Source organism: Magnolia sinica, chromosome 12, assembly GCF_029962835.1.
Source record: "Magnolia sinica isolate HGM2019 chromosome 12, MsV1, whole genome shotgun sequence".
Classification (NCBI taxonomy): Eukaryota; Viridiplantae; Streptophyta; class Magnoliopsida; order Magnoliales; family Magnoliaceae; genus Magnolia; species Magnolia sinica.
In genome coordinates, this window is record NC_080584.1 from 41,170,550 (window position 1) to 41,242,638 (window position 72,089).

Sequence of the window (72,089 nt, forward strand, 5' to 3'; positions counted from 1 at the left end):
CTAGTTATGAGTTTGGGTGAACGACTTTGGTCATGGGTTTGCTCCCCACAGACATGAGTTCGGGAGAATGGCTTTGGTCGTGGGTTTGCTCCCCACAGACACAAGTTCGATTCCCTTTCCCGTGGATTACCCGTCATGAGTTTGGGCGAACGGCTTTAGTTGTGGGTTTGCTCCCCACAGACAGGAGTTCGTTTCCCCTCGTGGATTACATGATGCACGTGGTGTAATAGGGGATTATTTTATTTTATTTTATTTTAAATCCTCACATCTGGAGACTCCTGAAACCCTCAATTCTGTGTTCACTATTAAGCCTACGCCCGTCCATTCCTTTCAAACTTCATCCCTCCCTTATAGGGGTAAGCTAGTGATTCTTAACAACTGAATGAGAGCTTCGTCTGTTGATGAATAACGGATTGACTCCGTTGTTGGCATTGCTTTGTTTTTCTCTCATTTCCTATTTGTGAGTTTAGATGCACGCTGTCACTAATAGGGGGACATCATATCTGCTGAAAAATGGAGCCCCAATTTAGTAAGGTGCACTATAGTGCACTTTGGGTTGCCTTGGCTTTTAGCTCTCTTGATTAGGTAGTCGTTTTTTGCGGTGACAACTCTCTAAGCATGGGAGCTACTCCTAGACCAGCATAATTACATGAAAGGTGTGGCGTTTCCAGTCAAAGCCTTCGGCCCGAACTTCAATATATTTGTATCTTTTTTCTTCAAAGTGGATCTATCAGGGGCCAAGCTAGCCCGAACCCGCGAAGGGGCTTGTCATCGGGTGTTGGTTGATTGACTCTGATTGCCTATAAGTTGTTCGCTCGACTAAAAAGTCCATCTACATCCCCTATTCAAATTAGAAAGCCTACCTTGCCTCTTATCACTTCACTTCGTCCCCGTGATCATTTTCAGGTTTTGGTTTGTCCTAATCGTTGGGGTAAATCATCTAAAATAGACACACACTATGCATCATCTTCAAAACGATTTAGCGCCAGAATCAAACACTAGGAAAATTTTAATGATTAAGAAATAAATTGATAAGAAGAATACCAAAGGACGATCTACGCTAAAATAAAATCAATACATCAAAGCCTTTGATCCTTAAATTCCAATCTATACTTTCTATTGTCAAAGCGGCTAGGGGAAAAAATTTAGAATTCGAGTAGGAGGATTGTGGTATCTATCCTCCTTCCTTGTGATCATTTTCAAGTTTTGGTTTGTCCTAATCGTTGGGGTATGGTCCCTGAGTTTGGTTCTGTTCCCTTTTCCGTGGATTACCCGATGCACGTGGTTGGCAGGTGATTGTGTGCATTTGCAGGGAATAGTCTCACCTTAGAGGGGCGGGGACACCATGTAGTCATAAAACAAAACAAAATTCAAAATTTACAAGTGTGGTGTTTGTGATCGTTGCTATAGCAAAATTAGAATGACAAAAAAGAGAAGAAAATACTTGAAGGAGTTTAGAAAATAAAGAGAGCGTAACGAGAAGTTTTTCGATGCTGAACTTTACATAGAGCTTAACTTTGAAGAGAGCTTAGAAAATATATTACTTTTGAAACAAAGGAATCCAATGGTTTGTTGGTTATTTCACATTATAATGATTTTTTTTAAATTTTTTTTTTTTTCGGCCAATTAACTTGAAGGATGTCTAGTTCTAATAGTTAGGGTGCTTTTTTGAACTCCTTTGAAAGTTATTCTCTTTGAGAAGTCATTAGGGCTACTCATTGCTAGTGACTTGAAGTGTGTCGGATTTTCTGATGGATGTGGTTGGCGGGTGGTTGCGTGCATCTCTAGGGAATGGTCTCACCTTGAAAGGACGGAAAAAAAAAAAACTTCCCAAAACCCTTCACGAGTTTGGGCAAATGGCTTTGGTCTTTTTTTTTTTTTTTTTTTTTAAAATCCTCACATTTAGAGACTCCTGAAACCCTCAATTCTGCGTTCACTATTAATCAAACTTCATCCCGCCCTTATAGGGGCAAGCTAGTGATGCTTAAAAACCGAATGGGAGCTTCGTCTATCGATGAATAACGGATTGTCTCCGTTGTTGGCATTGCTTTGTTTTTCTCTCATTTCCTATTAGTGAGTTCAGATGCACGCTGTCACTAATAAGGGGACGTCATATCTGCTGAAAAACGGAGCCCCAATCTAGTAAGGCGCACTATAGCGCACTCCGGGCGGCCTTGGCTTCTAGCTCTTTTGATTAGGTCGTCATATTTTGCGGTGACAACTACCAAAGCATGGGAGCTACTCTTAGACCAGCCGAATTACATAAACGGCATGGCGTTTCTAGTCAAAGCCTTCGGCCCGAAATTCAATATATAGATCTCTTTTTTCTTCGAAGTGTATCTATTAGGGGCCAGGCTAGCTCGAACCCCCGAAGGGGCTTATCATCGGGTGTTGGTTGACCGACTCTGATTGCCTAAGTTGTTCGCTCGACCGAAAAGTCCATATACATCCACTATTCAAATTAGAAACTCTACCTTGCCTCTTATCACTTCACTCCTTCCCCGTGATCATTTTTAGGTTTTGGTTTGTCCTAATCGTTGGGGTAAGGTCCCTTGAATGTGCACATGACTAACTATTTATTGGACTATCTTTAATAGGCAAAATCTCACACCACTTTACACAAGGGTTGATTAGCCGTGGAATCAAAGTAATAACTGTCGATCTTTAATTAGGATCAAGACAAATACGAGAACCGTCAGACTCTTACCCGAAGATGAAGTTAGGCTTGGATAAGGACACTACTTGGATTAGGAAGTCACTCATAACAAAATGTTTTTTTAGCTGAAAATATTAGGGCATCATTTGAAGTAGACACATTTTATGCATCATTTTCAAAAGGATTTTGCGCCAGAATCAAACACTAGGAAAATTTTAATGATTAAGAAATAAATTGATGAGAAGAATACCAAAGGACGATCTACGCTAAAATAAAATCAATACATCAAAGCCTTTGATCCTTACATTCCAATCTATACTTTCTATTGTCAAAGCGGCTAGGGGAAGAAATTTAGAATTCGAGTAAGAAGATTGTGGTATCCATCAATAGTGGATCAAATGTTAAACTCTAGAATTCTATGAGCAAATTTAGATCAAATTAGTTAAAACCTTGCTATTATCGAAGTCCTCATATGGGTAGAAGGTATTACCTTGTATAAAAATTGCTTACTCCAAGTTTGATTCCCCTCGCTGTGGATTACCCATCACGAGTTTGGGAGTATGGCTTTGGTTGTGGGTTTGCTCCCCTAAAACACGAGTTCAGTTCGGTTCCCCTTCCCGTGGATTACCCGATGCACGTAGTTGGCAGGTGATTGTGCGCATTCGTAGGGAACAGTGGGTTTGCTCCCCTAAAACACAAGTTTGGTTCTGCTCCCCTTCCCGTGGATTACCCGATGCACGTGGTTGGCAGGTGATTGTGTGCATTCGCAGGGAATAGTCTCGCCTTAAAGGGGCGGGGACACCATGTAGTTATAAAACAAAACAAAATTCAAATTTTACAAGTGTGGTGTTTGTGATCGTTGCTATAGCAAAATTAGAATGGCAAGAAAGAGTACAAAAATGAGAAGAAAATACTTGAAGGAGCTTAGAAAATGAAGAGAGCGTAACAGGAAGTTTTTAGATGCTGAACTTTACATAGAGCTTAACTTTGAAGAGAGCTTATAAAATATATTACTTTTGAAACTAAGGAATCCAATGGTTTGTTAGTTATTTCACATCATAATGATGTTTTTTCTTTTTCTTTTTGGCCAATTAACTTGAAGGATGTCTAGTTTTAATAGTAAGGGTGCTTTTTTGAACTCCTTTGAAAGTTATTCTCTTTGAGAAGTCCTTAGGGCTCATTGGTAGTGACCTTAAGTGTGTCGTAGAAAGTTGTTTATCCTGTCAGCTGAAGACTCTCGAAATCTTGACGTTTCGTCACTGCTTCTCACTAATGGTGCGCTAAAATCATCCTACAACTTGTATCACTTAGTAATTGCTTCTATATAGTTAGGGTACTTTTCTGAACTCCTCACTAATGGTGTGTTAAAATCTCATCAAGAAATATTTTCGATTTCAAGGTCAAATCACGATGGTGACCAATCTAACTTTGATGGTGTCACCTTGCTTCATAAACCATGTGCACATGGTGGCAGTCCTGCTCTTGTTAAGCAATTGTTCGTTTTTTGAATTAAGGTCGTTTTCTCTTCCGTTTAAAAAATATATATTTTTTTTCATGCGCGCTCATGCTTTTGATGTTTGTGAATTCGTGCGCGCTCATGCTTTTGATGTTTGTGAAAACAACTAACATCCTACAACTTGTATCATTGAGAAATTGTTTCTATTTCATTTATGCATGTGTATCGTTTTGTTTGTTTGACCCAAATATCGAGAAGAACCAGTGTCGTTGGAGCCTTTGATTCTTATGTGGTGTTTTCAAATACTGGACTTTACATAGAGCTTAACTTTCAAGAGAGCTTAGAAAATATTTTACTTTTGAAACTATGGAATCCAAAAGTTCATGTGTATTGTTTTGTCTGTTTGACCCAAATATTGAGAAGAACCAGTGTCGTTGGAGCCTTTGATTCTTATGTGGTGTTTTCAAATACTGGACTTTACATAGAGCTTAACTTTCAAGAGAGCTTAGAAAATATTTTACTTTTGAAACTATGGAATCCAATAGTTTGTTGCTTTTTTCACATCATAATGATGTTTTTTTTTGTTTTGTCTGGCCAATTAACATGAAGGATGTCTAGTTTTAATAGTAAGGGTACTTCTCTGAACTCCTTTGAAATTTATTCCCTTTGTAAAGTTGAGGATTTAAAAGTAAGACCATGACCAATCTAACTTTGATACTGTCACCTTGCTACATAAACTTTTTATACAAATGGTGGCACTCTTCTTAAGCAATAGCTTGTTTTTTGAATTAGGGTAATTTTCTTTTTTCAGTTAAATTATTTTTTTCCGGGCCCTTTTGTGCTCATAATGCCCGTGAAACTATCATCACAACTACGATCACCCATCCATGATCATATGGCATCTTCAACAATTGCTCCTACTATAACTCATCCCTAAGCAATTTGATCTTTGTATTGTCTTTGCTTGTCTGAGATAAATTGAGAGAAGAAATAACACTGTTGGAGCCTTTAACATTTCTGGAGTGTTTTCAAATGCTATAGTTTACATAGAGCATTACTCTCAAGATAGCTTAAAGAGTATCTTACTTTTGAAACTATGGAACTCGAATGGAGTTTTGGTTATTTCACATCGTAATGTTGTTATTTTTATTATTCAATTAACCATAAGGATGTCTAGTTCCAAAAGGTTACTTTTTCTATACTCTGGAAGTTTCTCTATTAGAAGTCCGTAAGCAAAAGGCATTCCATTCATTTTGTTCGTGAATCTTTATCCTAAGTGTTGAGAGAGTATCTTTACTTTTGAAACTATGGAACTCGAATGGAGTTTTGGTTATTTCACATCGTAAATGTTGTTATTTTTATTATTCAATTAACCATAAGGATGTCTAGTTCCAAAAGGTTGCTTTTTTTGTACTCCTTTGGAAGTTTCTCTATTAGAAGTCCTTAAGCAAAACGCATTCCATTCATTTTTGTTCGTGTATCTTTATCCTATCAAGTGTTGAGAGTAATCTACGAAAGAATTGTTGTATTTGAAATTCCACTAACAAACACCCCGTTTGTGGGATATGGTCAAGTAGGCATGAAAATATTAAAATGCATACCTGACCACTTGTGTTGGACTTGCATACACATTTCAGGCTCTGTGGTATGACGGTGCTTCCTTTATCGTAGCGATTGACCTAGTTAGAATATCTTTAAACATCAGAAGAAGGTTTTATCATATATGGTCAATCTTCCATTTCCCAACCCTCTTAAAAAAACTTGTTTTGGGCGATCCTTTAATAGAAAAAGTTTGATCATTGATATAGATTGTTTGGGCGATCCTTTAATAGAAAATTTCTACCTAGGGACGTCGCTCCTCCTATTGCTATTAAGTAATTGCTCCCATTTCTTTCTTTCTAGACATTTAGGCTTCCTATTGTTTGAAAATAATTGCTTGTCTATGCTCCCTTCTATCTCTTGCTTGTCTTATTAGGAGCATGACTATGATCCCAGTACAAGATTTGGAGAATGCCTTCATTTATTGGGCTTGTTTTGCTAGTTAAAAAGTATTTTGACACTCATTTGATGGCGTCAAAGTGTTTCAGCTTAAATACCATATGTTGCGTTCTAAGCCTTTGTTAAATGTCTTGGGAGACTACCTGGTTGATTCTTTTGTGTGGTAAGAATTATGTGAATTTGCATATTACACGACGTGTATCATTTGTTTTAATGGCATACGATAACTATCCATAGTGATAGAAAGAAATTGAGTAAGAAATACTAGTTATACATGCAAGGTTTGTGATTTAATGGATGAATAATGTATAAAACATTGTGCTATTGTGGATATGGGTGCCTCCCTTACAATGCTTGGTTTTATGTATTTACCATTATATGCCATCTCTTCGTATGCATTCTTTTGTTTTTGCACTAGTATTTGCGATTGCTGGAAAGGCCTCTTGATCTAACTTGCAAACATGGTGTCATCGACCAAGGGACTTCAACTGTAAGTGAATGCACTCATGGATTTTTATTTATTTATTTATTTAATTTTTTTCATTTTTAATGCTTGGGTTTGAACTTCAAAGCCAATGCTCTTTGCTAGTAGCCTCATTATGTCAATTGTGTTTTACTATGTTTACTTTTGAGGTTTGTAGCAATTTCTCACCATCACTTGTGAAGACTTGTCATTCATATCCATGTGTTGTTCGATAGTTTCTATTTATTTGTTATTATGAATAATTAGACTTCATTAAAGAAGAGGAATCAATTTAGAGAGTATGAAGAAACCCGCAACCAATAGAGGGCAATATGCCCCTTCTTGGCAAGCAAAAAGTCTATGCCATCTAGATGTTATTTACCAAGCATGTTGTCTCTTTAGTTCATAAAGATAACCCCAAATAAAATGTTTCTAGTTCTCTCCACAAAAGCCAAGTGAAGTATGTAAAAAAGTAGCTACATGTTTTTCAAAACATCCATGAGGCAAGATAAGTTTTTTGGAATGAGCATAAGGCAAGAGCAAAGAGCAATGGCTTCTACTTATGCAAATGAAACACATCAGCTAGACTGGAGAAAGTGGTTATGGTTACATGATTTGATCATTTCCCTCAAATTGGGACCCGAGGTTTGTAAAGCCCATGTGTGTCTTACTGTTAGGATATTCTAACAGATACCATAAGAGATACCTAAACTTGATTGGATTTGGTTCTAGGTATTCAAAACTAGACTTGAACCCGGAAAGAACCCATCTGGGTTAGCTACGCCTAGGTATGGGGGTACTAGGAAACACGAACTCAACCTGATAACAACCCTTTCAACAAAGTTCTTTAAGAGTTATGTGAAGCCCACTCATGTATAAGGCACGATGTCTATAAGGCATTGGATGTATAGACTAGTCGAATACGTAAGTTGTCCATCAAATAGGTAAGTTGATGGGACCATTAAGTACTAGTGGAATAAAGTTGTCGATCAAATAGGTAAGTTGATGGGCTCATTAAGTAGGTCATGGTTGCATGCTGAGCAATAATTTTATAAAGATGCTCACCAAGTAGTCCAAAAGGCATTGAAACCTCTCCAAAAGAACCATGTTGCCAAGATCTTGCACTCATTGATGAGTTGGAACAATTTTGCAGCCATGAGAGACAACGACCCTGAGATAATAATAGACCCATTAAGAAAACTAAAAAAATGCAAAATGTATATAACGAAAAACAACATAACAAAATAGTAGTAACCGAAACATAGTAGCCACCTATATATATATACCCGCCTGTAGATGTTGCCCTTCTTAAAGAGTGGTGAAACTGGAAGCAATTTCTAAAACTATGAAAGAAGTAGAGTGAAAGTCATAGCGAGCAAAAGGTGGTATATGCAGAACATTTGGCCCAACCAATTAATAATCTATGTGGGCAGGTAGGGTTTTAACAATCAAAACATCAATTTGCTTTATTGTTTTTGATATTTTGAAATAGGTTTAAACATTCTTGAGCCCTCCAGATTAGTAAATTGAGACAACAATAGTCATCTAGTAAAATAGGGAGTGCAAATGGTTGGGTTAGGTTGGGTTGAGGGGTGCCCTGTACCCGACCCATTTAAGAATACAGCTATTGTTTTAGACCTAGACACAAAAAAAATAAAAATAAAAATAAAATAAAATAAAATCGGGTTTAGTCTAAGTCATGTTAAAATTGAAAGCAGCCGACCCATTAATACAATGAATTAATACTGGCCCCCTGACCCAAATTTGACCTGTTTATCAAACGGGTCACACTAGGGCTCGTAGGGTTGTCAATGGGTATCCAAAGCTAGGGGTACTCGATGGATCTGACCCACGAATATGACCTGATGTTAACAAGATTAAGGCCAATAAATTGGACCCATTTAAAATTCAGGTTATGTTACCATAAAACAAGACAGGTATGTTACCATAAAATAAGACAGGTATGAGAAGAACATCCAAAACAAGTTGCTTGAGATATGTGACAATGCCATATGGCTTAGGAGATGTTTTTTTTTTTCCCCCTAAATATTAAATGTGTTTGGTTCCTACAGTTCCATACATGGTCAATTGTGTAGGATCTCATGAGTTCCTGAGTCCTTTTGGGTCCGGGTCTAGCTCTTGAAGACTCAGACCCGTAATTGATTATAAATATGGAATTTGATAGTTGATTTTGCCCCTTTCTATTTCTCTCAATCTTGTTACAGGTCCAAGTAGTTGCATAGGATCGACTTATGTGTCACTGATTGGGTTCTGGTTGGTATTCGCTCTATTCTCGATTTCCCCACCAAAATCATCTTTTTTTTTCCCAATCAACTTCCAAGTCCTCTTAGGAATCTAATCCCCAAAAAATTTGGGAAAAATGAATTTTTAGCATTTTTTCTGTTATTTTTTCATAAAGGGCATTGTTCTCTCAATATTGTTGATATACACACACACACACACACATATATATATATGTAGTGTGTATATATATATGTATGTATGTATGTATATATATGTATGTATGTATAGGAAAAGGTACTATGCGCTCGACCTCATGATAAGCCTCACGGCTTCAGCTGTGGGCCCCACCGTGATGCGTGTCGACCATCAACACCATGCATTTGATGGGTCCCCTCTAAATTATGGGATATCCCAAAAATTAGCCGTATACGGAACTCAGGTGGGCCATACCATCTAAAATCATGTGAAGACATGCCAAAAATATATAAAAGCACTTGGTGGGGCCCACCTGAGTTTTGAATGCTGCTAAAACTTGGTTTGAACCCTCATCCAAGTGGGACACACATAATGGATGGGCAGGATTTGCAAACTACATCTCGGTGGACCTAAAAAATTATTATGAATGTTTTAATGGTGCACGGCCCCTCCCCACTTCCGTATGTGGTGTGGCCCACACAAGTCACGGATTGACTTGATTTTTGAGACCTATGCCCACGATGGAATGGTGCATCTGACTGATGGGGTAGATGTTCAAAACACATCACACACGGCTCAAAAACCTCATGGGACGGTCATCGGCTGATATATTTTATATATATATATATATATATATATATATATATATATATATATATATATCTACAGAGAGAGAGAGAGAGAGAGAGAGAGAGAGAGAGAGAGAGAGAGAGAGTCACACTTCTTGAAGAGTATGCATTCTTTTCGGCTAAGGCTTGTGCATGGGAGCATCATTCTGGATTGGGAACTAGGATGTGAGAATCCCATTCTAGAGAAACATGTTAAACAACTCTAAAGATAAATTTCATGTTCACAAATTTAGGTAGATCTTGAAGTCTATCAGTGCACAAATTCAACTTTCGAGCACTAAATGTCAAGTGTACACATTTGTTAACATCGTATCTATTTGCTTCATTTTTATTTTCACCTGATAATCTTTTGGCTTCATCTACAATTTCTATCTTTTTTTAGGTTCTTGTCTACATTTAGGTTTAATAATGTTGAAGAACAACCCAACATACCTTGTCCAAAGAAGCATATTCCAATTACTAAAATAGAGCAACGCAAAGAGGGGCAATGATTTGGAAGCTTATGTGGTATTTTACTATCTCACTCATATTTTTGTCATCCTAGTTGTAAATGTACTTGGGGCAAGTAGCATCATATCATGTTGTGGCTTTCTTTTCACTGGAACTTGTAATTTAGTACTTATAACTTCAGAAATTTTAGGGGAGAACTTCAAGAGTAGAGATTTTTCTTTTGGGTTCCTTAACTGTTATTCTCCTGATTTCTAGAGTTCCCATACTACGGTCTATGTAAATGACCTGGATCCTAGATTGAACTGTTAACAATTCAGGTTCTTGATGCATTTATGGATCCTAGATTTCTCTATGTAAAAATTCCATATTGTAAAACAACATTCCTAGCTAATTATCTAATTTTGGTTTCTGGAGCATTCATCTATGTGAAAGTGTCTACAACTTCACATAGCATATCAAATCTTGTCATTTCTCAATTTAGTTCTAAAAATTCAGTTTCTCTCATTTAAGTATGCTCAGTTTGAAAATAACTCTATTCGTTGAAAGATGTAACTTGTCTTTTGCATTCGTTTTGGCACAGGTCCTCGATGCCTGCCATGTGCTCTTACATTACTCATCTGCACAAAGATTGGACTGCTCTTACCACCCATTTATGGCAAGTTTCGCCTGTTGAATGTGGATGGATGTTTGTATTTTGAGTTAACTATACCTTTTCAGGCCACTGACCGGATGGCCACCCATTCAGATTGCCTTGCAATTTGGGTATAGGCAGTCCACCTGGTGGCCACAAAGCAATTTTCTTGATCATTGTACACATGTACCACACGTACAAGAAAGGCTTTTCACTTGGCACCCGATGAAACTCAATGGTGTCTATCTTTGTTGCATTCTACCTTTGTCTAATTTTATTTTTGTTGATGTTTTTATTGTGGGTTTTGCCTCTTGTTGGGCTGGTAATGATGAGATGGGCTTATGGTTTTACGTTGTGGAAACCATTGTTGCTAAGTTACAGTCTGAAAATCAGATTAGTTGAGCAGTCCTAGCCCCTGTTTCGTTGATGCTTGTTTGTAAAACCATTGGAATTCCTGGTTCTTTAAGTTTCCCACATTGTCTAAATATTACTTTAGCATTAAAATGTTATTTTTCTATTTGTAGGAATTTATCCTACCTTTAGCATTATGTTGTTTATCCTACCTTTTCACAGTCAGAATTGTCTAATCAACACTCTTCATTTTCGTGAAAATTTTCTCAACAGGTCCTACTGACTCTACCAGTAATCTTATGTAAAAACTTATGAATTAGATCATATCAGTAGTTATCGTGTCAATCCTTTGAGATTCCATTAGCATGAATGATTTTGCATTGTGCAGCTTGCTTCTTTCTGCATACTGAGCAAAAATTCATTGTGTGAAGAGATAGGGCCTTCTAATTCTAACTGGTTGTGATGCTTGTGTATAGGTCTGCACCGTGAGAGTAGAGAAGCGCCTGAATGAGATAGTAAATAGGTTGAACAAGACAAAAGTCGAAAGGAAGCCTGACTTGAAAGGTTTGATGGTCTATCCTAGATTTCATGTCCGAAGATCATATAAAGATTGTCTCTTGATTCTTGACCTTCCAGTTGATGATGCTTGCATTTCTGAGTCCATCCTGAAAATTTTAGTCTGTTATGTTTTGAAGGGTGTAAACCTTTTTGTTGGCTTTCTTTCATAGTCATGTCAGGAAGGCTGTAAATTGCTAAACAGACTTGTTTACTTCTGAAATATTTCATGTGGTATTTCCTTCGACCATTCCATTTCTGAAGTTCACTGGGACTGAATAGACCTCTTCTAAGTTCTCAACTTATGGCTTCTGCAAGCTTCCTGGAATATGTCCTGTACTCTATATGGTGTTATAAGCCACTCATGTTATGTGCTGGTTATGCAGCTGAGCGGGAAGCAGTGAATGTAAATCCCTCTCCATCTCTGCTTATTTGCTGTTTTCCTTTTGCATCTTTGAGTTTTCTATTGAAATTCTAGATTTCCTGCAGTACAAGGATATCGAAGAGGAATTCCTACAAAGGGTTACGGAGAATACCCGTCGATATCTGGGTATTTTCTTTCTACATGCAGTTCTTGTCAATTTTGGTTTCAAAGAAAGTTTCATGCCCTTGGAAAGTTGTTCATTGTAAATAACACCTTCAGAAATGTGATTTCAGTGAAGATCTTATCGAAAAGTTCTAAATCTGAGGAACCTTGTATTGCTACAGCTGAGGTTTTGGCAAGATCAACGGCATGGCTTGAAAGAGGCCTTTCTTGTGTTTGTGCTCAAAGAGGAGAGAATGATGCCCATTCATAGTTTGAACTAACCCCTTTGCAGGTAATTTCCAATTTTTACGCAACTATTTATTGGAAATAATATCAGCAATGAATAATTAATTGCTGATTTTAACATTGTAAATAACAGTCGATGAATTTATTGATCATATAGTTTTATTGCTGGAGAAATTCTTGTGTTTGTTTCCATGCACCTTAGAGTACTGAGCTTGTTTACCAGGAGCTTGATCTTATCATGTGATGCGGCTTTCTGCTTCATATTACCCTGGAACAGATGGCCTACTTTCTCAATATCTTTTGTTTCCTTCAATCATGGAAGTGATTAGATTTGAATTCAGTAGGAGTTGAAAATAAATTCTATCCCTTTACGTTATAACCTCGAAATTTTTTATGTTTCTAATTCTTCTGTTTTGTCTTCCAATTTTGCTTGTAGAGGCCACAGCTGGTGAAGGGGAATATGCAGCTTTTTTCTGTGGATCAGCAGCTTAGTCAAGCTCTTGAAGTACATGCTGCATCATTTGCTTCACTAAAGGTGTGGGCCTTTCCTTCATTTTGTTTATCATCTTGCATACCAACATATCCTACCCATATATTGTTCAGTTTGCTGTTGTTTGACTTGGTTTGATACTTTTTTTGATGATCTTCATGGCTTAAACAGGTTGCTGGAAATGAAAACCCTTCCATTCTTATTGCCTTGCCTCAAAGACCACCAATTCAGGACAGATTACATCAAAGTTACATGTGATTGAACTTGGTGCTCAGCCAGGTTTGCTCCTTGTATTGATCGCATCTATATATTTTATGCCATTGCCTGTCTTTCTCTTTTAAAACTACAAATGGCACAGATGGTTTTCTATTCTATGTTATTGATATTGGCTATCTTTTGCCTTTTAATGCTCCTGTGTCTTTTAAAACTACAAATGGCACAGATGGTTTTCTATTCTATGTTATTGATATTGGTTATCTTTTTCCTTTTAATGCTCCTGTGTCAAGGGCAGCCATCAATTTTATTAATGGAGGCAAATAAATGCAATTGTGTTGGCATCTAGATAATTGCTGTTAACTATGCAGCTTGGAGTTTACATTTCAAATCTTATGCGTTCTTTGAGTTGTTTGGACACAGCCTTCTAGTCATTGATGTTGTGTACTAATCCTTTTGAATTCTTTACCAGGTAAACCTGGTTTCACAAAGAAACAAGCAGATCTTTTCTTCCCTCCAGATTTTGCTGATGACTTCCTAGTGGCAATGCAGGTACTCATGTGTACCCATAACATTTGGACCATGTTCAGTAGCATCAATACTAAACCATACTTTGCATTAGGCAACAAACAGGCCAGATTGGCCTGTGGGTTCAAGACCTAACCTGAATGGGTTGGACTTCAGCCTAATATAGACCCACTCACAGGCGTAGCCCTAATTTAACATGGGTGGCCTTAAGCGTAGGTTGGGTCAGTCTATAGTTTAGCTAACTCAACCTGCTTTTGAGGTGGGTTTCGACTAAACTAATTGGATAATGGGTCAGGTTCAAGCTAGAGATATGTCCGTTTAAGTAAATGGGTCAGGTTCAAGCTAGAGATATGTCCGTTTAAGTAAATGGGTCAGGCTTGTGTTGAACCTTACCTGCTTGCACAGGTTAGGTGATTAATGGGTTGAGCTATGACTCGAGTTTAGTCAACCCAAAAAAAAAATATCTAGACTTGAATTCATTAAAATTGGGTCAGGTACATGGGTCGAGTACATATGGTACCTATGGCTTCGGGTACCCATTGACATTCCTAGTGACCTTAATGCGACCTGAAACTCATTAAAATTCGGTTGGGTACATGGGTCGAGTTCATATGGTACCTATGGCTTCGGGTACCCATTGACATTCCTAGTGACCTTAATGCGATCCGTGTGATAAATGGGTTAGATTTGGATAAGGGGGCCAATATCGACCCATTAAATTAATGGGTTGGTTGATTTTGATTTCAGCATGACCTAAAGTGGTCCCGAATTTTAATGGGTTGGGTCTTAAGTCCAAAACTCTAACTAGATTCTTACTAAATTCTTAAATGGATCAGGTACGAGGCGCCCCTAGAACCAACTTGACCCAACCCAACCTATCTCAATACTGTGCATTTCATGGGTCCACTTTAGGTTATGGGATATATAAAAAAATCAGCCGTATAAAGGAACTTAGGTGGGCCATACCATCTAAAACCATGTGAAGACATGCTTAAAACATATAAAAGCACTTTGTGGGGCCCACCTGAGTTTTCAATGCGGCTGACGCTTGGTCTAACCCCTCATCCAAGTGGGACACATACAATAGATGGGCTAGATTTGTGAACCACATCTAGCCCATGAAATGCAAATCAAGGGAGAAAACTGTTTTCATTTTTCATGGCCCACCAATGTTTTAGATCAAAGTAAATATTGGGCCCCTGGGGTTTCATGTAGTGTTGCTTCAAGTGGACCGTTCAGATTGTGGAGTCACATCACGTATGATGAGTTCTCAAAAATGTTCACAAGAGTTCCGTGAGAACTAGTGCGCAGCGGAGCATTCGGCATATAGAGTCATGCTCACCTGCACACGTACACACCTTTGCACACGTATCATGGGTGTCTAATCCGAACTGTCCAAGTGATGCAGAATCCCATTAATCCCCAAGGGTAGAATTGTCACCGTGATCTAAAATTCTGGTGGGCCATAGCAAAGAGAAATGCAAATCAAGGGAGAAAACTGTTTTCATTTTGCATTGCTTACCAGAGTCTTGGATCAAAGTAAAATTTGGGCCCAGGGGGTTTCATGAGGTGTTGCTTCACATGGACCGTTCCGATTTTGGAGTCACATCACGTACGTTGATGAGTTCTTAAAAAAGTTCGCACAAGTTCCGTGCGAAATGGTGCACAGCTGAGCATTCGGCATATAGAGTCATGTTCGCCTGCGCACCGACGCACTTGTGCACCTTTGTACACATGTCATGGGCATCTAATCCAAATGGTCCATGTGACGTGGAATCCCATGACCCCTAAGGAAAAAATTTCACCCTGATCTAAAATTCTAGTGGGCCATAACAAAGAGAATGGAAATTAGGGGAGGAAACTGTTTTCATTTTTCATGGCCCACCAAAGTTTTGGATCAAAGTAAAAATTGGGCCCAAGGGGTTTTATGAGTCATTGCTTCACGAGGACTGTTCAGATTCTGGAGTCACACCACGTATGATGTTTTCTCAAAAAAGTTCGTACGAGTTCTGTCAGAATTGGTGCGGAGCTGAGCATTTGGGCATATTTAGTCATGCTCACCTACGCACGAGCGCACCTTTAAACACGTGTCATGGGCGTCTAATCCAAACAGACCATGTGATGCGGAATCCCACGAATCCCAAGTGAAAATTTTTCACCTTGATCTAAAATTCTGGTGGGCCATAGCAAAGAGAAATGCAAATTAGGGGAGGAAACTATTTTCATTTTTCATGGCCCACCAAAGTTTTGAATCAAAGTAAAAATTGGGCCCAGGGGGGTTTTATGAGTCGCTACTTCACGAGGACCGTTTAGATTCTAAAGTCACATCACGTATGATGTTTTCTAAAAAAAGATTACAAGAGTTCCGTGCCAACTAGTGCGCAGTTGAGTATTCGGTATATTGAGTCATGCTCACCTACGTACGAGCGCACCTTTACACACATGTCATGGTGATGGGGACATCTCGCGCATACGTGCACGCACGCTGCCTCACCTATGCACATATGCACGGAGTAGGAGGGCCCCACCATCGATCTGTCTCGATAACGACGTCCAGGGAAGGCCACTTACCTAGAAGATGAAGATTATGCCCGATAATCAAGAAAAGCCCATCATGGGATCTCATGATCGTGCCCCACTCGTCAGATTGACTTCATATTTTAGGTTTTGCTTATTATTATTATTTAGAACATTGCGAATGCTTTAGAAGTAATAGGTTGCACACATGGTGTGAGTTTTGGGGTGGTATATGATTTTTCCTATAAATATGTAGTTCTTTTAATTAATTGAAGTTAATAAAAAATTCTTGCTTTATTTTTCTGCTCTTTTATTGCAAAAAGGCACATCAATCCCGATTCACCCTCATCCTCCATCATCTTTTTTTCCATCTTTCCCCACCATCCATACTCGTCCCAGATTTCTTCATATAAGAGTTTCTAGATTTCGCCCACACTGAGTACCATACATCGGCATTGGAAGTTTTGGAGACCATCCTGGCCGACCATGGCCAAGGTGGCCTTTTTTTTGAATAGTGGCACACACGTGCGGTCGAGATCACATGCACGTCCGTCTGACCATATCATCTTTTGGCTCAGGTTTTTATTCTCTTTTATCCTCTCATGGCCGTTTTTCATGAATCCTAATCATGCTCACCTACGTACGAGCGCACCTTTACACACATGTCATGGGCGTCTAATCTGAACGGTCCATGTGATGCGGAATCCCATGAATCCCCAAGGGAAAATTTTTCACCTTGATCTAAAATTCTGGTGGGCCATAGCAAAAAGAAATGCAAATCAAGAGAGGAAACTATTTTCATTTTTCATGGCCTGCGAAAGTTTTGGATCAAAGTAAAAATTGGGCCTAACTAGTTTCATGAGGTGATGCTTCACATGGGCTGTTCAGATTCTGGTGTCACATCACGTATGATGTTTTCTCAAAAAAGTTCGCTCGAGTTCCGTGCGAACTAGTGCACATTTGAGCATTCGGCATATAGAGTTATGTCACCTGTGCTCCTATGCACATACACACCTTTACACGCGTCATGTGCATTTAATCCGAACGATCCATGTAATGCGGAATCCTATGAAAAGCCCATGGGAAAAATTTTCACCCTGATATAAAATTCTGGTGGGCCATAACAAAGTGAAATATAGATCAAGAGAGGAAACAATTTTCATTTTTCATGGCCCACCAATTTTCTAAGTAAAAATTGGACCCTGGGGGTTTCATGAGGTGTTGCTTCACGTGGACCGTTTAGATTGTGGAGTCATATCACGTATAATGACTTCTCAAAATTGTTCGCATGAGTTCGTCCAAACTGGTGCGTAGCTGAGCATTCGACATATAGAGTCATGCTCACCTATGCACATTTGCACACGTGTTGTGGGCATCTAATCCTTATGGTCCATGTGATGCAGAAGCCTACGAAACCCCAAGGGAAAGATTTTCACCCTGATCTAAAATTCTAGTGGGCCATAGCAAACAGAAATGCAAAACAAGGGAGGAAACTGTTTTCATTTTTCATAGCTCACCAAAGTTTTGAATCAAAATAAAAAATTGGGACCAGGGGGTTTCATGAGGTGCTGCTTCACGTGGACTGTTCAGATTTTTGAGGTTACATCACGTATGATGAGTTCTTAAAAAAGTTTGCATGAGTTTTGTTTGAACTGTTTAGGCCTAGGGGGTTTCATGAGGTGCTGCACAGCTGAGAATTTGGCATATAGAGTCATGCTCACCTGCGCACCAACGTACTTGCGCATCTTTGGACAAGTGTCATGGGCATATAATCCGAACGGTCCATGTGATGCAGAATCCCACGAAACTGCAAGTGAAAAATTTTCACCCTGATGTAAAATTCTGGTGGGACACAGCAAAGAGAAATGCAAATCAGGGAGGAAACTGTTTTCATTTTTCATGGCCCACCAAAGTTTTCGATCAAAGTAAAAATGGCCCCACGGGGGTTCATGAGTTGCTGCATCACGAGGACCGTTCAGATTCTGGAGTGACATCATGTATGATGTTTTGTCAAAAAAGTTCGCACAAGTTCCGTGCGAACTAATGCGCAGCTGGGCATTCAGCATATTGAGTCATGCTCACCTACGCACGAGCGTATCTTTGCACACGTGTCATGGGCGTCTAATCCAAATAGTCCATGTGATACGGAATCCCATGAATCCCCAAGGAAAAAATTTTCACTCTTATCTAAAATTCTAGTGAGCCATATCAAAGAGAAATGCAAATCAAGAGATGAAACGATTTTCATTTGTCATGGCCCGCCAAAGTTTTGGTTCAAAGTAAAAATTGGGCCCAGGTGTTGCTTCACCTGGACCGTTCAAATTTTGGAGTCACATCACGTATAATGAGTTTTCAAAAAAGTTCGCACGAGTTTCGTCCGAACTGGTGCGTAGCTGAGCATTCAACATGCAGAGCCATGCTCACCTGCGCACCTTTACACATGTGTTATGGGTGTCTAATCCTAACGGTCCATGTGATGCGAAATCCCAAGAAAGCCAAAGGGAAAATTTTTCACCTTGATATAAAATTCTGGTGGGCCATAGCAAAGAGAAATGCAAATCAAGGGAGGAAACTGTTTTCATTTTGCATTGCTTACCAGAGTTTTGAATCAAAGTAAAAATTGGGCATGGGATTTCATGAGGTGCTGCTTCACGTGTACCGTTCAGATTTTGGAGTCACATCACGTATGATGAGGAGTTCTTAAAAAAGTTCGCACGAGTTCCATGTGAACTAGTGCGTAGCTGAGCATTCGACATATAGAGTCATGCTCGCTTGTGCACCTACGCACTTGCGCACCTTTGTACATGTGTCATGGACATCTAATCCGAATGGTCCATGTGATGTGGAAGCCCATGAAACCCCATGGGACAAATTTTCGCTCAGATCTAAAATTCCAGCCGACCATAGCAAAGATAAATGAAAATCAAGGGAGGAAACTGTTTTCTTTTTTCATAGCCCACCAAAGTTTTGGATCAAAGTAAAAATTGGGCCCAAGGGGTTTTATGAGTTGTAGCTTCACGAGGACCATTTAGATTCTGGAGTCACACCACGTATGATGTTTTCTCAAAAAAGTTCGCACGAGTTCCATCGGAACTGCTGCGCAGCTGAGCATTCGGCATATTGAGTCATGCTCACCTATGCACGAGCGCACTTTTGCACACATGTCATGGGCGTTTAATCCGAACGGACCATGTGATGCGGAATCCCATGAATCCCCAAGGGAAAAATTTTCTCCTTGATTTAAAATTCTGGTGGGCCATAGCAAAGAGAAATGCAAATTTGGGGAGGAAACTGTTTTCATTTTTCATGGCCCACCAAAGTTTTGAATCAAAGTAAAAATTGGGCCCAAGGGGTTTTATGAGTCACTACTTTACGAGGACTGTTCAGATTCTAATGCACACACACACACACATATGAGTCATGCGCAGCTGCGCACCTACGCACATGTGCACCTTTGCACACGTGTCATGGGCATCTAATCCGAACGGTCCATGTGATGCGGAATCCCATGAAACCCTACGGGAAAAATTTTCACCCTGATCTAAAATTCTGGTGGGCCATAGCAGAGAGAAATGCAAATCAAGAGAGAACCGTTTTCATTTTTCATGGCCCGTGAAAGTTTTGGATCAAAGTAAAAATTTGGCCCAGCTGGTTTCATGAGGTGATGCTTCACATGGATTGTTCAGATTCTAGAGTCACATCACGTATGATGTTTTCTCAAAAAAGTTCGCCCGAGTTTCGTGCGACTGGTGCACATATGAGCATTCGGCATATAGAGTCATGTCACTTGCACACTTACGCACGTGCGCACCTTTAGACACTCGTCATGGGCATCTAATCTGAACAGTCCATGTAATGCGGAATCCTATGAAAAATCCATGGGAAAAATTTTCGTCCTAATATAAAATTCTGGTGGGCTATAGTAAAGTGAAATACAAATCAAGAGAGGAAACTGTTTTCATTTTTCATGGCCCGCGAAAGTTTTGGATCAAAGTAAAAATTAGGCCTAACTGGTTTCATGAGGTGATGCTTCACATGGACAGTTCAGATTCTGTAGTCACATCACATACGATGTTTTCTCAAAAAAGTTCGCCCGAGATCCATGCGAACTGGTGCACATCTGAGCATTCGGCATATAGAGTCATGTCACCTATGCACCTACGCACGTGTGCACTTTACACACGTGTCATGGTCGTCTAATCCGAACGGTCCATGTTATGTGGAATCCTATGAAAAACCCATGGAAAAAATTTTCACCCTGATATAAAATTCTAGTGGGCCATAGCAAAGTGAAATACAAATCAAGAGAGGAAACCGTTTTCATTTTTCATGGCCCACCAATGTTTTGGATATAAGTAAAAATTGGGCCATGGGGGTTACATGAGGTGTTGCTTCACGTGGATCGTTCAGATTGTCGAGTCATATCACGTATAATGAGTTCTCAAAATTGTTTGCACGAGTTCCGCGCGAACTGGTGCGCAGCGGAGCATTCGGCATATATAGTCATGCTCACTTGCGCACCTACGCATGTGTGCACCTTTGCACACGTGTCATGGACGTCTAAACCGAACCGTCCATGTGATGCAGAATCCCATGAAACCCCAAAGTAAAAATTTCCACCCTGATCTAAAATTCGTTTGAACCATAGCAAAGAGAAATGCAAATCAAGGGAGGAAACATTTTTCATTTTTCTTGGCCCACCATAGTTTTGAATCAAAGAAAAAATTGGACGCAGCGTATGATGAGTTCTTAAGAAAGTTTGCTTGAGTTTCATTCGAAATGGTGCGAAGCTGAGCATCCGGAGCATGTAGTCATCCTGTATGCACCTTTGCACATGTGTCATGTGCATCTAATCCAAACGATCCATGTGATGAGGAATCCCATGAAACAACAAGGGAAAAATTTTCACCTTGATCTAAATTTCTAGTGGGCCATAGCAAAGAGAAATGCAAATCAAGGGATGAAACTGTTTACATTTTTCATGGCCAACTAGAGTTTTGGACCAAAGTAAAAATTGTGCCTAGGGGGTTTCATGAGGTGCTGCTTCACATGGACCGTTCAGATTTTGGAGTCACATCACGTATGATGAGTTCTAAAAAAAGTTCATATGTGCGAACCGGTGTGCAACTGAGCATTTGGCATATAGAGTCATGCTCACTTTCACCTACGCACTTGCGCACCTTTGCACACGTGTCATGGGGGTCTAATTTGAACATTCCATGTGATGCGGAATCCCATTAAACCTCAAGGTAAAAATTTACACCCTAATTTAAAAGTCTGGTGGGCAATAGCAAAGAGAAATGCTAATCATGTAGGAAAGTGTTTTCATTTTTCATGACCCACCAAAGTTTTGGATCAAAGTAAAAATTGGCCCAAGGAGTTTCATGAGATGCTGCTTCATAAGGACCGTTCTGAATCTGGAGTCACATTACGTATGATCAGTTCTCAAAAAAGTTCCCACGAGTTCCATGCGAACTGGTGCGCAGCTGAGCATTCAGCATATAGAGTCATGCTCACCTACGAACCTTTGCACACATGTCATAGGCATCTAATCCTTACGGTCCATGTGATGCAGAAGCCTATGAAACCCCAAGGGAAAGATTTTCACCCTGATCTAAAATTCTGGTGGGCCATAGCAAAGAGAAATGCAAAACCAGGGAGGAAACCGTTTTCATTTTTCATAGCCCACCAAAGTTTTGAATCAAAGTAAAAAAATTGGGACCATGGGGTTTCATGAGGTGCTACTTCACGTGGACCGTTCAGATTTTGAGGTTACATCACGTATAATGAGTTCTCAAAAAAGTTCGCACGAGTTTTGTTCGAATTGTTTAGGCCTAGGGGGTTTCATGAGGTGACACACAACTGAGAATTCGGCATATAGAGTCATGCTCACCTGTGCACCTATGCACATGCGAACCTTTGCACATGCGTCATGGGCATTTGATCCGAATGGTTTATGTGATGTGGAATCCCATGAAAACCCATTGGAAAACTTTTCACCCTAATATAAAATTTTGGTGGGATATAGCAAAGAGAAATGCAAATCGAGGGAGGAAACTATTTTCATTTTCATGGCCCACCAATGTTTTGGATATAAGTAAAATTGGGCCATTGGGGTTACATCACATATGATAAGTTCTCAAAAATGTTCACACGAGTTCCATAGGTGTGTAGGTGAGCATGACTCTATATGCCGAATGCTCAGCTGCGCAGCAGTTTGCACATCCGAACTTTTTTGAGAACATACGTAATGTGTCTCTAAAATCCAAACGGTCCATATGAAGCAGCACCGCATGAAACCCACTGGGCCTAATTTTTATTTTGATCCAAAACTTTGGTGGGCCATGAAAAATGAAAACACTTTCGTTCCTTTGTTATAGCCCACTAGAATTTTAGATCAGGGTGAAAATTTTTGCCTTAGGGTTTCATGGGTTTCTGCATCACATGGACGTTTCAGATCAGAAGTCAATCACACGTGTACAAAGGTGAGCACGTGCATATGTGAGCATGACTCGTGCAAACTTTTTTTAGAACTCCTACGTGATGGGACTCTAAAATCTAAACAGTTCACGTAAAGCAGCACCTCATGAAACACCTTGAAATCGATTTTTACTTTGATCGAAAACTTTGGTAGGCTGTAAAAAATGAATGCAGTTTCCTCCATTGATTTGCATTTCTATTTGCTATGGCCCACCAACATTTTAGATCAGGGTGAAAAATTTTCTCTAAGGGTTTCATGGGTTTCCGCATCACATGGACGGTTCAAATTATATGCCCATGACATGTGTGCAAAGGTGCGCACGTGCGTTATGCACGAACTTTTTTGAGAACTCATCATACGTGATGTGGCTCCAAAATCTGAATTGTCCATCTGAAGCAACACATGAAACCCCATGGGCCCAATTTTTACTTTGATCCAAACTTTGGTGGGAAATGAAAAATGAAAACAATTTCCTCCCTTTATTTGCAGTTCTCTTTGTTATGGCCCACCAAAATTTTGGATTAGTGTGAAAAATTCTCTCAAGATTTCATGGGGTTCCTCATCACATGGATGGTGCAGATTAGACACCCATGAGACGTGTGCAAAGATGCGTACGTAAGCATGGTTGTATATGCCGAATACTTAGTTGGGCACCAGTTTGCACGTGCGAACTTTTTTAAGAACTCATCATACGTGATGTGACTCCAAAATCTGAACGGTCCACGTAAAGTAGCACCTCATGAAACTCTTGTGCCCAATTTCTACTTTGATCCAAAACTTTGGTGGGCCATGAAAAATGAAAACAGTTTCATCCCTGGATTTGCATTTCTGTTTGCTATGGCCCACCAGAATTTTAGATCAAGGTGAAAAATTCTCTAAAGGTTTTATGGGATTCCGAATCACATGGTTGGTTTAGATTCTATGCCCATGACACGTATGCAAAGGTGTGCACGTGCATATGTGAGTATGACTCTATATGCCAAATGATAAGTAGCACACCAGTTCACATGGAACTTGCGCGAACTTTTTTAAGAACTCATCATACGTGATGTGACTCCAAAATCTAAACAGTCCATGTGAAGCAGCACCACATGAAACCCCATGGGCCCAATTTTTACTTTGATCCAAAACTTTGGTGGGCAATGAAAAATGAAAACAGTTTCCTCCCTTTATTTTCATTTCTCTTTGCTATGGCCCACCAAAATTTTTAGATCAAGGTGAAAAATTTTCCCTTCAGGTTTCATAGGATTCCACATAATATGGATGGTTCGGATTAGACGCTCATGACATGTGTGCAAAGGCTGTACATTAGTTCACATGGAACTCCTGCAAACTTTTTTGACAAGTCATCATACATGATATGACTCGAAAATATGAAAAGTCCACGTAAGCAGCACTGCATGAAACACCTTAGGCCCAATTTTTATATTGATCCAAAACTTTGGTGGGCCATGAAAAATGAAAACATTTCTCTTCCTTAATTTGCATTTCTTTTTGCTAGCCCACCAAAATTTTATATCAGGGTGAAAATTTTTCCCTTGGGGTTTTATGGGTTTCCGCATCACATGAATCGTTCGAATTTAACACCCATGACATGTCTGCAAAAGTGCGCACATGTGTAGGTGAGCATGACTCTATATGCCCAATGCTCAGCTGTGAACCAATTCGCACGAAACTCACTCGTGCGAACCTTTTTGAGATCTCATCATACGTGATGTGACACCAAAATCTGAATGGTGCACATGAAGCAGCACCTCATGAAACCCCCTGGGCCTAATTTTTTACTTTGATCTAAAACTTTGGTGGGCCATGAAAAATGAAAACAATTTCCTCCCTTGATTTGCATTTCTCTTTGTTATGGCCCACCAGAATTTTTAATTCTGGGCGAAAATCTTTCCCTTGGGGTTTCATGGGTTTCCACATCACATGGACCGTTCAAATTACACGCCCATGACACATGTGTAAAGCTTCGCACATGCATACGTGTGCTGGTGAGCATGACTCTATATGCCGAATGCTCAGCTGCGCACCAGTTTGCACAGAACTCGTGTGAACTTTTTTAATAACTCATCATACATGATGTGACTCGAAAATCTAAATGGTCCACGTTAAGCAGCGTCGCATGAAACCCCTAGGCCCAATTTTTACTTCAATGCAAAACTTTGGTGGGTCATGAAAAATGAAAACAGTTTCCTCCCATGATTTGCATTTCTCTTTGCTATGGCCCACCAGAAATTTATATCAAGGTGAAAATTTTTCCCTTTGGATTTCATGGGATTTTGCATCACATGGATTGTTCGGATTAGATGCTCATGACACGTGTGCAAAGGTGTGCATGTGCGTAGGTGAGTGTAACTCTATATGCCGAATGCCTAGCGGTGCACCAGCTCGCACGGAACTCATGCGAACTTTTTTGAGAACTTATGATACGTAATGTGACTCGAAAATTTGAACGGTCCACGGGAAGCAGCAACCCATGAAACCCCTGGGCCTAATTTATACTTTAATCCAAAACTTTGGTGGGCAATGATAAATGGAAATAGTTTCCTACCTTGATTTGCATTTCTCTTTGCTATGGCCTGCTAAAATTTTAAAACGAGGTGTAAATTTTACCCTTGGTGTCTAATGGGATTCTGCATCACATCTATGGTTCGGATGAGATGCCCATGACACATGTGAAAAGGTGCGCGCAAGTACGTAGCACGCGCACGTACATAGGTGCGTAGGTGAGCATGACTCTAAATGTCGAATGCTCAGCTCTGCACCAGTTCTCACGTGCGAACATTTTTGAGAACTCATCATACTTGATGTGACTCGAAAATCTAAACGGTCCATGTGAAGCACCACAACCTAGGCCCAATTTTTACTTTGATCCAAAACTATGGTGGGACATGAAAAATGAAAACAGTTTCTTCCCTTGATTTGCATTTCACTTTGTTATGGCCCACAAGAATTTAAGATATGTGCAAAGGTGCGCACGTGCGTAGGTGAGCATGACTCTATATGGCGAATGCTCAGCTACGAACCAGTTCGCACGGAATTCATGCGAACTTTTTTGAGAACTCATCATACGTGGTGTGTCTCCAAAATCCGAACGGTCCACGTGAAGCAGCACCTCATGAAACCCCATGGGCCCAAATTTTACTTTGATCTAAAACTTCGGTGGACAATGAAAAATGAAAACAATTTCCTCCCTCTATTTGCATTTCTCTTTGCTATGGCCCACTAGAATATTAGATTAGGGTGAAAATTTTTCCCTTGGTGTTTTATGGGTTTCCGCATCTCATGGATGGTTCAGATTAGACACCCATGACACGTGTGCAAAGGTGCGCACATGCGTTGGTGCACACGTGAGCATGACTTTATATGCTGAATGCTCAGCTGCGTACCAGTTAGTAGGTAACGAACTTTTTTAAGAAATCATACGTGACGTGACTCGAAAATCTGTACGGTCAACGTGAAGAAGCATCGCATGAAACCCCCTTGGCCCAATTTATACTTTGATCCAAAACTTTGGTGGGCAATGATAATTGAAAATAGTTTCCTCCCTTGATTTGTATTTCTCTTTGCTATAGCCCATCAGAATTTTAGAACGAGGTGGAAATTTTTCCCTAGGGGTTTCATGGGATTCCGCATCACATGGACGGTTCGGATGAGACACCCATGACACGTGTGAAAAGGTACGAACGTGTGTAGGTGAGCGTGACTCTATATGCCGAATGCGCATTCGTATGTGCGAACTTTTTTGAGAACTCATCATACGTCATGTGACTCCAAAATTGAAACGGTCCGCGTGAAGCAGCACCTCATGCAACTCCCTAGGCCCAAAAAGTTCGCACATGCAACCGGTGCCCAACTAAGTATTCGCATATACAACTACGCTTTACGTACGCATCTTCGCACACGCCTCATGGGTGTCTAATCGCACCATCCATGTGATGCGGAACCCCATGAAATTCGGGAGAGAATTTTTCACACTAATCCAAAATTCTGGTGTTAGCTATAACAAAGAGAACTCATAAATAAAGGGAGGAAATTGTTTTCATTTTTCTCATTTCCACCAAAGTTTAGATCAAAGTAAAAATTGGGCCCATGGGGTTTCAAGTGAGTTGCTTCGTATGGACAATTCGGGATTTTTGGAGCCACATCATGTAATGATGAGTTCTCAAAAAGTTCACGCTTACGCACGTGCGCACTCAGACACGTGTTAGGCATAGCACTCAACCGTCCATGTGATGCGGAAACCCATGAAACCCTTATGGAAAAATTTTCACCCTGATCTAAAATGTTGGTGGGCCATAGCAAATAGAAATGCAAGTCGAGGAAACTGCTTTCATTTTTTACGGCCTACCAAAGTTTTGGATCAAAGTAAAAATCGATTCCAGGGTGTTTCATGAGGTACTGCTTTACGTGAACTATTTAGATTTTGGAGTCCCATCACATAGGAGTTCTAAAAAAGGTTTGCACGAATCATGCTCACATATGCACGTGCTCACCTTTGTACACGTGTGATTGACGTCTGATCCGAAACGTCCATGTGATGCAGAAACCCATGAAACCCTAAGGCAAAAACTTTCACCCTGATCTAAAATTCTGGTGGGCTATAACGAAGGAACGAAAGTGTTTTCATTTTTTATGGCCCACCAAAGTTTTGGATCAAAATAAAAATTAGGCCCAGGGGGTTTCATGAAGTGCTGCTTCATATGGATCATTTGGATTTTGGAAACACATTACGTATGTTCTCAAAAAAGTTCGCACGTGCAAACTGCTGCGCAGCTGAGCATTCGGCATATAGAGTCATGCTCACCTGCACACCCATGGAACTCGTGCGAACATTTTTAAGAACTTATCATACGTGATGTAACCCCAATGGCCCATTTTTACTTTGATACAAAACTTTGGTGGGCCATGAAAAATGAAAATAGTTTCCTCTCTCGATTTGCATTTCTCTTTGCTATGGCCCACCAAAATTTTATATCAGGGTGAAAAGTTTTCCAATGGCTTTTCATGGGATTCTGTATCACATGAACCATTCAAATCAGACGCCCATGACACATGTGCAAAGGTTCGCATGTGCATAGGTGTGCAGGTAAGCATGACTCTATATGCCGAATTCTCAGTTGTGTGTCACCTCATGAAACCCCCTAGGCCTAAACAATTCGAACAAAACTCTTGCGAACTTTTTTGAGAACTCATTATACGTGATGTAACCTCAAAATCTAAACGGTCCATGTGAAGTAACACCTCAAGAAACCCCATGGTCCTAATTGTTTTACTTTGATTCAAAACTTTGGTGGGCTATGAAAAATGAAAACGGTTTCCTCCTTGGTTTTGCATTTCTCTTTGCTATGGCCCACCAGAATTTTAGATCAGGGTGAAAATCTTTCCCTTGGGGTTTCATAGGTTTCTGCATTACATGGACCATAAGGATTAGATGCCTATGACATGTGTGCAAAGGTGCGTAGGTGAGCATGACTCTATATGCTGAATGCTCAGCTGCACACCAGTTCGCATGGAACGCGTGCGAACTTTTTTAAGAACTCATCACACGTAATGTGACTCCAGATTCAGAACGGTCCTTGTGAAGCAGCATCTCATGAAACTCCTTGAGCCAATTTTTACTTTGATCCAAAACTTTGGTGGGTCATATGAAATGAAAACACTTTCCTACATGATTAGCATTTCTCTTTGCTATTGCCCACCGGACTTTTAGATCAGGGTGTAAATTTTTACCTTGGGGTTTAATGGGATTCCGCATCACATGGAATGTTCAAATTAGACCCCCATGACATGTGTGCAAAGGTGCGTAAGTGCGTAGGTGAAGGTGAACATGACTCTATATGTCAAATGCTCAGTTGCGCACTAGTTCGCACATGCGAACTTTTTTTAGAACTCATCATACGTGATGTGACTCCAAAATCTGAACGGTCCATGTGAAGCAGCACCTCATGAAACCCCCTAGGCACAATTTTTACTTTGGTCCAAAACTCTAGTTGGCCATGAAAAATGTAAACAGTTTCATCCCTTGATTTGCATTTCTCTTTGCTATGGCCCACTAGAAATTTAGATCAAGGTGAAAATTTTTCCCTTGTTGTTTCATGGGATTCCTCATCACATGGATCGTTTGGATTAGATGCACATGACACATGTGCAAAGGTGCATACGTGCACAAGTGAGGATGACTACATATGCCGGATGCTCAGCTTTGCACCATTTCGAACGAAACTTAAGCAAACTTTCTTAAGAACTCATCATACGTTGCATCCAATTTTTTCTTTGATTCAAAACTATGGTGGGCCAAGAAAAGTGAAAATTGTTTCCTCCCTTGATTTGCATTTCTCTTTGTTATGGTTCAAACGAATTTTAGATCAGGGTGGAAATTTTTACTTTGGGTTTCATGGGATTCCGCATCATATGGACGGTTCGGTTTAGACGCCCATGACACGTGTGCAAAGGTGCACACATGCGTAGGTGCGCAAGTGAGCATGACTATATATGCCGAATGCTCCGTTGTGCACCAGTTCGCGTGGAACTCGTGCAAACAATTTTGAGAACTCATTATACGTGATATGACTCGACAATCTGAATGATCCACATGAAGCAACACCTCATGATCCCCATGGCCCAATTTTTACTTATATCCAAAACATTGGTGGGCCATGAAAAATGAAAACGGTTTCCTCTCTTGATTTGTATTTCACTTTGCTATGGCCCACCAGAATTTTATATCAAGGTGAAAATTTTTTCCATGGGTTTTTCATAGGATTCCACATTACATGGACCGTTCGGATTAGACGCCCATGACGTGTGTGTAAAGGTGCACGCGTGCGTAGGTGCGCAGGTGACATGACTCTATATGCCGAATGCTCAAATGTGCACTAGTTCGCATGGAACTCGGATGAACTTTTTTAAGAAAACATCATACGTGATGTGACTACAGAATCTGAACAGTCCATGTGAAGCATCACCTCATGAAACCAGCTAGGCCTAATTTTTACTTTGATCCGAAACTTTCGCGGGCCATGAAAAATGAAAACAGTTTCCTCTCTTGATTTGTATTTCACTTTACTATAGCCCACCAGAATTTTATATCAAGATGAAAATTTTTCCCATGGATTTTTCATAGGATTTCGTGTTACATGGACTGTTCAGATTAGACGCCCATGATGAGTGTCTAAAGGTGCGCACGTGCGTAGGTGTGCAAGTGACATGACTCTATATGCCAAATGCTCATATGTGCACCAGTCGCATGAAACTCGGGCCAACTTTTTTGAGAAAACATCATACGTGATGTGACTCTAGGATCTGAACAGTCCATGTGAAGTATCACTTCATGAAACCAGCTGGGCCAAATTTTGACTTTGATCCAAAACTTTTGCGGGCCATGAAAAATGAAAACAGTTTTCTCTCTTGATTTGCATTTCTCTCTGCTATGGCCCACCAGAATTTTAGATCAGGGTGAAAATTTTTCCCTTGGGAATTCATGGGATTCCGCATCATATGGACCGTTCGGATTAGATGCCCATGACACTTGTGTAAAGGTACGCTTGTGCGTAGGTGAGTATGACTCAATATGTCTAATGCTCAGCTGCGCACTAGTTGGCATGGAACTCGTGCAATCTTTTTTGAGAAAACATCATACATTATGTGACTTTAGAATCTGAACAGTCCTCGTAAAGTAGTGACTCATAAAACCCCTTGGGCCCAATTTTTACTTTGATTCAAAACTTTGGTGGGCCATGAAAAATGAAAACAGTTTCCTCCCTTAATTTGCATTTCTCTTTGCTATGGCCCACCAGAATTTTAGATCAAGGTGAAAATTTTTCCCTTGGGGATTCATGGGATTCCGCATCACATGGTCCATTCGGATTAAACACCCATGACACGTGTATAAAGGTGCGCTCGTGCATAGGTGAGCATGACTCAATATGCCAAATGCTCCGCTGCGCACCAGTTCAATGGAACTCATGCGAACTTTTTTGAGAAAACATCATATGTGGTGTGGCTCCAGAATCTAAACAGTCCTCATGAAGCTACGACTCATAAAACCCCTTGGGCCCAATTTTTACTTTGATCCAAAACTTTAGTGGGCCATGAAAAATGAAAACAGTTTCCTTCCCTGATTTGCATTCTCTATGTTATGCCCACTAGAATTTTAGATCAGGGTGAAATTTTTTCGCATGGGGTTTCATGGGCTTCCACATCACATGGACCATTCGGATTAGATGTCCATGACACATGTACAAAGGTGCGCAAATGCATAGGTGCATAGGCGAGCATGACTCTATATGTCGAATGCTCAGCTGAACACTAGTTCACATGGAACTCGTGCAAACTTTTTTAAGAACTCGTCATCATACGTGATGTGACTCCAAAATCTGAATGGTACACGTGAAGCAGCACCTCATGAAACCCCATGTGCCCAATTTTTACTTTGATTCAAAACTCTGGTAAGCAATGCAAAATGAAAACAGTTTCCTCCCTTGATTTGCATTTCTCTTTGCTATGGCCCACCAGAATTTTATATCAAGGTGAAAATTTTTCCCTTTGGCTTTCTTGGGATTCCGCATCACATGGATCGTTAGGATTAGACACCCACAACACGTGCAAAGGTGCGCAGGTGAGCATGGCTCTACATGTCGAATGCTCAGCTACGCACCAGTTCAGACGGAACTCGTGCGAACTTTTTTGAAAACTCATTATACGTGATGTAACTCCAAAATTTGAACGGTCCAAGTGAAGTAGCATCTGTGCCCAATTTTTACTTTGAACCAAAACTTTGGCGGGCCATGACAAATGAAAATCGTTTCCTCTCTTGATTTGCATTTCTTTTTGATATGGCTCACTAGAATTTTAGATAAGGGTGAAAATTTTTTCCTTGGGGATTCATGGGATTCCACATCACATGGACCGTTTGGATTAGATGCCCATGACACGTGTGCAAAGGTACGCTCATGTGTAGGTGAGCATGACTCAATATGCGGAATGCCCAGCTGCGCACTAGTTCGCACGGAAATCGTGCGAACTTTTTTGACAAAACATCATACATGATGTCACTCCAAAATCTGAACGGTCCTCGTGATGCAGCAACTCATGAACCCCCTGGGGCCATTTTTACTTTGATCGAAAACTTTGGTGGGCCATGAAAAATGAAAACAGTTTCCTTCCTGATTTGCATTTCTCTTTGCTGTGTCCCACCAGAATTTTACATAAGGGTGAAAATTTTTCACTTGCGGTTTCGTGGGATTCTGCATCACATCGACTGTTCGGATTATACGCCCATGACACTTGTCCAAAGGTGCACAAGTACGTTGGTGCGCAGGTGAGCATGACTCTATATGCCGAATTCTCAGCTGCGCAACACCTCATGAAACCCCTGGGCCTAAACAGTTCAAACAAAACTCATGCGAACTTTTTTGAGAACTCATCATACGTGATGTAACCTCAAAATCTGAACGGTCCACGTGAAGCAGCACCTCATGAAACCCCCTGGTCCCAATTTTTTACTTTGATCTAAAATTTGGTGGGCTATGAAAAATGAAAACAGTTTCCTCCCTTGTTTTGCATTTCTCTTTGATATGGCCCACTAGAATTTTAGATCAAGGTGAAAATCTTTCCCTTGGAGTTTCGTAGGTTTCTGCATCACATGGACCGTAAGGATTAGATGCCCACAACACATGTGCAAATGTGCATAGGTGAGCATGACTCTGCATGTCGAATGCTCAGCTACGCACCAATTCGGACGAACTCGTGCGAACAATTTTGAGAAGTCATTATACGTGATATGACTCCACAATCTAAACGGTCTACGTGAAGCAACACCTCATGAAACCCCCAGGGTCCAATTTTTACTTAGAAACAAAACATTGGTGGGCCATGAAAAATGAAAACAGTTTCCTCTCTTGATCTGTATTTCACTTTATTATGGCCCACCAGAATTTTATATCAGCGTGAAAATTTTTCCCATGGGCTTTTCATAGGATTCCGCATTACATGGACCGTTCGGATTAAACGCCTATGACGCGTGTAAAGGTGCGTATGTGCATAGGAGCGCAGGTGACATGACTCTATATGCCGAATGCTCAAATGTGCACTAGTTCGCACGGAACTCGGTGAACTTTTTTGAGAAAACATCATACGTGATGTGACACCTGAATCTGAACAGCCCATGTGAAGCATCACCTCATGAAACTAGCTGGGCCCAATTTTTACTTTGATCCAAAACTTTCACCGGCCATGAAAAATGAAAACAGTTTCATCTCTTGATTTGCATTTCTTTTTACTATGGCCCACCAGAATCACATGGACCATCAGATTAGACGCCCATGTGATGCAGGACATGAAAATTAAATATGATATGAAAGATTTTAGGCTTAAGATCACGTTAGTTCAGAAACAATTACACAAATTCCATATCCCACATGAAAGTCCAAACATTCAATTAAGGGTAATCTATGCGGGTCCAGGCCTACACATGATAGGGTTGGATCAATAAAAATTATGAACCAAACAATACTCAAAGATAAGAAATAATCATCCACGCATGCATAGTAATCAGTCCCTAATCCAAGGGATTCAGAAATTCCAATTCGGGGAACCCTAGGGTAAGAAAATTGGTAAATAACTTAGAGAAAACATAATGTAGGGCTAAGATTAATGAAAAATGGCCATGAGAGGATAAAAGAGGATAAAAACCTAAGCCAAAAGACGATCCCGCGTGTGGACAGCAACAATGGCCAGACGGACTTGCGTGTGATCCCGACCGCACGTTGTGAGGCCCACTATTCAAAAAAAGGCCACCTTGGCCCTGGTCGTCCAGGGATGGTCTCCAAAACTTCCAAATCTCAGCTCGATCTGATGTATGGTTTGTGCGTGGTGCTCGGCCGAAGTTTCAACTCGCCTATGGGCCGAAATCTAGAAACCTACTGTAATGAAGAAATCTGATGCAATAAAAGGGACGAATTTGAAGTATGGATGGTGGGGAAAGATGGAAAAAAAGATGATGGAGGATGAGGGTGAATCGGGATCGATGTGGCTTCACACCACGGTAGTTAGCCCTTCGAAAAGGGAGGGCTTTGCACCCACTTTTGAATTCTTCCACAACTCATGAAGAGAGCAGAAAAATAAAGCAAAATTTTTTTATTAACTTCAATTGATTAAAAGAACTACAAGGGGTGCCTATTTATAGGGAAAATCATATACCCCAAAACTCATACCATGTGTGCAACCTATTACTTGGAGATGAAGTAAACTAAAATAAAAACCAAACAGAGAAATCTAAAGCATTCGCAATGTTCTAAATAATAATAATAAGCAAAACCTAAAATATGAAGTCAATCTGACGAGTGGGGCACGATCATGAGATCCCATGATGGGCTTTTCTTGATTATCGGGCATAATCTTCGTCTTCTAGGTAAGTGGCCCTCCCTGGACGTCGTCATCGAGACAGATCGATGGTGGGGCCCTCCTACTCCGTGCATATGTACATGGTGAGGCAGCATGCGTGCACGTATGCGCGAGATGTCCCCATCACCATGACATGTGTGTAAAGGTGAGCTCGTACGTAGGTGAGCATGACTCAATATGCCGAATGCTCAACCGCGCACTAGTTGGCAGGGAACTCGTGCAATCTTTTTTGAGAAAACATCATACGTGATGTGACTTTAAAATCTAAATGGTCCTCGTGAAGTAGCGACTCATAAAAACCCCCTTGGGCCCAATTTTTACTTTGATTCAAAACTTTGGTGGCCCATGAAAAATGAAAACAGTTTCCTCCCCTAATTTGCATTTCTCTTTGCTATGGCCCACCAGAATTTTAGATCAAGGTGAAAATTTTTCACTTGGGATTCATGGGATTCCGCATCACATGGTCCGTTTGGATTAGACGCCCATGACACATGTGCAAAGGTGCGCTCGTGCGTAGGTGAGCATCACTTAATATGCCCGAATGCTCAATTGCGCACTAGTTCCGACAAAACTCGTACGAACTTTTTTGAGAAAACATCATATGTGGTGTGACTCCAGAATCTGAACGGTCCTCGTGAAGCAGTGACTCATAAAACCCCTTAGGCCCAATTTTTACTTTGATCCAAAATTTTGGTGGGCCATGAAAAATGAAAACAGTTTCCTCCCCTAATTTGTATTCTCTTTGTTATGGCCCACTAGAATTTTAGATCAGGGTGAAATTTTTTCCCTAGGGGTTTCATGGGATTCCACGTCTCATGGACCATTCGGATTAGATGCCCATGACACGTGTACAAAGGTGCACAAGTGCGTCGGTGCGGAGGTGAACATGACTTTATATGCTGAATGCTCAGCTGTGCACCATTTCGCACGGAACTTGTGCAGACTTTTTTAAGAACTCGTCAACGTACGTGATGTGACTCCAAAATCTGAATGGTCCACATGAAGCAGCACCTTATGAAGCCCCCTGGGCCCAATTTTTACTTTGATCCAAGACTCTGGTAAGCAATGTAAAATGAAAACAGTTTCCTCCCTTGATTTGCATTTCTCTTTGCTATGGCCCACCAAAATTTTAGATCATGGTGACAATTCTACCCTTGGGGATTAACGGGATTCCACATCACATGGATAGTTCGGATTAGACACCCATGATACGTGTGCAACGGTGCGTACATGTGCAGGTGAGCATGACTCTATATGCCGAATGCTCCGCTGCGCACTAGTTCTTATGGAACTCTTGTGAACATTTTTTAGAACTCATCATACGTGATGTGACTCCACAATCTGAATGGTCCACATGAAGCAACACCTCATGAAACCCCAGGGGCCCAATATTTACTTTGATCCAAAACATTGGTGGGCCATGAAAAATGAAAATAGTTTTCTCCCTTGATTTGCATTTCATGGGCTAGATGTGGTTCACAAATCTAGCCCATCTATTGTATGTGTCCCACTTGGATGAGGGGTTAGACCAAGTGTCAGCCGCATTGAAAACTCAGGTGGGCCCCACAAAGTGCTTTTATATGTTTTAAGCATGTCTTCACATGGTTTTAGATGGTATGGCCCACCTAAGTTCCTTTATACGGCTGATTTTTTTATATATCCCATAACCTAAAGTGGACCCATGAAATGCACGGTATTGAGATAGGTTGGGTTGGGTCAGGTTGGTTCTAGGGGCGCCTCGTACCTGATCCATTTAAGAATTTAGTAAGAATCTAGTTAGAGTTTTGGACTTAAGACCCAACCCATTAAAATTCGAGACCACTTTAGGTCATGCTGAAATCAAAATCAACCAACCCATTAATTTAATGGGTCGATATTGGCCCCCTTATCCAAATCTAACCCATTTATCACACGGGTCACATTAAGGTCACTAAGAAAGTCAATGGGTACCCGAAGCCATAGGTACCATATGAACTCGACCCATGTACCCGACCCAATTTTAATGAGTTTCGGGTCACATTAAAGTCACTAGGAATGTCAATGGGTACCCGAAGCCATAGGTTAATGAGTTCAAGTCTAGATATTTTGTTTTGGGTTGAGTAAACTCGAGTCATCTAGCTCAACCCATTAATCACCTAACCTATGCAAGCAGGTAAGGTTCAACACAAGCCTGACCCATTTACTTAAACGGACATATCTCTAGCTTGAACCTGACCCACTATCCAATTAGTTTAGTCGAAACCCACCTCAAAAGCAGGTTGAGTTAGCTAAACTGTAGACTGACCCAACCTATGCTTAAGGCCACCCATTTTAAATTAGGGCTACGCCTGTGAGTGAGTCTATATTAGGCTCAAGTCCAACCCATTCAGGTCAGGTCTCGAACCCACAGGCCAATCTGGCCTGTTTGTTGCCTAATGCAAAGTATGGTTTAGTATTGATGCTACTGAACATGGTCCAAATGTTATGGGTACACATGAGTACCTGCATTGCCACTAGGAAGTCATCAGCAAAATCTGGAGGGAAGAAAAGATCTGCTTGTTTCTTTGTGAAACCAGGTTTACCTGGTAAAGAATTCAAAAGGATTAGTACACAACATCAATGACTAGAAGGCTGTGTCCAAACAACTCAAACAACGCATAAGATTTGAAATGTAAACTCCAAGCTGCATAGTTAACAGCAATTATCTAGATGCCAACACAATTGCATTTATTTGTCTCCATTAATAAAATTGATGGCTACCCTTGACACAGGAGCATTAAAAGGAAAAAGATAACCAATATCAATAACATATAATAGAAAACCATCTGTGCCATTTGTAGTTTTAAAATACACAGGAGCATTAAAAGGCAAAAGATAACCAATATCAATAACATAGAATAGAAAACCATCTATGCCATTTGTAGTTTTAAAAGAGAAAGACAGGCAATGGCATAAAATATATAGATGCGATCAATACAAGGAGCAAACTTGGCTGAGCACCAAGTTCAATCACATGTAACTTTGATGTAATCTGTCCTGCATTGGTGGTCTTTAAGGCAAGGCAATAAGAATGGAAGGGTTTTCATTTCCAGCAACCTGTTTAAGCCATGAAGATCATCAAAAAAAGTATCAAACCAAGTCAAACAACAGCAAACTGAACAATATATGGGTAGGATATGTTGGTATGCAAGATGATAAACAAAATGAAGGAAAGGCCCACACCTTTCGTGAAGCAAATGATGCAGCATGTGCTTCGAGAGCTTGACTACACTGCTGATCCACAGAAAAAAGCTGCATATTCCCCTTCACCAGTTGTGGCCTCTACAAGCAAAATTGGAAGACAAAACAGAAGAATTAGAAACATAAAAAATTTCGAGGTTATAACGTAAAGGGATAGAATTTATTTTCAACTCCTACTGAATTCAAATCTAATCACTTCCATGATTGAAGGAAACAAAAGATGTTGAGAAAGTAGGCCATCTGTTCCAGGGTAATATGAAGCAGAAAGTGACATCACATGATAAGATCAGGCTCCTAGTAAACAAGCTCAGTACTCTAAGGTGCATGGAAACAAACACAAAAGAATTTCTCCAGCAATAAAACTATATGATCAATAAATTCATCAACTGTTATTTACAATGTTAAAATTAGTAATTAATTATTCATTGCTGATATTATTTCTAATAAATAGTTGCATAAAAATATGAAATTACCTGCAAAGGGGTTAGTTCAAACTATGAATGGGCATCATTCTCTCCTCTTTGAGCACAAACACAAGAAAGGCCTCTTCCAAGCCACGCTGCTGATCTTGCCAAAACCTCAGCTGTAGCAATACAAGGTTCCTCAGATTTAGAACTCTTCGATAAGATCTTCATTGAAATCACATTTTCGAAGGTGTTATTTACAATGAACAAGTTTCCAAGGGTATGAAACTTTCTTTGAAACCAAAATTGACAAGAACTGCATGTAGAAAGAAAATACCCAGATATCAACGGGTATTCTCCGTAACCCTTTGTAGGAATTCCTCATCGATATCCTTGTACTACAGGAAATCTAGAATTTCAATAGAAAACTCAAAGATGCAAAAGGAAAACAACAAATAAGCAGAGATGGAGAGGGATTTACATTCACTGCTTCCTGCTCAGCTGCATAACCAGCACATAACATGAGTGGCTTATAACACCATATAGAGTACAGGACATATTCCAGGAAGCTTGCAGAAGCCATAAGTTGAGAACTTAGAAGAGGTCTATTCAGTCCTAGTGAACTTCAGAAATGGAATGGTCGAAGGAAATACCACATGAAATATTTCAGAAGTAAACAAGTCTGTTTAGTAATTTACAGCCTTCCTGACATGACTATAAAAGAAAGCCAACAAAAAGGTTTGCACCCTTCAAAACATAACAGACTAAAATTTTCAAGATGGACTCAAAAATGCAAGCATCATCAACTGAAAGGTCAAGAATCAAGAGACAATCTTTATATGATCTTTGGACATGAAATCTAGGATAGACCATCAAACCTTTCAAGTCAGGCTTCCTTTCGACTTTTGTCTTGTTCAACCTATTCACTATCTCATTCAGGCACTTCTCTACTCTCACGGTGCAGACCTATACACAAGCATCACAACCAGTTAGAATTAGAAGGCCCTATCTCTTCACACAATGAATTTTTGCTTAGTATGCAGAAAGAAGCAAGCTGCACAATGCAAAATCATTCGTGCTAATGGAATCTCAAAGGATTGACACGATAACTACTGATATGATCTAATTCATAAGTTTTTACATAATAGCTTATGTCAGATTACTGGTAGAGTCAGTAGGACCTGTTGAGAAAATTTTCAAGAAAATGAAGAGTGTTGATTGGACAATTCTGACTGTGAAAACAATTCCCTACTGGAAATTTTCAGAACAAATCCAACAGTTAGAGAAATAACATAATGCTAAAGGTAGGATAAATTCCTACAGATAGAAAAATAACATTTTAATGCTAAAGTAATATTTAGACAATGTAGGAAACTTAAAGAACCAGGAATTTCAATGGTTTTAACAAACAAGCATCAACGAAACAGGGGCTAGGACTGCTTAACTAATCTGATTTTCGGACTGTAACTTAGCAACAATGATTTCCACAACATAAAACCATAAGCCCATCTCATCATTACCAGCCCAACAAGAGGCAAAACCCACAATAAAAACATCAACAAAAATAAAATTAGACAGAGGTAGAATGCAACAAAGATAGACACCATTGAGTTTCATCGGGTGCCAAGTGAAAAGCCTTTCTTGTACGTGTGGTACATGTGTACAATGATCAAGAAAATTGCTTTGTGGTCACCTGGTGGACTGCCCATACCCAAATTGCAAGGCAATTTGAATGGGTGGCCATCCGGTCAGTGGCCTGAAAAGGTACAGTTAACTCAAAATACAAACATCCATCCACATTCAACAGGCGAAACTTGCCATAAATGGGTGGTAAGCGCAGTCCAATTTTTGTGCAAATGAGTAATGTAAGAGCACATGGCAGGCATCGAGGACCTGTGCCAAAACGAATGCAAAAGACGAGTTACATCTTTCAACGAATAGAGTTATTTTCAAACTGAGCATACTTAAATGAGAGAAACTGAATTTTTAGAACTAAATTGAGAAATGACAAGATTTGATATGCTATATGAAGTTGCAGACACTTTCACATAGATGAATGCTCCAAAAACCAAAATTAGATAATTAGCTAGGAATGTTGTTTTACAATATGGAATTTTTACATAGAGAAATCTAGGATCCATAAATGCATCAAGAACCTGAATTGTTAACAGTCCAATCTAGGATCCAGGTCATCTACATAGACCGTAGATTATGGGAACTCTAGAAATCAGGAGAATAACAGTTAAGGAACCCAAAAGAAAAATCTCTACTCTTGAAGTTCTCCCCTAAAATTTCTAAAGTTATAAGTACTAAATGACAAGTTCCAGTGAAAAGAAAGCCACAACATGATATGATGCTACTTGCCCCAAGTACATTTACAACTAGGATGACAAAAATATGAGTGAGATAGTAAAATACCACATAAGCTTCCAAATCATTGCCCCTCTTTGTGTTGCTCTATTTTAGTAATTGGAATATGCCTCTTTGGACAAGGTATGTTGGGTTGTTCTTCAACATTATTAAACCTAAATGTAGGCAAGAATATCAAAATAAATTAGTTCAGTATGACAAGAACCTAAAAAAAGAAAGAAATTGTAGATGAAGCCAAAAGATTATCAGGTGAAAATAAAAATGATAGATACGATGTTAACAAATGTGTACACTTGACATATAGTGAGCTCGAAAGTTGAATTTGTGCACTGATAGACTTCAAGATCTACCTAAATTTGTGAGCATGAAATTTATCTTTAGAGTTGTTTAACATGTTGCTCTACAATGGGATTCTCACATCCCAGTTCCCAATCCAGAATGATGCTCCCATGCACAAGCCTTAACCGAAAAGCATGCATACTCTTCAAGAAGTGTGACTCTCTCTCTCTCTCTCTCTCTCTCTCTCTCTCTCTCTCTCTCTCTAGATATATATATATATATATATATATATATATATATATATATATATATATATATATATATATATATATATATATGGGAAAAGGTACTATGCGCTCGAGCTGATGGGACTGTCCCATGAGGTTGAGCTGTGTGGGCCCCACTGTGATGTGTTTTGAACATCTACCCCATCAGTCAGATGCACCATTCCATCGTGGGCATAGGTCTCAAAAATCAAGTCAATCCGTGACTTGTGTGGGCCACACCACATACGGAAGTGGGGAGGGGCCGTGCACCATTAAAACATTCATAATAATTTTTTAGGTCCACCGAGATGTAGTTTGCAAATCCAGCCCATCCATTATGTGTGTCCCACTTGGATGAGGGTTCAAACCAAGTTTTAGCAGCATTCAAAACTCAGGTGGGCCCCACCAAGTGCTTTTATATATTTTTGGCATGTCTTCACATGATTTTAGATGGTATGGCCCACTTGAGTTCCGTATACGGCTGATTTTTGGGATATCCCATAATTTAGAGGGGACCCATCAAATGCATGGTGTTGATGGTCGACACGCATCACGGTGGGGCCCACACAGCTCGACCTCACGGGAGCTTATCATGAGGTCGAGCGCATAGTACCTTTTCCCATATATATATATATATATATATATATATATATATATATATATATATATATATATATATATCAATGTGTGTGTGTGTGTCAACAGTATTGAGAGAACAATGCCCTTTATGAAAAAATAATAGAAAAAATGCTAAAAATTCATTTTTCCCAAATTTTTTTGGGATTAGATTCCTAAGAGGACTTGGAAGTTGATTGGGAAAAAAAAGATGATTTCGATGGGGAAATTGAGAATAGAGTGAATACCAATGAGAACCCAATCAGTGAGACATAAGTCGATCCTATGCAACTACTTGGACCTGTAACAAGATTGAGAGAAATAGAAAGAGGCAAAATCAACTATCAAATTCCATATTTATAATCAATTATGGGTCTGAGTCTTCAAGAACTAGACCCGGACCCAAAAGGACTCAGGAACTAATGAGATCCTACACAATTGACCAGGTATGGAACTGTAGGAACCAAGCACATTTAATTTTTAGGGGAAAAAAACATCTCCTAAGCCATATGGCATTGTCACATATCTCAAGCAACTTGTTTAGGATGTTCTTCTCAAACCTGTCTTATTTTTTGGTAACATACATGTCTTGTTTTATGGTAACATAACCTGAATTTTAAATGGGTCCAATTTATTGGCCTTAATCTTGTTAAAATTAGGTCATATTCGTGGGTCGGATCCATCAAGTACCCCTAGCTTTGGATACCCATTGACAACCCTACGAGCCCTAGTGTGACCCGTTTGATAAACGGGTCAAATTTGGGTCAGGGGGCCAGTATTAATTCATTAAATTAATGGGTCGGCTGCTTTCGATTTTAACATGACTTCGACCAAACCCATTTTTTTTTTGTGTCTAGTTCTAAAACAACAGCTGTATTCTTAAATGGGTCGGGTACAGGGCACCCCTCGACCCAACCTAACCCAACCATTTGCACTCCCTACTTTACTAGATGACTATTGTTGTCTCGATTTACTAATCTGGAGGGCTCAAGAATGTTTAAACCTATTTCAAAATATCAAAAACAATAAAGCAAATTGATGTTTTGACTGTTAAAACCCTACCCGCCCACATAGATTATTAATTGGTTGGGCCAAATGTTCTGCATATACCACCTTTTGCTTGCTATGACTTTCACTTTACTTCTTTCATAGTTTTAGAAATTGCTTCCAGTTTCACCACTCTTTAAGAAGGGCAACATCTACAGGCGGGTATATATATAGGTGGCTACTATGTTTCGGTTACTACTATTTTGTTATGTTGTTTTTTGTTATATACATTTTGCATTTTTTTAGTTTTCTTAATGGGTCTATTGTTATCTCAGGGTCGTTGTCTTTCATGGCTGCAAAATTGTTCCAACTCATCAATGAGTGTAAGATCTTGAAAACATGGTTCTTTTGGAGAGGTCCCAATGCCTTTTGGACTACTTGGTGAGCATCTTTATAAAATTATTGCTCAGCATGCAACCATGACCTACTTAATGAGCCCATCAACTTACCTATTTGATCAACAACTTTATTCCACTAGTACTTAATGGTCCCATCAACTTACCTATTTGATGGACAACTTACGTATTCGACTAGTCTATACATCCAATGCCTTATCGACATCATGCCTTACACATGAGTGGGCTTCACATAACTCTTAGAGAACTTTGTTGAAAGGGTTGTTATCGGGTTGAGTTCATGTTTCCTAGTACCCCCGTACCTAGGCCTAGCTAACCCAGATGGGTTCTTTCCGGGTTTAAGTCTAGTTTTGAATACCCAGAACCAAATCCAATCAAGTTTAGGTATCTCTTATGGTATCTGTTAGAATATCCTAACAGTAAGACACACATGGGCTTTGCAAACCTCGGGTGCCAATTTGAGGGAAATGATCAAATCATGTAACCATAACTACTTTCTCCAGTCTAGCTGATGTGTTTCATTTGCATAAGTAGAAGCCATTGCTCTTTGCTCTTACCTTATGCTCATTCCAAAAAACTTATCTTGCCTCAAGGATGTTTCAAAAAACATGTTGCTACTTTTTTACATACTTCATTTGACTTTTGTGGAGAGAACTAGAAATATTTTATTTGGGGTTATCTTTATAAACTAAAGAGACAACATGCTTGGTAAATAACATCTAGATGGCATAGACTTTTTGCTTGCCAAGAAAGGGCATATTGCCCTCTATTGGTTGCGGGTTTCTTCATACTCTCTAAATTGATTCCTCTTCTTTAATGAAGTCTAATTATTCATAGTAACAAATAAATAGAAACTATCAAACAACACAAGGATATGAATGACAAGTATTCACAAGTGATGGTGAGAAATTGCTACAAACCTCAAAAGTAGACATTGTAAAACACAATTGACATAATGAGGCTACTAGCAAAGAGCATTGGCTTTGAAGTTCAAACCCAAGCATTAAAAATGAAAAAATTAAATAAATAAAAATCCATGAGTGCATTCACTTACAGTTGAAGTCCCTTGGTCGATGACACCATGTTTGCAAGTTAGATCAAGAGGCCTTTCCAGCAATCGCAAATAATAGTGCAAAAACAAAAGAATGCATATGAAGAGATGGCATATAATGGTAAATACATAGAACCAAGCATTGTAAGGGAGGCACCCATATCCACAATAACACAATGTTTTATACATTATTCATCCATTAAATCACAAACCTTGCATGTATAACTAGTATTTCTTACTCAATTTCTTTCTATCACTATGGATAGTTATCGTATGCCATTAAAACAAATGATACACGTCGTGTAATATGCAAATTCACATGATTCTTACCACACAAAAGAATCAACTGTGTAGTCTCCCAAGACATTTAACAAAGGCTTAGAACACAACATATGGTATTTAAGCTGAAACACTTTGACGCCATCTTCACTTGCGCCAACAAATGAATGTGAAAATACTTTTAAATGAAGGCATTTTCCAAATCTTGTACTAGGATCATAGTCATGCTCCTAATAAGACAAGCAAGAGATAGAAGGGAGCATAGACAAGAAATTATTTTCAAACAATAGGAAGCCTAAATGTCTAGAAAGAAAGAAATGGGAGCAATTACTTAATAGCAATATGAGGAGCGTCGTCCCTAGGTAGAAATTTTCTATTAAAGGATCGCCCAAACAATCTATATCAATGATCAAACTTTTTCTATTAAAGGATCGCCCAAAACAAGTTTTTTTTAGAGGGTTGGGAAATGGAAGATTGACCATATATGATAAAACCTTCTTCTGATGTTTAAAGATATTCTAACTAGGTCAATCGCTACGATAAAGGAAGCACCGTCATACCACAGAGCCTGAAATGTGTATGCAAGTCCAACACAAGTGGTCTCTACTCTAAGGTATGCATTTTAATATTTTCATGCCTACTTGACCATATCCCACAAACGGGGTGTTTGTTAGTGGAGTTTCAGATACAACAATTCTTTCGTAGATTACTCTCAACGCTTGATAGGATAAAGATACACGAACAAAAATGAATGGAATGCATTTTGCTTAAGGACTTCTAATAGAGAAACTTCCAAAGGAGTACATAAAAAGAAACCTTTTGGAACTAGACATCCTTATGGTTAATTGAATAATAAAAATAACAACATTTACGATGTGAAATAACCAAAACTCCATTCAAGTTCCATAGTTTCAAAAGTAAAGATACTCTCTCAACACTTAGGATAAAGATTCACGAACAAAATGAATGGAATGCCTTTTGCTTACGGACTTCTAATAGAGAAACTTCCAGAGTATAGAAAAAGTAACCTTTTGGAACTAGACATCCTTATGGTTAATTGAATAATAAAAATAACAACATTACGATGTGAAATAACCAAAACTCCATTCGAGTTCCATAGTTTCAAAAGTAAGATACTCTATAAGCTATCTTGACAGTAATGCTCTATGTAAACTATAGCATTTGAAAACACTCCAGAAATGTTAAAGGCTCCAACAGTGTTATTTCTTCTCTCAATTTGTCTCAGACAAGCAAAGACAATACAGAGATCAATTGCTTAGGGATGAGTTATAGTAGGAGCAATTGTTGAAGATGCCATATGATCATGGATGGGTGATCGTAGTTGTGATGATAGTTTCACAGGCATTACGAGAACAAAAGGGCCCAGAAGAAAATAATTTAACTGAAAAAAGAAAATTACCCTAATTCAAAAAACAAGCTATTGCTTAAGAAGAGTGCCACCATTTGTATAAAAAGTTTATGCAGCAAGGTGACAGTATCAAAGTTGGATTGGTCATGGTCTTACTTTCAAATCCTCAACTTTACAAAGGGAATAAATTTCAAAGGAGTTCAGAGAAGTGCTCTTACTATTAGAAATAGACATCCCTCATGTTAATTGGCCAGACAAAACAAAAAAACATCATTATGATGTGAAAAAACCAACAAACTATTGGATTCCATAGTTTCAAAAGTAAAATATTTTCTAAGCTCTCTTGAAAGTTAAGCTCTATGTAAAGTCCAGTATTTGAAAACACCACATAAGAATCAAAGGCTCCAACGACACTAGTTCTTCTCAATATTTGGGTCAAACAAACAAAACAATACACATGAACTATTGGATTCCATAGTTTCAAAAGTAAAATATTTTCTAAGCTCTCTTAAAAGTTAAGCTCTATGTAAAGTCCAGTATTTGAAAACACCACATAAGAATCAAAGGCTCCAACGACACTAGTTCTTCTCAATATTTGGGTCAAACAAACAAAACGATACACATGCATAAATGAAATAGACATAATTTCTCAATGATTGTAGGATGTTAGTTGTTTTCACAAACATCAAAAGCATGAGCGCGCACAAAAAAAATAATATTTTAAATGGAAGAGAAAACAACCTTAATTCAAAAAATGAACAATTGCTTAACAAGAGCAGGACTGCCACCATGTGCACATATAGTTTATGAAGCAAGGTGACACCATCAAAGTTAGATTGGTCACCGTCATGATTTGACCTTGAAATCAAAAATATTTCTTGATGAGATTTTAACACACCATTAGTGAGGAGTTCAGATAAGTACCCTAACTATATAGAAGCAATTACTAAGTGATACAAGTTGTAGGATGATTTTAGCGCACCATTAGTGAGAAGCAGTGACAAAACGTCAAGATTTCGAGAGTCTTCAGCTGATAGTATAAACAACTTTCTGCGACACACTTAAGGTCACTACCAATGAGCCCTAAGGACTTCTCAAAGAGAATAACTTTCAAAGAAGTTCAAAAAGCACCCTTACTATTAAAACTAGACATCCTTCAAGTTAATTGGCCAAAAAAAAAAACATCATTATGATGTGAAATAACCAGCAAACCATTGGATTCCTTAGTTTCAAAAGTAACATATTTTATAAGCTCTCTTCAAAGTTAAGCCCTATGTAAAGTTTAGCATCTAAAAACTTCCCGTTACACTCTCTTCATTTTCTAAGCTCCTTCAAGTATTTTCTTCTCATTTTTGTACTCTTTCTTGCCGTTCTAATTTTGCTATAGCAACGATCACAAACACCACACTTGTAAAATTTGAATTTTGTTTTGTTTTATAACTAAATGGTGTCCCCGCCCCTTTAAGGCGAGACTATTCCCTGCGAATGCACACAATCACCTGCCAACCACGTGCATCGGGTAATCCATGGGAAGGGGAACAGAACCAAACTCATGTTTTAGGGGAGCAAACCCACTGTTCCCTGTGAATGCGCACAATCACCTACCAACCACATGCATTGGATAATCCACGGGAAGGGTAACTGAACCGAACTCGTGTTTTAAGGGAGCAAACCCACAACTAAAGCCATACTCCCAAACTCGCGATGGGTAATGCACAGGGAGGGGAATCAAACTTAGAGTAAGCAATTTTTATACAAGGTAATACCTTCTACCCATATGAGGACTTCGATAATAGAAAGGTTTTAACTAATTTGATCTAAATTTGCTCACAGAATTCTAGAGTTTAACATTTGATCCACTATTGCTAGATACCACAATCCTACTACTCGAATTTTTTCCCCTAGCCGCTTTGACAATAGAAAGTATAGATTGGAATATAAGGATCAAAGGCTTTGATGTATTGATTTTATTTTAGTGTAGATCGTCCTTTGGTATTCTTCTTATCAATTTATTTCTAAATCATTAAAATTTTCCTAGTGTTTGATCCTGGCGCAAAATCCTTTTGAAAATGATGTATAAAATGTGTCTATTTTAAATGATGCCCCAATATTTTTAGCTAAAAAATATTTTGTTATGAGTGACTTCTTTATCCAAGTAGTGTCCTTATCCAAGCCTAACATCATCTTCGGGCAAGAGTCTGATTGTTCTTATTTGTCTTGATCCTAATTAAAGATTGATAGTCATAACTTTGATTCCACAGCTAATTAACCAATGTGTAAAGTGGTGTGAGATTTTGCCAATTAAAGATAGTCCAATAAAAAGTAAGTCATGTGCACATTCATGGGACCTTACCCCAACAATTAGGACAAACCAAAACCTGAAAATGATCACGGGGATGGAGTGAAGTGATAAGAGGCAAGGTAGGCTTTCTAATTTGAATAAGGGATGTAGATGGACTTTTTAAGTCGAGCGAACAACTTATAGGTAATCAGAGTCGATCAACCAACACCCGATGACAAGCCCCTTCGCGGGTTTGGGCTAACATGATCCTTGATAGATCCACTTTGAAGAAAAAAGATACATATATATATTGAAGTTCAGGCCGACGGCTTTGACTGGAAACGCCACGCCTTTCATGTAATTTTGCTGGTCTAAGAGTAGCTCGCATGCTTCGGGAGTTACCACCACAAAAACCAATGACCTAATCAAGAGAGCTAGAAGCCAAGGCAGCCCGGAGTGCACTATAGTGCACCTTACTAGACTGGGGCTCCGTTTTTCAACAGATATGACGTCCCCCTATTAGCGACAACGTGCATCTGAACTCACAAATAGAAAATGAGAGAAAAACAAAGCAATGCTAACAATGGAGTCAATCCGTTATTCATCGATAGACGAAACTCTCATTCATTTGTTAAGCATCACTAGCTTACCTCTATAAGGGCGGGATGAAGTTTAAAAGGAATGGACGGGCTTAGGCTTAATAGTGAACACAGAATTGCGGGTTTCAGGAGTCTCTAGATGTGAGGATTTAAAATAAAATAAAATAAAATAATCCCCTATTACACCACGTGCATCATGTAATCCACGAGGGGAAATGAACTCCTGTCTGTGGGGAGCAAACCCACGACCAAAGCCGTTCGCCCAAACTCATGACGGGTAATCCACGGGAAAGGGAATCGAACTTGTGTCTGTGGGGAGCAAACCCACGACCAAAGTCATTCTCCTGAACTCGTGTCTGTGGGGAGCAAACCCACAACCAAAGTCATTCACCCAAACTCGTGACTGGTAACCCACGGAGAGGGAAAACGAACTCATGTCTGTGGGGAACAAACCCAAGACCAAAGCCATTTGCCCAAACTCATGACAGGTTTTGGGATTTTTTTTATCCCTTTAAGGTGAGACCATTCCCTACAGATGTACGCAATCACCCGCCAACCACGTGCATCAGAAAATCCGACACACTTAAGGTCACTACCAATGAGCCCTAAGGACTTCTCAAAGAGAATAACTTTTAAATGAGTTCAAAAAAGCACGCTTACTATTCTAGACATCCTTCAAGTTAATTGGCCCAAAAAAAAAAACATCATTATGATGTGAAATAACCAACAAACCATTAGATTCCTTAGTTTCAAAAGTAATATATTTTCTAAGGTCTCTTTAAAGTTAAGCTCTATGTAAAGTTCAACATCTAAAAACTTGCCATTACGCTCTCTTCATTTTCCAAGCTCCTTCAAGTATTTTCTTCTTTCTTTTTTGTAGTCTTTCTTGCCGTTCTAATTTTACTATAGCAACGATGACAAACACCACACTTGTAAATTTTGAATTTTCTTTTGTTTTATAACTACATGGTGTCCCCGCCCCTTTAAGGTGAGACTATTCCCTGCGAATGCACACAATCACCTGTCAACCACGTGCAACGGGTAATCCATGGGAAGGGGAACAAAACCAAACTCGTGTTTTAGGGGAGCAAACCCACTATTCCCTGCGAATGCACACAATCACCTCCTAACCACGTGCATCGGGTAATCCATGGGAAGGGGAACCAAACTGAACTCGTGTTTTAGGGGAGCAAACCCACAACCAAAGCCGTACTCCCAAACTTGTGACGTGCAATACACGGAGGGGAATCAAACTTGGAGTAAGCAATTTTTATACAAGGTAATACCGTCTACCCATATGAGGACTTCGATAATAGCAAGGTTCTATCTAATTTGATTTAAATTTGCTCATAGAATTCAAGAGTATTAACATTTGATCCACTATTGATAGAAGCCACAATCCTCTTACTCAAATTCTAAATTTTTTTCCCTAGCCACTTTGATAATAGAAAGTATAGATTGGAATGTAAGGATCAAAGGCTTTGATGTATTGATTTTATTTTAGCATAGATCGTCCTTTGGTATTCTTCTTATCAATTTAATTCTTAATCATTAAAATTTTCCTAGTGTTTGATTCTGGTGCAAAATCCTTTCGAAAATGATGCATAAAATGTGTCTATTTTAAATGACGCCCCAATATTTTCAGCTAAAAAAACATTTTGTTATGAGTGACTTCCTAATCCAAGTAGTGTCCTTATCCAAGCCTAACTTCATCTTCGGGTAAGCATGTCAAAGGTTTTAATTTGGGTCATTGTAAAAAGAAACCTAATTGTTTGAATCGTGTATAGAACATAATAGGGTTTTAGGGCATGGATCAACATAGCATATCCATTGCCATGGATCATGAAAGGCAGCTTGAACCATACGATGAGTTTGGATCATGAAATGCAACTTCAATCATATGTTGAGTTTGGATCATGAAAAGAAACTTCAATTGTATGTTGAGTTTGGATCATGAAAAGCAACTTCAAACGTATGATGAGTTTGGATCGCCGAATGAGCCTAATCGTTTGAACAATTTGGATCCAATGAATGGCTCAAGCATGTCAATGATTTTTATCCATCAAAATGGCCAATGTCAAAGGTTTGGATCACTAGAAATGAGCTGAATCATATTAATTTGGATCGTTGTAAAAAGAAACTTGATTGATTGAATTGTGTATAGAACAGAAGAGGGTTTAAGGCATGGATCAACTTAGCATATCAATTGCCATGGATCATGAAAAGAAGCTTGAACCATACGATGAGTTTGGATCATGAAAAGCAACTTCAATCGTATATTGAGTTTGGATCATGAAAAGCAGCTTCAATCGTATTATGAGTTTGGATCGCCAAATGAGCCTAATCATATGAACAATTTGGATCCACTGAATGGCTCAAGGATGCTAATGATTTTTATCCACCGAAATGGCCAATGTCAAAGGTTTGGATCACTAAAAATGGGCCGAATCATATTAATTTGGATCGCTGAAAAAAGAAACATGATTGATTTAATTAGGTATAGAACAGAGGAGGGTTTTAGGGCATTGATCAACTTAACATATCCATTGCCATTGATCATGCAAAGTAGCTTCAATCATATGATGAGTTTGGAGCATGAAAAGCAGCTTCAATCGTATGATGAGTTTGGATCGCCGAATGAGCCTAAATCATATGAAAATTTTGGATCCACGGAATGGCTCATGATTTTTATCCATCGAAATGGCAAATATCAAAGGTTTGGATCACTAGAAATGGGCCAAATCTTATTAATTTGGATCATTGTAAAAGGAAACCTGTTCGATTGATTTGTGTATAGAGTAGAAAAGGGTTTAATGCATGGATCAACTTAGCATATCAATTGCCACGGATCATGAAAAGCACCTTCAACCATACGATGAGTTTGGAACATGAAAAGCAGCTTCAATGATAGGTTAAGTTTGGATCATGAAAAGAAGCTTCATCGTATGATGAGTTTGGATCATCGAATGAGCTAATCATATGAACAATTTCGATCCACTGAATGGGACAAGCATGACAATGATTTTTATCCATCGAAATGGCCAATGTCAAAGGTTTGGATCACTAGAAATGGGCCAAATAATATTAATTTGGATCGTTGTAAAAAGACACCAGATTGATTGAACTGTATCTAGAACAAAAGAGGTTCTAGAGCATGGATCAACATAGCCCATGGATCATGAAAATCAACTATAACAATACGATGAGTTTTAATCATGAAAAGCAGCTTCAATCATATGTTGAGTTTGGATCATGAAAAGCAGCTTCAATTGTATAATGAGTTTGGATCCCCAAATGAGCCTAATCATATGAACAATTTGGATCCACTGAATGGCTCGAGCATGTCAATGATTTTTATCCATCGAAATGGCCAATCTCAAAGGTTTAGATCACTAGAAATGAGCCGAATCATATTAATTTGGATCGTTGTAAAAAGAAACTTGATTGATTGAATTATGTACAAAACAGAAGAGGGTTTTAAGGGCATGAAACAAATTAGCATATTAATTGTCATGGATCAAGAAAAGCAGCTTCAACCATAGGATGAGTTTGGATCATGAAAATATGATGAGTTTGGATCATGAAAAGCAGCTTTAATCATATGATGAGTTTGGATCATGAAAAGCAGCTTTAATCATATGATGAGTTTGGAGCATGAAAAGAAGCTCTAATCATATGATGAGTTTGGAACACTGAATGAGCCGAATCATATGAACAATTTGGATTAACTGAATGCCCCAAGCATGTCAATGTTTTTTATCCATCGAAATGGCTCATGTCAAAGGTTTGGATCACTATAAATGGGCCACATTTTATGAATTTGGATCGTAGTAAAAAGAAACTTGATTGTTTGAATTGTGTTTAGAACTGAAGAGGGTCCTAGAAAATTAACGAGGTGGATAACTGAGAACCAGCCTCAAATATTATGAATGGATGGTTTAACTTAACATATCCATTGGGATGACTCATAAAACGATATGATGAGTTTAGATAACTCACAACATATCATGGAAAGAGGCTTCAATTTTATGATGAGTTTAGATCACTCACAACAGCACCAATCATATGATGCATTTGGATTGCTGAATGGGCTGAATCATATAAGAAGTTCAAATCTGCTAAATGGCCAAACACAATAAAGGTTTTGATCCATTGAAATGGCCCTAGCATGTCAAAGGTTTGGATCACTAGAAATGGGCCAAATCATATGAACAATTTGGTTCATTTGTAAAGCTGAAGAGGGTCCTACAAAATTTTGGGCATCGATCAAATTAGCATATCCATTGACAAGGATAATGAAAAGCAGCTTTAATCATACGATGAGTTTGTATCATGAAAGGCAGCTTGAATCATATGAGTTTGGATCATGAAAAGCAGCTTCAATCCTATGATGAGTTTGGATTGCTGAATGAGCTGAATCATATGAACAATTTGGATCCACTGAATGCCCCAAGCATGTCAATGTTTTTTATCCATCGAAATGACCCATGTCAAAGGTTTGGATCACTATTAATGGACCAAATCATATGAATTTGGATCATTGTAAAAAGAAACTTGATTGTTTGAATTGTGTATAGAACTGAAGAGGGTCCTACAAAATTAACTAAGTGGATCACTGAGAACTAGCCTCAAATATTACGAATATATGGTTCAACTTAACATATCCAATGGGATGGTTCAAGGAAAGAGGCTTCAATCGTATGATGAGTTTAGATCACTAATTGCAGCATAAATCATATGATGCATTTGGATCGCCAAATGGGCCGAAGCATATAAGAAGCTCAAATCCGCTAAATTGCCTAAGCACGTTAAAGGTTTTGATCCATTGAAATGGCCCAAGCATGATAAAGGTTTGGATCACTAAAAATGGGCCATCATATGAACATTTTCGATCATTAGTAAAGTTGAAGAGGGTCCTATAAAATTTTGGGCATCGATCAACTTAGCATATCCATTGCCAACGACAATGAAAAGCAGCTTTAATCATATGATGAGTTTGGATCATGAAAAGTAGCTTCAATCATATGATGAGTTTGGATCATGAAAAGCAACTTCAATCTTGGGATGAGTTTAGATAGGCGAATGAACCGAATTATATGAACAATTTGTATCCACTGAATGGCCCAAGCATGTCAATGTTTTTTATCCATCCAAATGGCCCACGTCAAAGGTTTGGATCACTAGAAATGGGCCAAATCGTATGAATTTGGATCGTTGTAAAAAGAAACTTATTCTTTGAATTGTGTATAGAACTGAAGTGGATCACTGAGAACCAGCCTCAAATATTATGAATAGATGGTTCAACTTAACCTAACCATTGGGATGGGTCATGGAAAGAGGCTTCAATTATATAATGAGTTTAGATCACTAACAGCAGCACAAATCATATGATGCATTTGAATCGTTGAATGGGCTGAATCATATAAGAAGTTTAAATCTATTAAATGGCCCAAGCACGTTAAAGATTTTGATCCATTGAAATGGCCCAAGCACGTCAAAGGTTTGGATCACTAGAAATGGGCCAAATTATATGAACAATTAGGATCATTTGTAAAGCTGAAGAGGGTTGTACAAAAGTTTGGGCATGGATCAACTAAGCATATCCATTGCCAAGGATCATGAAAAGCAACTTGATTGTTTGAATTGTGTTTAGAACTGAAGAGGGTCCTACAAAATTAACAAAGTGGATAACTGAGAACCAACCTTAAATATTACGAATAGATGGTTCAACTTAAGATATCCATTGGGATGGGTCATGAAAAGAGGCTTCAATCTTATGATGAGCTTAGATCACTAACAACAACACAAATCATATGATGCATTTGGATCGCTGAATGGGCCGAATCATATAAGAAGTTCAAATCCACTAAATTGCCAAAGCACGTTAAATACATTGAGCATGATGAAAGGAAAATAGAAATCTCAGCCAGATAAATGGTGCTAATTCAAGGTAATTACGAACCATCAACTAAAAGATGATCTTTTAGAAATTGAAATGGGAACTGAAAAAATGACAAAATGATAAAGAAATCGAGAAAAAAATTCACATTTAGATGAAAATGAATGTTGTCCACACATGCAAACATGGGTAGAAGCCCGATTGTCAAACTTAATTCTATAGCATTTAAGCAACCATGAAAGGTAAAGATAAATTAGTACAAGGTGCACAGGATGAGATTTAGCTGACATGAATGATTAGCTTTTGCCCCCCACAATGGAATTCAATTCTCCAAAAAGATTCCATTCAAGGACAGTTTGAGTCTAAATACAACGTGATGAAAGGAAAAACAAATCTCAGCGGGATAAATGGTGCTAATTCAAGGTAATTACGAACCATCAACTAAAATATGATTTTTTAGAAATTGAAACGGGAACTGAAAAAATGACAAAATGATAAAGAAATCGAGAAAAGAATTCACATTTAGATACAAATGGCAAAACAGAATACCTTTGACAAAAACATTATAACATGGATTAATTGATGACATGTTAAACCATAGATAAGTATATGTTATTAAGCTCTGTTATTCCTCAAAAAGAAAGTGAAAGTATAAACGGGCTTCTTCCAAGTTCAACCTTGCAGTAGATGATGAAATCTTAGCCCTGTTAAGATAGGATTAGGCGCACTAACTGACCTTGAAATGTGGAGGGAAACAGTGCATTAGCTTAACTCGCAGAAACAGTCCAATAACTGTTCCCATGCAATAATGCTGGATGGTTGGAGTGAAGGTAAACCTAACAGTTCAAGTAGGGAATTAGTACCGCAGTTTTGAAAAATACAATAATCCTTGCTGGAAACTGTTAATAAATCCATATCAAGCAAATATAAAACATGGAGAAAAAATAATTCAATTACAAATAGAACTGCAAGGCAACCCATATCCAATTTTTTGGTAGCACATAATAGAAAACAATGTTACTGTCAGCAGTGTGACAAATATCATTCAGATATTGAAATATTGCAATAAATACATTTGTGGGTTGAATTTATTTGTGGGCTTGGGAATTCGGATAGCAGAAAGGAGCTGTGGGCATCTGCAGTTTTAGATGCAGAAGCCAAACTGGTCAAGATGACGATTGTTAGTCTCTGGAATATATATATTCTTCACAGAACACAGTGAGGGGTCTCGATCTCTTTCTCATGACCTTACTCTCTTGCTTGTGATGTTATTTCTGCCCAGATCATGATGATGTCCTTCATACTCTTTGACAATCTTAAGCTTATTTAGCATATATTACCTTGAGGAATTTGTTGTTGAATACTTCAATTCAAATCATTCCTTATGGAAGGGAATTGGCTTACATGATCTGCTAAAGGATGAAAGGGTTATAACTTAGATATCATTTTATCTGCGCCTTAGAAACTTGGTAAAAGTCATTCAATTCTTCTTTAATGACAACTGCATGTAAGAACTCTATTTAGTTGGTCTTACTGATCAACGGTCTGGATTGTCATTCAGTTGGACTGGATGATTGAGTAGACTAGTGGACCCCACTTCAGGTGATGCACTGCGAAGTCTATCTATGCAGCTTTGCATACTAGGGCTGGAATGCTATAGTTGTCTTACGCAGATAACAATTTGAGTTGCACTAGGATGCTCAATGTGGAGCGTGGGAGAGAGAGTTGTGATGGGTTTCAAACTCTCTCTCAACAGATTCTATAAAAGAGAGCTGGGTCCTCGATCCTGCACCACGGTAGAATTCGAGTCCCTTCTTGTGAATTACATAAAGGGTGAGAAGGAGAGGAAGATCCTAAGCTCTACAGGTGTTCTGGTATTCTTATACCGCTTCCATGGCGGTGTCTCATCTAGGTATACTATCCGAACCCCTGATTGCCATGTCCCATGCGCAGACAGATCCGTGGGCCTATTCTGCATATAGATTAAGTCCCACAGTTGGTATAAGAGACATCTGTGCATAGGTATGGATGATCACATCCAGCTATATCTAATCATATCAGGGATTTTTGAATTGCTGAAACAGTTGTGATCAGGGATTTTTGAATCCCTGAATCCAGAAATTTTTAAATCAGAGATTTGAATTTCGAAAACCCTAAAGGCAACTATTCGAATTAGGGATTTCAAATTTGAATCCCCAAATCCAAATGTCTATTTGGGGTTTTTCAATTTGGAATCCCCAAAAATTGTGAAATTAGGGCTTTCAGATTTGAATACCCCAAAATCTAGAGTAAATTAGGGCTTTCGATTTCGAATCCCCAAATTAGAAGATTAGGGTCTTCAATTTTCAATCCCTAAAATCAGATTTTTAGAATAGGGATTTGGATTTGAAACCCTAAATATAGATTTTCAGATTAGGGATTTGGATTCAAAACCCTAAATACAGTCTTTCAGATTAGGGATTTCGAATCCCAAATCCAGTATTTGGAAATTTCAGATTATACTCCCCATTAGAGTTTTTTTTTTAGATCTCAGATCAGAAATTAGGGAAATCCCAGATCAGCCCCATTCTAGATAGATATATAGGGATTTTGAAGAAACCCTAAATCCAGCTGATCAGGGACCTCTTATCCCGTCAGGCCTTTTAAATCTAGCCACTTACCTTGATCTGTTGGACCGGCAGCCATTGATAAACCTCGTTCAGTTAGACAAAGGTGATGACTCTCAACCTAAATTCCTCTATCCGGAGTCGTTGCCAACGTCACGAGCTCTCGTCTTCATCAATGACGGTCGCGGCCACAGTCGTAGACGCTGCTTCCGATGATGTCTACCGAGATCCATTTCTTCTCGTGACGTCGGGCGGACAGGGAGAGCGGCCTACGTCTCTCTCTCTCTTTCTTTCTCTCTCTCTCTCTCTCTCCTAGAGATTTCAGAAGATGATAAGAGTCTCAGGGCTTTCTACCCTGTTCAGACACAACAGATGGGATATCTCTCGTTTTAATCGTTTCCGGTATATGGACCCGATTTCAGGCCGCTCGGGTACATTAAACCTATTACAACCCATTTGAATCTTCTTATATATATATATATATATCCTTAATGTGATATATATGGGCGTATACTGGATTTTCAAATCTAGAATGGGCCTGGCATAAGTGAGCCTCATCAGAAGATTTCAGTATGGCTGTTGATTGGGCCCATTTATTTGGGCCAAGTGCTGCACATTAAATTCAGATCTCATCTAAGCCCACTGATATTTGAGGAACCTATTTGGGTTCATTAACCAGATCTGAGTCATTAGGTTGGACTAAAATGAGCATATAATCTAGAAACATTCACTTGATGGATAAATATTAAGACAAAGAACTATCATCAAGTATCAGATCTAACACGTCCATCTAATGGCATAAATGTCAGGATCTGAGCATCAAATTTTGTGGATCGTTCAATACTATTCATTCATCGTGTGGGTACTATAGACTTGTAACGACCTTGGAATTTTTGTGCTAATCTTTCCTTAAGTAGTTGTTTTGGGGTAATTAGCGCTTTACTCGATTGCTTGTGAAATTCGCATCAATCACTTTAAATTGTATCTGCATGGCTCTAACATGTAGATTAGTGAGCGCTACGTTACTCTGAAATCTGGGATCCATCGCTAAATCCAGTTATTCTGGGGAATTTTTGGAAGATCTGGATCGGACCTAGACCGCGCGTCGAAAGTCCGATAACGATGATCTTAGGCTGTTGCGGTCACCGAGTTGGGCTTGACTATCATCTCGAAAATCAAGTCCATCTGATGTTCTGGGTCGATTTGGTTGAGCTTGGAGTGAAGAGTGTGAGAACGGTTGGAATTTATTAAGCTTTTTATGAAATCTGAGTCGTGTCGCTTGCGCGACGATTTTAAGCATTCTGACCGTTGGATTCTGACCCAATTTCACCCTCTGATCAGGATAGTTGGCCCAGGCATATCCTAGTGCTTGTGGACCTGATCGAGTTTTCGTGACCGTTGAATTGAGTGTGGTCCGCCACAGCTGATCTGAAGAGCCAGTCGGTATGAAAACCCTACTTGACCTAGATCTATGGTCAAGGAGCTTAAGTCTGACCTTTCGTGGTTATAGGCCCACCAGAAGTGCTTCGTTGGATCGAGAAAGGCTTACTTTGGTTATAACCTAAGTATACCTTGTCCCTAGGGTTATTTTCATCAAGTAAAGGCCTATTTATAGTCCTTAAACCCTACTCCTCTTTTCCATACGATTTTCTCTAACCCTAGCTTGGAAAGAGAGTGGAAAAGAGAGAGAAAGTGAGAGAGATAAGTTGGTGAATCACCTTGGATTCCTCCTTGTTCTTCTTCATCTTTGAACCTTCACTTTGAATCGTTCTTCTGACGGTTCTGAGTTCTTTTGGGGTAAGTTAATCTAACCCTAACCTGTGTTAGAGCTTAGATTAGTCTTGGTGTTGTTGTATCTCACTTCTATCCTTGTTTTAGGGTATTCTAGTGCCGTTGACGAAGATAACTCGTCTAAATCAGTTCGGTGGTTCTTTCTTCGCTTAAGGTGCGGACTTTAAGTGTATAAGTTATGGTTTTCAAGGCTTTCAATCCCAGTTAGTGATTTATTCTTGTTATGGATGAGATTTCACATACTAAATGTTGTGTTTACGTTGCTTTCCTGATATGCATGTGCTATATTGAGATTTGTGTATTCTATGTGTATTTATAAAGTACCGTATACGTATAAAATATGCACTTGTGTTTGCCATGATTATTTGTCATGTATGTATACTAGATGCATGTATGACAACTCCTTGGTAAAAGGAATTGTCTAAGTGCATGTATTCCAACATACGTCATGTATGTTGATCCATGTATGCTAAGTGTTTGTAGAAATGCATGAATGACCTAAGTGTAACTGATTACACGAATTGTGGGCGTTGAGAAGTGATTCTCAATACTCCTATTGATGCGCATGATTTCCTTTATGCAGTTACATTCCAAGTTATTTAAATTCAAGCATTACCTATGCTTACATTTATGTTAAGTTGATATTCTTCAAATGCTGGTGTACCATGATTTAAGTTGTTGTTCCATTACTGTTTTACATTCCATATGAATATCTGTAGTAGTGTAAAGTGTTTGGGACTATGCCTTAGTCCAGGAAATCGGTAATTGACCCAATATGCGTGGTTGAGATTGCTTTCGCCACGTAGGACGTATTAGACGAACCCGAGCTGTATTAGAGTTGGCGGCAGTAGTTTGGCCACGCGGAGTGTTTGCGCACTCTATGTCGTTCAATTCAACGTGCGCTCGTGTTAGTCGAGTTCGTCAAGTAACCCGATTGTCCGATGTATGTTAACCATGTATGGACGCTACTGCTTGAATCTAGGGTACCGAACTTACCAGTGAAATCCTAATTAACTATGGTACTTGATCCGCTAAGACTCATGAGCCGGACATGGTGGTATGGGACACCGTGGTCGAGCTGTCGGCCTACGCTGGGGTGGCGAGCCTCCCCGTAGTGACCAATGAGCAATTAAACTCGTGAGCCGATTATGGTGGTATGGCACACTATTCGTGCTGTCGGCCTACATTGATTGGTGACGAGCCCTTTGTAGTGACCTCGAGCATACCTGGATACCGCAAGGAGGTGACGAGCTGATTTGTGGTAGTAAGGGCATGAAAGGCGTACATTGATTGGTGATGAGCCCTTTGCTACGACCTCAAACATATGATCGTATGAGATGTCTAGGATTGACGACCCTAGTATGGATCACTGTTTGGATGGTGATATGAGGAAGGTATCTTAGCTTCCCAGTTCTGTTGTGTGAAACGGACTAATAACAACTTGGTAATCATATCCATGCACCGCATTGCATGTGCTTTATAGATGTGGCGCACTTTGAGGCGATGTCATGCGTAACGTAAGATGAAGACGCTGAGGGTGTACGCGTGAGGGCACGCATCATACCGCATTCATACTTGCATTAACAAGAGTACTTAGGATTTATTTAATTGTCCTGCTTTATCATTACTGTTTGATTGAACTGATAACATGTTAACCAGTGCCTTATTGTTCCACTGAGTTGATCACTCACTCTCACGTTTCTGGGGCGGTGTTAAACACCCACCAGACTCTGTCTTAGGCCCTGATGTTGCAGATGTGGATGCGACGTCTGAGGCAGAGCGGGAGCTGGATGACGACGAGGCTGCCTTCTCCTTTATGCTGTTTTCAGACGGGTTCTAGCGAGCCTCGATCTGATGCGCGGGATCTCTGGGATTATTTTTAGAAACTTAAATGATGTAATTTGATACTTATAATTTTGTTAAATAACACTTTCATACGATCTGGCTTGTATATGTAATTCAGGGATTTACACTTGTACACATATTTTGCTATAAGTCTTCCGCTTGCTTTATTCACTTATCCCTGAATCATATCTGTGTTTTGGCTTAATCTATTCCATGTTTTATGGACTAATACAGTCAACATACATCCTTCATTAAATATGTTGCATAAGTGATGTTTTGGAACTTAGGAGCTGAGTTCTGAGTTATGCTCGACCCCCGAATTTCAGGGCGTTACAAGTTGGTATCAGAGCATGATCTGGATTAAACCGGACCTGGGTTATGGTCACACCCCGCACGTTGTCGTCACTTTAGTGTAATTGGGTGCGGGTCTATTATCGCTTTTATGTTTGTGCTTCGTAGCTTCTATTGGCGAAATTCCTTGAAAACCTTCGCCGAGATCAAGTCTGTACTCTTACCTGATCACACACAGCGACCCGAAACCTTTCCTAGACCCTCTATTAAGGAGTGTAGACGGTCTATCCTCCCTTTTTCACCTTTAAACCTTCTAGAAATCGCTATTTGCACCAGATTTCTGTCAGAATGACCCGATAGGCGTCAAACTATGCAAGGGGCCGATCGGGGCATTTTCTGTGGGGCCCAGGGGGGAACCACATCATTCAGACCAAGGGGGACCAGGAGGGACTCGCCAAATCGGCGAGGCATCGCCGGACTGTCCAGAGACCGGCGATGCCATCGCCGGTTCGGCGAGGGATCGCCGGTCGCCGGGCCAGGCGGGCCGGGCCGACGCGGGCCGATCGTCCATAGGCCTTGTGTGGCCCACCCCTCTACGGTTTTACCTTAAAACTCATTCCTTTTACCTATTTCCTTCACAAAACCCACTCCTAAGCTTTCCTTTTCTTCAAAAACTTCTCCAAATCCTCTCAAATCTTTCCCCAATCTTCATCTTCCTCCATTTTTCATGCAAACCCATCACCCCATCTTCAAAGCTTCCTTCCCATTGCTGATTTCTCCTTGTTTCCTTCTCATTTGAGCCCTTGCTATCCCTATTTGGCTAATAGTTGTGTGGAAGCTTCACCATCTACCTATTTCTCCCTTTTTCTCATTTCTCATGGCCCTCTTTGAGATTGTGACGGCCATCTTTTCCCTTTCTTCCCTTCTTTCCTTGATGGGGAAGAAGAGAGCGCCCGTGGATGAAGCCGGGCCGAGCCGCCCAACCCGTGCACAGAGGCCGAGGTGCCGCCGCTAGCACGTCCACCACATGTGAATTCCAGACGAAGCGGGACCTGGATCCTCGAGCTCCCGTTAGTAGGACCTTATTGAAGGAATTGTCGCATGGAGTCTATGAAGGGCATAGAGTCCTTTTTGAGGCTCATGTTGACCCGCGGCTCTTTGGTGAGTTCTTCTTGTTGGAGTGCCTAGAAGGGGCTGGTTGGGGTCCCTTGTTTGAAGGCGAGTATCGCGCGAATGCTAGCACTGTTCGGGCCTTCTATGCCAACATTCTGGAGCCTTCGCTGGATCCTCTGCAGTTCAAGATTCCCTGTGGTAGCAGTCAAGTTGGTATTGTCAATGTTGCTTTGATATCCCGACTCTTGAAGGTGCCACTTGGGGAAGTGCATGCCAGCGAGAAGAATGTGGACAGTGTGCGTGAGAGGGATCGTCGCACCCGATCCTTGTGTGGTCGTCTGGTCGAATGGCAGCTGAATAGGAGTCTTCTGGCTTCCTTCATGACGGACGACTTCCATTTGCTTCACCACATCTTTACGTTCAATGTATATCCAAGGTGGAGCAACCGCAGCGAGTGTACGCGCCTGATGGTGGATTTCCTATATCAGGTGGGGTAGGAAGTGAAGTTGTGTGTGGCGATGTACGTCCTGCGCCAGATTATTCTCATCGCTCGTTCGAGTAGAAGGACCGAGTCGCTTCCCTTTGGCTGCCTCATTTGCAAGATCGCACATGAGTTTGGCTATAGGCTTGGAGCCGAGAAGCTGGTTCCTGTTCGTCATATCAATTTAAGGACTCTCAAGCTGATAGAGGTTAGTTCTGGTCGGCTTGCCTCAGAGGGTGAGGCTGAGTCTGAGAGCGGTGATGATGAGAGTTATGCTGAAGGTGGTGCGGAGTCTGGGGAAGAAACAGAGCAAGACGAGGAAGGAGATGAGGCACAGGATTCGAGTGATAGCTCTCCTCCTGTGGTGCCAGAGCAGGGTGCAGAGCAGATCGCCAGAGATGCCCGTCTTACACGGCTTGAAGAAGGGAAAGCTGCTTTACGCCAGGATATGGTTGATCTTCGAGGCCTTGTTAAACATAAGTTTAAGAAGATGTCTCGGACTCTAAAGTCTATCCTGTGTTGCTTGCAGGATAAGGGTGCTCCGCCTCCATCTCCTGATTCCGACGAGTAGCTGTCGTCATGGCCGTCTTTTGCTTTGTTTGTGTTTTCTTTCTGTGTGTAGCCGTTGTTGGCTTGTAGTTGGAGTGTTGTAGTTGTGTAGTTGTTGTAGTTGTTTGTGGTGGTTGTAGTTGCTGTGGTTGATGAAGTGTTAGATGTTGTTGTTTTCATGCTTTCCTAGTCATGATTCATGTATTGCTGCACTACTTGTATTGCGACGATTTTGATTAATGGAATGCATGTTGTTTGCCTTTGGAGTTGTGCTGTGTTGTTGTGTGGACGGATTATGTGACTTAGAATCTGACAGGTTGCATCCTCTGTTGAATGTAGGGATGCCTCCTAAGGGTTCAAAGACTTCGGCCCGTCTCTCTCTGATTGAGTCGCTTGCTAGGGTTCCTCCCTTGAGCGATAGCCAGTCAGATCCGCAGGCGGGTCCATCTCGGGCCGGTGTTGGGTCAAACCGATGGCTCCTCCAGTCACGCCCTCGGTTCCTGTGCCGAGCCGTGCACCTTCATCTACTCCACCTGTTGATAGGTTTGAGCAGATGATGTTGTTAATGCAGCAGCAGCAGCAGCAGCAGGAGTTCCTCTCCTCCATGGCTGGCATCTTTGCTCAGTCAGTAGGGGCGACTCCACCTGTTTCACCTATGTCTTCATCTGGGAGTGCCAGTGCCAGCGGCACGTTCGAGCGATTCCAGCGCTTGCGACCTCCTACTTTTGCGGGTTCTCATAGACCCGAGGAGGCCGAGTATTGGATTGACCGCATCTCTAAGATGCTGAGACCGTTGCACTGCTCTGAGGTCGAGCAGGTTGAGCTTGCCACCTTCATGTTTGAGAAGGAGGCCAGTTTGTGGTGGGACAGTCTGCTTCGCACTGTCGATGAGGACTTCGTGTGGTCGTGGCAGGCATTTGAGGCACGCTTCCACGAGAAGTATTTTCCGGTGACGTACCGACATGAGAAGGAGAGTGAGTTTCTTCGCCTCCGCCAGGGAGGGTTGTCGGTTACGGAGTATGAGAACCGGTTTACTGAGTTGAGGCGGTATGTTCCTTTGATCTTGGGTGATCAGCCGATGAGGATGCGGCGTTTTTCTGAGGGACTGCGACCTGAGATCCGATCGAAGATTTGTTGTGCTAGCATTTTTTCATATGCGGAGCTGGTGAGCATGTCCTTGCGAGCAGAGCAGGACGGAGATAGAGCGTCCCGCATGCGAGCACCGATGGCTCCTAGGCCGTGACCGGACTTTCAGGGTGCACCTTTCCTCGGCAAGAGGCCGCGTGTTGATTCTCCTCCTAGGCGTTCAGCGCCGCCCGCTCAGCAGATGAGAGCTGATCTTAGGTATTCTTATTATGGGAAGGTGGGGCACTTGGACTGTTTCTGCTTCTCCCGTATGCGAGCAGGTGGTTTTACTCCACCACAGAGGGTTAGCCGTCTGATGCCTCAGGTTATTTCTCCTCCTCCTCTTCGATCAACGCCAGCTCATCCATCCTTCAGACCTGCAGTTCCTGGTTTCAGGCCACCTTAGCGGCCCATGGTTCCTCCGCTGAATCGTCAGCAACAGGCTCGTGTTCATGCGCTTTCAGCTGAAGCGCCTATGTCTGACTTGGTGCCGAGGTCCTTTGAGGTGACAGCGCATATTGAAGGTATTCCCGTTTCTGTGTTAGTGGATACAGGGTCCACTACTTCTCTTATTTCTTATGCGGCAGTTAGGCGTTTGGGTTTGAGATCTGTTCCTATGCAAGGAGTGACGCTTACTACCGCTACGGGGATGTCCTCTGCCTTGGGCAAGCGTTGTATGGATTGTTTGGTCGATCTGGGAAGTGGATCGATCCGTGTTGATTTGCTAGTCGCACCGCTTTATCACTACGATGTTATTATGGGTATGGATTGGCTCACGAGGATGCGAGCTGAGATTGATTGTGAAGCGAGATCAGTGACGATCCATGGACCTGAGGGCGAGACTGTTACTTTCCCAGTTCAGGTCAGTTACCCTCTTCGTATTGATTTTTATTCTTCTCTGTTGGAGAGTTCGGCCGAATCGGCATTGGTTAGTATGCCGGTAGTTCAGGAGTTTGAAGATGTGTTTGAGTCGATTCCTGGATTACCTCCTCAGCGTGAGATTGATTTTGCTATCGATCTTATGCCTGGTGCAGCGCCCATTTCTTTACCCACCTATCGGATGCCTCTGAGTGAAATGAAGGAGTTGAGGAAGCAGATAGATGGTTTGCTGGAATTGGGTATTATTCAGCCCAGTGTGTCTCCTTGGGGAGCACCTGTTTTGTTTGTGAAGAAGAAGGATGGTTCCTTACGATTGTGTATTGATTATCGCAGGCTGAATCTGGTAACTGTGAAGAATAAGTACCCCTTGCCCAGGATTGATGATCTATTTGATCAGTTGAAGGGGGCACAGTACTTTTCGAAGGTTGATCTGCAGTCAGGGTATCATCAGTTGCGCGTCAAGGATGGGGACGTGCAGAAGACCGCTTTTAGGACCAGCTTCGGTCATTATGAGTTCCTTGTGATGTCGTTCGGTCTGACGAACGCACCGGCCGTGTTCATGGATCTGATGAACAGGGTGTTTCGGCCATTTCTGTTTCGATTCGTCATTATCTTCATTGATGACATTTTGATTTATTCGGCGAGCCGGGCAGAGCACGAGGAGCACTTAAGAGCGGTTTTGGATACTCTTAGGGAGCATCAGCTCTTCGCATAGTTCAAGAAGTGTGATTTCTGGAAAGAGGAAGTCAAGTTCCTGGGACATGTGGTGTCCAAGGAAGGAATAGCCGTCGACCTTGCCAAGGTAGCTGCAGTGCGGGACTGGAAGATGAGGTGAGGAGTTTTCTGGATCTTGCAGGCTATTATCGACGCTTTATTCAGGACTTCTCAAAGATTGCCAGACCGTTGTCGCAGCTGACACGGAAGGATTTGAAGTTTGCTTGGAGTGAGCAGGCGGAGTTAGCTTTTCAGGAGCTGAAGGACAAGTTGACGTCCGCCCCTGTGCTAGTATTGCCAGAGCAAGGGGTTAAGTATATTATATATATTGACGCCTCTCGCGTTGGTCTGGGTTGTGTCCTTATGCAGAAGGACAGGGTGATTGCTTATGCTTCGCGTCAGTTGAGGAAACACGAAGAGAATTACCCTACGCACGACCTGGAGTTGGCAGCTGTCATCTTCGCATTAAAGCTTTGGAGACATTACTTCTATGGTGAGGAGTTTGAGCTCTTTTGCGACCACAAGAGCCATAAGTATATTTTCACGCAGCGTGACTTGAATATGAGGCAGCGCAGATGGATGGAAACATTGAAGGACTTCAAGTTCGATGTTTCTTACTATCCTGGTAAGGCGAACCTTGTGGCAGATGCGTTGAGTCGCAAGAAGGCTTTGGAGTTTGCAGCTCCGCTGATGATAGTAGAGTGGGATATGTTGGAGTTCGTGCGCGATTTTGAGCAGAAGCTTACGGTGGTTGAGCCGTATGAGGTAATCGCACACATTCGTGTACAGCCCGTTATCGACGAGAGGATCGTTGCAGCTCAGGCAGATGATGAGCTTTTGGTGAAGATGAGGCAGCGGGTTGGTACAGATGAGAACTCCGACTGGAGTGTTAGTTCTGATGGGGGCCTACATTTTCGTGGCCGGTTATGTGTTCCTGACATCCCTGACTTGAGACGTGAGGTTCTCGAGTTAGCCCATAGTTCTAAGCTTGCGATGCATCCAGGTAGCACGAAGATGTATCAGGATATGAAGAGGTCTTATTGGTGGGACAATATGAAGGTCCAGATTGCTGAATTTGTTTCTCGTTGTCTCACGTGCCAGCAGGTCAAGGCAGAGCATCGCCGACCTCCTGGGTTGTTGTAGCCCATGCCCATAGCTGAATGGAAGTGGGACTTCATCTCTATGGATTTTATTTCTGGGTTGCCGAGGATGAGAAAGGGATTTGACTCTATTTGGGTGATCGTCGATCGATTAACGAAGTCGGCGCATTTCTTACCGATCAGAGTCACTTACTCTGTAGACGAGTTGGCTAGGTTGTATATCAAGGAGATAGTGCGTCTGCATGGAGTTCCCCTAGAGATTGTGTCTGATAGAGACACGCGTTTTACATCTATCTTCTGGACTCGTATCCAGGAAGCAATGGGTGTGAAACTGAAGTTCAGCACCGCGTTTCATCCGCAAACAGATGGGCAGACGGAGCGCGTGAATCAAGTCCTGGAAGATATGTTGCGAGCTTGTGTTTTGGATTTCAAAGACAGTTGGGATGATTGTCTTCAGTATGCAGAGTTCGCATATAATAATAGTTTCCAGGCGAGTATCGGCATGGCTCCCTATGAGGCGTTATATGGTCGCCCGTGCAGAGCACCACATTGTTGGGCTAAAATTGGTGAGCGTAGTTTGCTTGGCCCAGAGTTGGTGCAGGTGACTTCAGAGAAGGTTGACATCATTCGACGTCGACTTCTGACAGTGCAGAGCAGGCAGAAGAGTTATGCGGATACGAGGCGTCGACCGCTTGAGTTTGTAGTGGGAGACCATGTTTTTCTGAAGGTCTCTCCTATGAAGGGAGTTTTGCGGTTCGGTAAGAAGGGGAAGCTGACGCCGAGATTTATTGGTCCATTTCAAGTTCTGGATCGAGTGGGAGCGGTAGCATACCGCCTTGCTTTGCCCACACCTCTTGCGGGCGTGCATAACGTATTTCATGTTTCTATGCTGAAGAAGTACGTTCCTGATCCTTCGCATATTATCAGTTGGGAGCAAGTGCAGTGGAGTGAGGATGCCACTTATGTACTGCGACCGACGCGTATTCTCGACAGGAAGGAGCAGGTATTGCGTAGTAAGGTTATCTCTCTTGTGAAGGTGCTATGGACGCATCATGGTGTGGAAGAGGCTACTTGGGAATCTGAAGCTGAGGTGAGAAGGACCTACCCTCTGATCCTCGAGGATTATATGAAGGTATGAATTTCGAGGACGAAATTTTCTTTAAGGGGGGTAGATTGTAACGACCTTGGAATTTTTGTGCTAATCTTTCCTTAAGTAGTTGTTTTGGGGTAATTAGCGCTTTACTCGATTGCTTGTGAAATTCGCATCAATCACTTTAAATTGTATCTGCATGGCTCTAAACGTGTAGATTAGTGAGCGCTACGTTACTCTGAAATCTGGGATCCATCGCTAAATCCAGTTGTTCTGGGAAATTTTTGGAAGATCTGGATCGGACCTAGACCGCGCGTCGAAAGTCCGATAACGATGATCTTAGGCTATTGCGGTCACCGAGTTGGGCTTGACTATCATCTCGAAAATTAAGTCCATCTGATGTTCTGGGTCGATTTGGTTGAGCTCGGAGTGAAGAGTGTGAGAACGGTTGGAATTTATTAAGCTTTTTATGAAATCTGAGTCGTGTCGCTTGCGCGACGATTTTAAGCATTCTGACCGTTGGATTCTGACCCAATTTCACCCTCTAATCAGGATAGTTGGCCCAGGCATATCCTAGTGCTTGTGGACCTGATCGAGTTTTCGTGACCGTTGAATTGAGTGAGGTCCGCCACGGCTGATCTGAAGAACCGGTCGGTATGAAAACTCTGCTTGACCTAGATCCATGGTCAAGGCGCTTAAGTCCGACCTTTCGTGGTTATAGGCCCACCAGAAGTGCTTCGTTGGATCGAGAAAGGCTTACTTTGGTTATAACCTAAGTATACCTTGTCCTTAGGGTTATTTTCATCAAGTAAAGGCCTATTTATAGTCCTTAAACCCTAATCCTCTTTTCCATACGATTTTCGCTAACCCTAGCTTGGAAAGAGAGTGGAAAAGAGAGAGAAAGTGAGAGAGATAAGTTGGTGAATCACCTTGGATTCCCCCTTGTTCTTCTTCATCTTTGAACCTTCACTTTGAATCGTTCTTCTGACGGTTCTGAGTTCTTTTAGGGTAAGTTAATCTAACCCCAACCTGTGTTAGAGCTTAGATTAGTCTTGGTGTTGTTGTATCTCATTTCTATCCTTGTTTTACGGTATTCTAGCACCGTTGATGAAGACAACTCGTCTAAATCAGTTCGGTGGTTCTTTCTTCGCTTAAGGTACGGACTTTAAGTGTATAGGTTATGGTTTTCAAGGCTTTCAATCCCAGTTAGTGATTTATTCTTGTTATGGATGAGATTTCACATGCTAAATGTTGTGTTTACGTTGCTTTCCTGATATACATGTGCTATATTGAGATTTGTGTATTCTATGTGTATTTATAAAGTACCGTATACGTATAAAATACGCACTTGTGTTTGCCATGATTATTTGTCATGTATGTATGCTAGTTGCATGTATGACAACTCTTTGGTAAAAGGAATTGTCTAAGTGCATGTATTCCAACATACGTCATGTATGTTGTTCCATGTATGCTAAGTGTTTGTAGAAATGCATGAATGACCTAAGTGTAACTGATTACACGAATTGTGGGCGTTGAGAAGTGATTCTCAATGCTCCTATTGATGCGCATGATTTCCTTTATACAGTTACATTCCAAGTTATTTAAATTCAAGCATTACCTATGCTTACATTTATGTTAAGTTGATATTCTTCAAATGCTGGTATACCATGATTGAAGTTGTTGTTCCATTACTGTTTTACATTCCATATGAATATCTGTAGTAGTGTAAAGTGTTTGGGACTATGCCTTAGTCCAGGAAATCAGTAATTGACCCAATATGCGTGGTTGAGATTGCTTTCGCCACGTAGGACGTATTAGACGAACCCGAGCCGTGTTAGAGTTGGCGGCAGTGGTTTGGCCATGCGGAGTGTTTGCGCACTCTATGTCGTTCAATTCAACGTGTGCTCGTGTTAGTCGAGTTCGTCAAGTAACCCGATTGTCCGATGTATGTTAACCATGTATGGACGCTACTGCTTGAATCTAGGGTACCGAACTTACCAGTGAAATCCTAATTAACTATGGTACTTGATCCGCTAAGACTCATGAGCCGGACATGGTGGTATGGGACACCGTGGTCGAGCTGTCAGCCTACGCTGGGGTGACGAGCCTCCCCGTAGTGACCAATGAGCAATTAAACTCGTGACCCGATTATGGTGGTATGGGACACTATATTCGTGCTGTCGGCCTACATTGATTGGTGACTAGCCCTTTGTAGTGACCTCGAGCATACCTGGATACCGCAAGGAGGTGACGAGCCGATCTGTGGTAGTAAGGGCATGAAAGGCGTGCATTGATTGGTGACGAGCCCTTTGCTACGACCTCAAACATATGATCATATGAGATGTCTAGGATTGACGACCCTAGTATGGATCACTGTTTGGATGGTGATATGAGGAAGGTATCTTAGCTTCCCAATCTTGTTGTGTAAAACGGACTAATAACAACTTGGTAATCATATCCATGCACCGCATTTGCATGTGCTTTGTAGATGTGGCGCACTTTGAGGCGATGTCATGCGTAACGTAAGATGAAGACGCTGAGGGTGTACGAGTGAGGGCACGCATCATACCGCATTCATACTTGCATTAACAAGAGTACTTAGGATTTATTTAATTGTCCTGCTTTATCATTACTGTTTGATTGAATTGATAACCTGTTAACCAGTGCCTTATTGTTCCACTGAGTTGATCACTCACTCCCACGTTTCTGGGGCGGTGTTAAACACCCACCAGACTCTGTCTTAGGCTCTGATGTTGCAGATGTGGATGCGACGTCTGAGGCAGAGCGGGAGCTGGATGACGACGAGGCTGCCTTCTCCTTTATGCTGTTTTCAGACGGGTTCTAGCGAGCCTCGGTCTGATGCGCGGGATCTCTGGGATTATTTTTGGAAACTTAAATGATGTAATTTGATACTTATAATTTTGTTAAATAACACTTTCATACGATCTGACTTGTATATGTAATTTAGGGATTTACACTTGTACACATATTTTGCTATAAGTCTTCCGCTTGCTTTATTCACTTATCCCTGAATCATATCTGTGTTTTGGCTTAATCTATTCCATGTTTTATGCACTAATATAGTCAACATACATCCTTCATTAAATATGTTGCATAAGTGATGTTTTGGAACTCGGGAGCTGAGTTCTGAGTTATGCTCGACCCCCGAATTTCAGGGCGTTACAAGACTAGACTTATTATACTCATTGATAGTGACCAGATAATATAGAGACTTGACTCGGCCCAGCTGTAGGCATACTACCCATCCTTAAAGGTCTCATGTAGACCATTGGATCATAGAGAACGAAACATATCCGTCTGTTTTCATCAATAGTTTCTCTATCCTCCAATGATCAATATTGACCATCTTATGGGCCGTATCAAACTAATTTAAGTATAATTCATTGAGGCATGATTATAATTACGATCCTAAGTCTATATTTGTAGTTTTGGATTCGATTGTGTTAGCCACCATAGTGACCTCAATCGATGAAAATTTTACAAGTACAGACTAGTAACATTGGGATAAGAAGGATTGCATACAGTTGCGTTCACATTTTTCATGCATACAGTAACGAAAACACAGACGATTACCATTTGGCAATCACATGAATGGGTGAAGTAAATGGTGTTGGTGATGTAAAGCTGAAAGACTCATCTCATCCGCAGGTGTTGAGTGTCTTATATTTACATGACTGACATCACTTAGCTTCATGTTGAGGAGGATCACTAACATGTTGTTATTGTCACCCAGAGGAATGATGATGATGTAATAGATTCTCACCAAGATGAGATGGTTGGGCCCATCGTTATCCTGGATGATTTAGTTGATACCCCCCTTAGCAACTAAATTGATTAATTTTGCCTGATATTTGTTTACATTCAAGAAATTGATTTGTGAAATTATGAACTAATGTGAGTATATATGTATCTCTTTTATTTCAGTCTCAATTCTAACTAATCAGAATCAAGTCCCTACCCTTAATGGATCTAATTACACTAAATGAAAGAATTCCATTGAAGTTGTACTGGGCTGTCTTCAATTAGATCTTACCCTGATAACACCAGAACCGCCAGAGTCATCTGATAATGCCATTGAAGCTGAATATAATCGATGGGTTGCATGGTTTAGATCAAATGATACATGCCTAAAAGTCATTAAGTATTCAATTTCTGAATTGATGAAGGGTGTCATGCCTGAAACAGATAAGGCCAAAGTTTTCCTAACTAAAATGGGAAAATGATTCAAAAAATGTGATAAATCTGAAGTTGGCATTCTTCTAAATAAATTGACTCGCTCATCCTACAATGGAAAAGGCAACATCCGTGAATACATTGTAGAGCAGATCGAAGTTGTTTTTAAGATCCGTGCTTTAGGGCTTGTACTCACTGATGATCAACTGGTTCATTTGATCATGAACAACCTACCTCCCCAA

The 72,089-nt window shown here is 40.4% G+C and overlaps 3 long non-coding RNA genes across 14 annotated transcripts; 1 reads left to right on the forward strand and 2 right to left on the reverse strand.

Annotated features, from left to right (window-relative positions):
• Positions 1 to 5,732: 5,732 nt before the first annotated feature.
• On the forward strand, positions 5,733 to 13,712 carry LOC131221268 (uncharacterized). 12 transcript variants are annotated; one of them, XR_009159158.1, is made up of 9 exons: positions 5,733 to 6,600; positions 10,042 to 10,148; positions 11,550 to 11,637; positions 11,893 to 12,034; positions 12,118 to 12,178; positions 12,286 to 12,446; positions 12,837 to 12,935; positions 13,062 to 13,169; positions 13,576 to 13,712. It is a non-coding gene; the product is annotated as an uncharacterized LOC131221268 (long non-coding RNA). The 12 variants fall into 12 exon arrangements; XR_009159157.1 differs by lacking the exon at positions 5,733 to 6,600 and adding an exon at positions 8,535 to 8,851; XR_009159154.1 differs by lacking the exon at positions 5,733 to 6,600 and adding an exon at positions 8,535 to 8,847.
• A 22,747-nt stretch (positions 13,713 to 36,459) lies between these two features.
• Positions 36,460 to 44,100, reverse strand: LOC131221270 (uncharacterized). Its single transcript, XR_009159166.1, has 10 exons — positions 43,646 to 44,100; positions 40,077 to 40,183; positions 38,840 to 38,906; positions 38,537 to 38,624; positions 38,140 to 38,281; positions 37,996 to 38,056; positions 37,728 to 37,837; positions 37,237 to 37,335; positions 37,003 to 37,110; positions 36,460 to 36,596 (listed from the first exon to the last, which is right to left on the reverse strand). It is a non-coding gene; the product is annotated as an uncharacterized LOC131221270 (long non-coding RNA).
• Positions 44,101 to 48,341: 4,241 nt separating this feature from the next.
• On the reverse strand, positions 48,342 to 48,816 carry LOC131220454 (uncharacterized). The gene is made up of 2 exons (XR_009158591.1): positions 48,562 to 48,816; positions 48,342 to 48,514 (listed from the first exon to the last, which is right to left on the reverse strand). It is a non-coding gene; the product is annotated as an uncharacterized LOC131220454 (long non-coding RNA).
• Between the last annotated feature and the right edge of the window lie 23,273 nt (positions 48,817 to 72,089).